At 34.3% G+C, this 60,948-nt stretch overlaps 2 protein-coding genes, 1 long non-coding RNA gene and 1 pseudogene across 5 annotated transcripts; 2 read left to right on the forward strand and 2 right to left on the reverse strand.

Annotated features, from left to right (window-relative positions):
• The first annotated feature begins 19,575 nt into the window (after positions 1-19,575).
• On the forward strand, positions 19,576-25,571 carry LOC112766929 (uncharacterized). 2 transcript variants are annotated; one of them, XM_025812823.3, is made up of 6 exons: positions 19,576-20,031; positions 20,160-20,953; positions 21,249-21,991; positions 22,104-22,193; positions 23,787-24,554; positions 24,855-25,571. In XM_025812823.3, exons 2-6 carry the CDS (start codon positions 20,854-20,856, stop codon positions 24,978-24,980), a joined length of 1,827 nt encoding a protein of 608 aa, XP_025668608.1. In that variant the 5' UTR covers positions 19,576-20,031; positions 20,160-20,853; the 3' UTR covers positions 24,981-25,571. The 2 variants fall into 2 exon arrangements, with proteins under 2 accessions (XP_025668608.1, XP_025668609.1); XM_025812824.3 differs by having other exon boundaries at positions 19,599-20,031; positions 20,218-20,953.
• A 5,115-nt stretch (positions 25,572-30,686) lies between these two features.
• LOC112765928 (uncharacterized) lies at positions 30,687-33,424 on the reverse strand. 2 transcript variants are annotated; one of them, XM_025811797.3, is made up of 4 exons: positions 33,096-33,424; positions 32,920-33,007; positions 31,368-31,520; positions 30,687-31,006 (listed from the first exon to the last, which is right to left on the reverse strand). In XM_025811797.3, exons 1-4 carry the CDS (start codon positions 33,226-33,228, stop codon positions 30,973-30,975), a joined length of 408 nt encoding a protein of 135 aa, XP_025667582.1. In that variant the 5' UTR covers positions 33,229-33,424; the 3' UTR covers positions 30,687-30,972. The 2 variants fall into 2 exon arrangements, with proteins under 2 accessions (XP_025667582.1, XP_072079681.1); XM_072223580.1 differs by having other exon boundaries at positions 31,368-31,470; positions 33,096-33,381.
• A 14,557-nt stretch (positions 33,425-47,981) lies between these two features.
• On the forward strand, positions 47,982-57,426 carry LOC112764538 (uncharacterized; annotated as a pseudogene).
• A 1,820-nt stretch (positions 57,427-59,246) lies between these two features.
• On the reverse strand, positions 59,247-60,432 carry LOC112767000 (uncharacterized). Its single transcript, XR_011875680.1, has 2 exons — positions 59,554-60,432; positions 59,247-59,404 (listed from the first exon to the last, which is right to left on the reverse strand). It is a non-coding gene; the product is annotated as an uncharacterized lncRNA (long non-coding RNA).
• Positions 60,433-60,948: the final 516 nt, after the last annotated feature.

Genomic DNA, 60,948 nt, shown 5'->3' on the forward strand with positions numbered 1-60,948 from the left:
CCATTTTCATCTGGGATTCATGTAGTCTTTTGAAATATGAACAACCTTTGCAAACAATAAGCTTTATGCAGGTATGACCGAGTGCAATACCTTGTTAAAATACCTATTTATTATTTCTCCTGACTTATAAAATTTAACTTGAAGTGTGCGATTCTTTTTATGATGAGTTAGTAGCTCGGATATACTTACACGACATTCATCGCTTAATCAACTCTGAACTTTAAGTAACTCACATAATCTTCCTAATACATCTACACCGATCCTTAATTCTCAAATACAATTTCTGTCGCCCCTCCTATTATGCGGTTTAACACATTTTGTGTTAAAGAATTAGTATTAATTTCTCTATTTCTAATCAACAAACATGCTCCTCTCCTATTTCTCAAATAGAAAAATGCAAACATCAAAACTAATATCTTAACTGTCTCAAGCTCAATTTGAATCATAAAATAAAAAAATATCTAAATTGCTCAGAGTGGTTTAATGGTTCTATTCTTTCCTAATCAACAAATAAAAATACAAATAATAAATTATTATAAATTAACACAAATAGTAAAAATAATCAATCATTAATAACAACTGTAACATAATCCACTAATTATTTTATTTTTGAGTTCAAACAAATAACAAGAGAAAAATTCAATATAATTTTTTTCATTCATTCTTCCATTATAAACAAAATACATCAACATATTAAAATTTAATACAATTTTTCTATTCATTCATTCACGGCATCATTGTAAAAATTTAAGATTTTATCATGAAAAAGAATATTCCTCTTGTTCATATATAATTTTTAAATTTTTAAATTATATAAAAATAAAAACAAAAAAAAAGTAAAAGAAGAAGAAAAAGAGGAACAAAATAGTTTAAAAAAATAAAATAAAAAATAAGAAGCAAAAAGAGGAGAAGCATATTTATACCTGACTGTGTGTCCGAAAAAGAGAAGAACAAGTGGCTTCCAAAAATTGTGACAAGAAGAATCAAGAATGAGTAATTGGTTGCTGAAATATTGTTAGATTAATTGCACAAAAAAAAACAATGAAGAAAAAGAAAAGAGTACTTAGGAAAGAAAAAAAAAAGAAGAAAAAGAAGAGAAAGAAGAAGACGGAGATAGAAAGGAAAGAGAAAAGAGTACCTAGAAAGAAGAATAATGTTGCAGAGAAAAAAAAATTAAATTAGAACTTTTGATATGAGAATAAAAAAGGGTAATAATAGAATAACAAAAAATATTTATGGAAAAAAAATCATTAAAAAATTCGTGTCTATCTTGCCAAATTCTATATTTATCGGTGTTCTTCATAAAAAAGTGGACACAAAAGTTAAAAAAAAAGAAACTATCCTAAAATATTATGTTCAGTGTTCATGTCTCTCTCTCCAAATAATTTTTAGATATTTATTATCCATGTCTCTGTGTCTAGTCTACAAAAACAAACACAGCCTAATAAACATCTATCACCATGATCCAATTAATTCAATTCAAGTACGGAGAATGACTATTTTATTATTTCAACGTAAAATAATGTATTTTTATGGTTGTTGAATCTTCACTATCATATAAACTAAGTGAAAGATTGTATGTCATTTTATTAAAATAAAAATGTGATCGATGTAATTAATAAAATTAATTCTAATTATAGTAAATTAGATATGATGATTATTACTCAATAAAATAAATAGAATATGTGAGATTTTAAATAATAAAATAAAAAGTATCCATCTCTTTTTTTTTTTCTTTGGAACAAAAAAAATAGATGTTACGTTTTTCAAAAAGAAATATGTGACAACAAAAGAAAAATATCTTTGCTCAATAACAATTATTTTTTGATGCCATCAATAAAAAAGTGAAAAGATAGAAGAAAGAGAGGGAAAAATTACACAAAAATAGAATTTTATTAGGATATTGTAAAATAATTTAGTTGATTAAAACATGGGGTGTCCATAACTTTTAAGTCACAAATCTCTCAAAAATTAGGCTTTGACATCAAAACAATCACAAGTCAAGAACAATATTTTAAAATTCACTCACATAGGTCAGGATATGTTTATGAGTTATATTCTTATCATGTGATAATCATAAAATTTAAGATGTTCTCCTTCTGTGGGCTTTCATGCTTATCAAAAATGCAATCATTTTAAGGGTTTGGGATGTATTTTACGTGAAACTTAATCTATTTCCCACATTCTCAAGATCCTGATCCAGACTTCTTCGCTAACGCTCAACCTCGCATCGCATCCTTACCTTAGGCTATCGAGCTTCGAAAGGACTTAATTAATATATAATATTAATAGGTAAGATTGCCTTTAAGGGAATGTGACTCTCTTTCCACGAGCATTTTCTGACTCTTGAAAGAATGTGATTCAAAGACTCCTAGCTTTCAATAACCTTTCCTAGGTAAGGTCGTGTAAAGACTAAGAAAAATGAAAGCATCACGGCTTGTAGAATGACTTAGCTCCTCCTTTCATTATTCTTACTCCTTTGCCTAGCTTAGCAGAAGAAGTAGCGGATTAGACTTCCATTGAATCGACGCCTCTAATATACGCAATTTAGACTTGGAAGAAATCAATACGAGACTCCCATCACCTAGACTCATTCGACGCCTACCAATCTTACCTATTAATATTATATATTAATTAAGTCCTTTCGAAGCTCGATAGCCTAAGGCAAGGATGCGATGCGAGGTTGAGCGTTAGCGAAGAAGGCTGGATCAGGATCTTGAGAATGTGGGAAATAGATTAAGTTTCACGTAAAATACATCCCAAACCCTTAAAATGATTACATTTTTGATAAGCATGAAAGCCCACAGAAGGGCCAAAGCACAAGTCTTTATTTGTAGGACTTTCTTGGATGGTTCTGGTCGAGGTTTCCCTCGGTGCCTCTTCCTGGCTACTCCATTCCAAGCTAAAAGCTAGCCGAATCTTACTTCGTAACCCAATGAAAACGGGGAGAAGAAGGCCAAGCAAGGGTGAGTTTTATTAGTGAGCTTAAGTTCCTTTTTCAGAGGATGAGGAATGGCATGAAAGAAGAAGCCCGGTTCTGACTAATCACTAAGAGCTCATCGCGAGTTCTCTCGGGGCGGGACCTCAGTAAGTAGGGCATTCAGTACGAAGTAAGCCAAGTGAAGTGATCCCTGCGGCCTATACTAGAAGAGAAGGTACTTTATGATATTTATATGCAACCTAAGCAGCCACTTAGGATTCAGGAGCGGCAGCACTTCTCTATGTTACGATCTGATTTCGTCTATTGAAAATCGTCTTAAATCGTAGTTCCCCCTCACAGCTCGAGTATCCGCTAGTGTCCTCGGCACGCACCTTAATAGCTTAAAAAAAAGGAATTGAGAGAAGAAGATGAATGTGCAATGGAATTGTTATTGGATGGTTGTACTTTTACTGCTTCTTTTAGCTGCTCCGATATCGGCATCTGAATTGATTGTAAAAAAAAATCTAACAAATGATAAAAAAAATCTTTAAATAACCACAAGTCCAAAATTTTAGCTCACTCAACTAACAAAATATATTCAAATATGTTTTAAAACGAAAAATATATTAATTTATTGTAAATAATACAAAAATGACTAGACCTCTTAATATATGAATTTAATACTACTTAATTAGTTTAATAATAAAAAATACATTATTTATGAATTTTTAGTGAATGACACAAGAAGTCTTTAAATTTAGCAATAAAGTTAAGAACACAAAAAATAGAAGTTTTTATAGAAATACACTTCACTACTTAAGTGGTTATTACGAATGACTTTCACACACAATACTAAAACCTCACTCCTATTTATATACACGGTTAGGATTTAATCTAATCAACGATTCAGATCGATCATTTAAAAATTTTAAAACAAAAAACTAATCTACCACATTTGTCTAAATTCTTTTAGATTATTTTAAATCTCTTTTCATATTCTTATATATATACACATTTTTTTAAAATATTCTATAATCTTTTAGAGACATCTAAAATTTTATAAGAATTTTTAGGATTTTTCGAAACATTCTAAACCATTTTCAAATATTCTAAATTACTATAAAAATATTATTAAATATAACATTTTAAAATTTACTATGACACATGCCTTCCAATTACAATAAAAAAATAATTCTAACTGCTAACGCCATAAATCAAATTTCAGGGATCGAGCAAGCAATCTTAGAACTCAAATAAATAGTGAATAACATAAACAATAAAAAATTATCAATAAGAATAAAAAGGGAAAAAAAAAAGAAAGAAGAGATTATTTAGTTGGAAGGTGCAGTGAAAAATTGTCATCGAACTATCCAAGTTAAATTCAAAATAAAAATATTCCATTATTTTCTTTTAATCTTCTGTACATTTTTCTTTTTTATTTAGTTGATTTTTTTATCCGTAATTTCATATTGTATCAAATTTAGTTAAATATCCATCCTAGAAAAAAAGCTACACATTTTTGTTTAGAGAAAGTACAAGAAATCAATGTAATTAGTATATAATGGAAGTATTTTTTAAATTAACATTAAATGATAATTAAATTAATTAATTATAAAATTATTTTCAATTTTAAATACAAAGCAAATAAAGATTCTAAATAGTTACGAACATCTCCAACAGGTCTCCCTCTCCCTCTCTCTCTCTCTCCCTCTTCATCCTCTCTCATCGGTGCCGCTGAAACCAACAGAATCGCCGGCGCGAAAAGTAAAAGAGCCTAGCAGCGGAAACGACACAAATGTCCAACACAAGAACAATATAGAAGCACTCACAACACAATATGGCAGCAACTATAACAAGCAAATATAGCAAGTAAAGGAATAACAAGAACACACCGAGATTTTAACGTGGAAAACCCCCTCAATGTGAGAGGTAAAAATCACGGGTCGTCCAGACCAATGAAATAGCTCCACCATAATCAAATGAGGTACAAGAGAGTCTCAAACAAAGCACAAAAACGTGCATATAACCAGCCAAAATATCAAATCACCAAAGCTTACAAATGAGAAGCAAGAAGATGAAATATACCCAAAAATAGAGCTGCTATCGAAGCCAATTTCTCCCTTTACAAACCTCCAATAAAAATCTTCACCGTTCAGAATGAAGAACAAAATGTGAAGAATATACAGTTCAAATTTCACGTCGATCCAATGGTGAAAGAATGAGAAATCACCATTCAAAGATTGATGCTCTGTGTAAAAATTGGAAACCTAATTTCTCTCTTGCGAAGCCAATTTCTTCCACTGAAAACCTCCAATGAACATCTCCACCGACCAGAATGAAGAACAAGATGATAGGAACACTCAGTTAAAATTTCAAGCCGATTCAACGGTGACCAAATGAGAAATTTCCATTTGAAATTTACTGCTTTGCATAAAAATGGAAATTCTCTTTTTTCCTCTTCTCTCTCACTTGGTGGCTATTCTCTCTACCTCACAATGACCCCAAAATCTGATTAGGGTTGTAGCACAATGGTGCAAAGAGATACCCTCAAAATATTGGGCTTGGGTCTCACAAAGGAGAGAAAAAAATCTAACAAATCTCCCCCTTCTCGACTAGGTGGAGGCTCTCGCAATTCCGGCGATCAAACAACAAGTTTCAAACTTTTCTCTTGACAATGCTTTTGTCATCATATCAGCACCATTGTCATCAGTGTGAACTTTCTCAAGTTCCAACAACTTGGAATCTAACATATCCCGTATCCAGTGATACCTAACATCAATATGTTTAGATCTTGCATGAAAAGTAGAATTCTTGGCAAGATAAATAGCACTTTGGCTATCACACAACAACACATAATGGTCTTGCTTGAAACCAAGTACTGCAAGAAACTTCTTTATCCACAACAACTCTTTATATACTTCAGTTGCTTCAATAAACTCTGCCTCTGTGGTAGAAAGTGCAACACACTTTTGTAGCCTTGACTGCCATGAAATAGCTCCTCCTGCAAACTTGACCAAATAACCTGAAGTAGACTTTCGAGAATCAATATCTCCTGCCATGTCTGCATCAGTAAAGCCAACTAGTAAAGGTTTATCACCACCAAAACTCAAACTCAAGTTAGTTGTACCTTTGAGATATCTCATAATCCATTAACAGCATTCCAATGTTCTTTACCTGGATTAGAGAGAAAACGACTCACAGTACCAACCGCATGAGCAATGTCTGGTCTAGTACACACCATAGCATACATCAAGCTTCCAACAGCTGAGGCATAAGGAATTTCATCCATTGCTTGTTTCTCCTCATCAGTAGTTGGACACTGCTTGGTGCTCAACTTAAAATGAGGAGCAAAGGAACTAGTAACACATTTGGCATCATTCATACCAAACCTTTGAAGCACCTTCTTTATGTACTTCTCCTGTGACAAATAAAGCTTCTTGGAATCTCTATAACGAGTAATAGTCATGCCCAAAATCTGTTTGGCAGGACCCAAGTCCTTCATAGCAAATAACTTGTTCAACTATTTCTTCAACTCATTAATCCTCAAAGCATTCTTGCCCACAATCAAAATATCATCCACATAAAGCAAAAGAATGATAAAATCATCATCAGAAAATTTTTGCACAAATACACAATGATCTGAAATTGTCTTATGGTAACCATGCTCCCCCATAATAGATTCAAACTTCTTGTACCACTGTCTTGGAGCTTGCTTCAACCCATAAAGACTCTTCTTAAACTTGCACACAAAATCTTCCTTTCCTTTAACAACAAAGCCCTCCGGTTGCTCCATGTAGATCTCCTTATCTAAATCACCATGAAAAAAAGTTATCTTCACATCCATTTGCTCAATCTCCATATCAAGAGACGCTACTAATCCAAGCACAGCACGAATGGATGACATCCTCACAACAGGAGAAAAGATCTCTTCATAATTAACATCTTTTCTCTAGCTAAAACCTCTAACAACCAATCTAGCCTTATACCGAGGTTTAGAATTATGTTCTTCATTCTTGATTCTGAATACCCATTTGTTCTTCAAAACTCGCATACCCTTCGGTAGCTTCACCAACTCATAGGTATCATTCTCAAGCAAGAACTTCATTTCTTCTTGCATAGCTTCAAGCCATTGAGCTTTGCTTTCATCTTCAATAGCCTCTCCAAAGCATTCAAGTTCTCCCCATCAGTCAACAAAATAAACTCATGTGGAGAATACCTTGACGAAGGCTTTCTCTCTCTTGTAGACCTTCTAAGTGCATTTGCAGAAATTTCTAAAGCTGGTTCTTCATCTTGATCATCATCACCAACTTCATCAAGTATCGGATCAACTGTTCTATCTTCACCTGCACTTGTATCATGCTCATTATTTTGAGCTTCAACTCTACCATCTTCCACCATAGGTATAGAGGGAGTAATATCCAAGTCAGAAAAATTATCACTAGGCTGAACCATTGGCTTTTCCGCATTATCAACATCCTTCAATGTTTGGTCTTCAACAAAGACAACATCTCTACTCTGAATCACCTTCTTGCTAACAGGATCATAAAACCTGTAACCAAACTCATCTATGCCATAGCCAATAAAAATACAATGTCTAGTCTTTACATCAAGCTTAGATCTCTCATCTTTGGGAATATGAACAAAAGTTTTACATCCAAAGACTCTTAAATGATCATAAGAAACATCTTTACCTGACCATACCATCTCTAGCACTTCAAATTGCAAGGGAACACATGGTGTCCGGTTCAAGACATGAACAACATTGCTCAAAGCTTCACCCCAAAAGGATTTTGCCAATCTAGATTGTGACAATAAGCACCTAACTCTTTCAACCAATGTTCTATTTATCCTTTCAGCCAAGCCATTCAACTGAGGAGTCTTCGGAGGAGTCTTCTGATGTCTTATACCATGCTCTTTACAATAAGCATCAAATGGACATGAGTACTCACCACCATTGTCAGTACGAATGCATTTCAACTTCTTCCCAGTTTCTCTTTCAACAGAAGCTTGAAATTTCTTGAACACATTCAAAACTTGATCTTTGGTCTTCAAAGTATAAACCCATAATTTTCTAGAATGATCATCAATAAGGGTTACAAAATAGATAGACCCTCCAAGTGTTCTTGTCTTCATCGGCCCACATACATCAGAATGCACCAAGTCAAGTATCTCCAGCTTTCTTGAAGGTGGATGATTCTTAAAAGAAATCATGTTTTGTTTTCCAGCAAAACAATGGTTGCACTTTTGCAAAGCAACCTTACAACTGGATAAAAGATTCCTCTTGGATAACATATTCATACCCTTCTCACTCACATAACATAATCTCTTATGCCATAAATCAGTTTCATCAACAAACTCAGCAACATTAATAACATCTTTCACAATCTTTGCTTGAGTTAAATAAAGAGTAGAGTGTCGTGTACCTCTAGCAACAACCATGGAACCCTTGGTGAGCTTCCAGCTATCACGAGAAAATGAGCTATCCAAGTCTTCATCACACAACTTACCAACAAAAAGTAAGTTCAACCGAATATCTGGAACATGCTTCACACGCTTCAAAGTCAACTTGGTACCGTTGGAGGTTTCTAAGCAAACCTGTCTAACACCAGCACATTTTGCAACACCTTGATGAGTCATTTTCACATAACCAAAATCACCAGGAGTATAAGATGTAAACAAATCCCTCCTAGATGTAACATGAATAGAAGTACCACTATCAATCACTCAACTAGTGCTATTATCAACAAGGTTAACAGATTTAAACTCCTCAACAACAAAAAAATCATCATGAGTTACATTAACCTTGTCTTCCTTGTTACCATCATCTTTATTTGTACTCTTTTCTTTACTTGCCTTGGCTTTCTCCTTCTTTAGCTGCCAACAGAATTTCTTCACATGTCCCTTTTGACCATAATGATGACACTCAATATTCTTATACTTTCCTTGAGACTTGCTTCTACTTTGATCTCTACCTTTAGGACCTCGACTTTTATTTCTCCCCCTAGACTCAGAATCAAGAACATTTGAATGTGTAGTCAATGTACCTTGTGACTTTCTTCTCATCTCTTCATTCAAAACACTGCTATTGGCAAGATCCATAGAGATTACACCATCAGGAGCAGAATTAGACAATGACATTTTGAGAATTTTCCACGAGTCTGGTAAGGAGCCAAGAAGTAACAATCCTTGAACCTTTTCATCAAACTTGATACCCATGGAAGATAACTGATTCATAATTCCTTGGAAATTATTCAAGTGATCTGTCATTGATGTCCCATCTGTATACTTCAAAGCCAACAACTGCTTGATCAAAAACATCTTGTTATTCCCAGTTTTTCGAGCATACAACTGTTCAAGCTTAATCCAAAGGGTCCGAGCATGTGTCTCTCCAATAATATGGTTCAACACATTATCGTCAACCCACTGCCTAATATATCCACAAACTTGTCTATGCAACAAAGTCCAATCATCATCAGATTTATCATTAGACTTCTCTGTACCAAAAACTGGTTGATGAAAATTTTTTACATAAAGCAAATCTTCCATTTTTGACTTCCACAAATCATAATTAGGACCATTAAGAGTGATCATCCTACTAGTATTAGTATTAGCTTCTATTGTTCACAGATTCACAAGCCCAGAAAAATACCAACAAGCTCTGATGCCAATATGAAAGAGCCTAGCAGCGGAAACAACACAAATGTCCAACACAAGAACAATATGGAAGCACTCAACACAATATGGCACCAACTATAACAAGCAAATATAGCAAGTAAAGGAATAACAAGAATACACCGAGATTTTAACGTGGAAAACCCCCTCAATGTGAGAGGTAAAAACCACGGGTCGTCTAGACCAATGAAATAGCTCCACTATAATCAAATGAGGTTCAAGAGAGTCTCAAACAAAGCACAAAAACGTACATATAACCAGCCAAAATATCAAATCACCAAAGCTTACAAATGAGAAGCAAGAAGATGAAATATACCCAAAAAATAGAGCTGCTGTCGAAGCCAATTTCTTCCTCTGAAAACCTCCAATTAAAATCTCTACCATTCCGAATGAAGAACAAGATGTGAAGAATCTACAATCCAAATTTTAGGTCGATCCAATGGTGAAAGAATGAGAAATTGTCATTCAAAGATTGCTGCTCTGTGTAAAAATGGGAAACCTAATTTCTCTCTTGAGAAGCTAATTTCTTTCACTTCAAACCTCCAATGAACATCTCCACCGACCAAAATTAAGAACAATATGATAAAAACACGCAGTTAAAATTTCAAGTCGATCCAACGGTGAACAAATAAGAAACTTCCATTTGAAATTTACTGTTTTCCATAAAAACGGAAATTCTGATTTTTCTTCTTCTCTCTCACTTGGTGGCTATTCTCTCTACCTCACAATGACCCTAAAATCTGATTAGGGTTGTGGCACAATGGGTGCAAAGAGACACCCTCAAAATGTTGGGCTTAGGCCTTACAAAGGAGAGAAAAAACCCCAACAAGAAGCGCTTCGCTGAAGACCAAGCTATACCCTAACCCCAATGAGGAGCTTCTGAAGAGTGAGACGAACTGGTACACGACGTGTTTCCCGAGGCCGGACTTGATGAATCCTGATGCGTGAGCATCTTTCCTATCTTTTCCTAGTGAATTTGCATCTAATTTGTTGAGTTTAATTAATAATTAATTATATTTTAGCCACTATGGATGCTATTTTGAGTTTTGTGCAATTTTATTTAAGTTAGGTAGCATTCGGATGGATTTGATGAAGTTTATGCAGAGAAAGAGAAGGAGCCAAGGAGATGACCAGCGAATACCGACGCGGACGCATGGCTCACGCGACCGCGCGGAATGGAGGAAATCGCAATGACGCGATCGCGTGCCTGACGCGAACGCGTGGACTAGAATCTGCACAATTGACGCGAACGCGTGGACGACGCAGACGCGTCACATGCGCCACATGCAGAAAATGCAGAAAAACGTTGGGGGCGATTTCTAGGCTGTTTTAACTCAATTTTCAGCCCAAAAAACACAGATTAGAAGATGCAGAATGGACAGAACAAGTGGTCTCCACCCATCAACTGAAGATCTGTTAATTAATTCAAATTTAAATTCAAATCTTAAATTAGAAAAAGATATTATTTTAATTTTTAGTTTTAGATATTAGATTTTTAAATTTATTAGGATTAGTTATAAAAGGAGGAAGCTTTCCTTCCTTTGCAAAAGAGGTCCTGGGGAGATTCCACCTCATCCCATCAGGGGAACATAATTGACAATCCTAATTTTCTATCTTTTCTATGAGCAACTAAACCTTCACTGTTAAGGTTAGGAGCTCTGTCTATTTCTATGGATTAATTTTATTGCTTTTTCTATTTTAATTCATGTATGGATTTATAATTTAAGAATTATTTTCGCTCTTTATCTTATGAATTTGGATAGAACAGAAGTATGACCCTCTTTCTATTTGAGTTCTTGTAAAACTTGGAAAAGCTCTTTACTTGAACAACAGCTTGAAAACAATTTCTCCTAAATTTTAATTATCTGGATTTAACAGGATACGTGATATATAATCCTTTCATTTTTGAGTAATTAGAGTTTTTGTGGCATATAAACTAGAAATTGATTATCACCCTCTAATTGGAATTAATTAACCAAAGAATTGGCAGTTAATAAATTTTAGAGGAGACTAGGAAGGTCTAAGGAATTAGGGTCTAGTCACATACAGTTTGCCATAAATTAAATCCTGCATAATTAAATTATTTAGTAAGAAAAGTTAATCCGGAAAAATAGATAACTCTGAAACCTTAACTATCTTTTTCATATTTTATTCCTCACCTATTCACCTGTCTGTCTTCAAACTCTTTTTTATTTTTTTAAATGCTTTTGAACTTCCAAATACTATTTTCTGTTTGTCTAACTAATCCTATCAAACACTATTGTTGCTTAATCCATCAATCCTCGTGAGATCGACCCTTACTCACGTAAGGTATTACTTGGAACGACCCGGTGCACTTGCCGGTAAGTTTGTGGGTTGTAAAATACCGCACTAAGTTTTTGGCGCCGTTGTCGAGGATTGACTGTGATTAACAACTATTAGTTGTTTGATTGTTTAGATTAGACGTTTTTAATTTTAATTTTATTTAAATATTATTTTATTAATTTTCAAAAAAAAAAACCCTGGTCGATTTTTTTTATCTTATTCCTCTTTTTATTTTCATTTTTTTCCTTCGTTTTACTCTGTTCGTTTTCTTTCATTTTTTTATTATTTAATAAATATAAAAAAATAAAAATAAAAATAAAAATAAAAATAAAAAAATATTTTTAAATAAATAAAATAATATTAATATTTTTTTTAATTTCTGAAATTAAGTTTGGTGTTTTCTAGTTAGTTTTATTTTAATTTTTTTTAATTTTTAGAATTTTGTTCTTTTTTCTTTGTTTTCCTGTTTACCACATGGTGCGTTTAATTCTTTTTGGTATGTTGTGCTAAGGAAAAATAATGGAGAGAGATCATATGAGTTACTACTCACACCGGAGTAGTGATTCATATCCTTATGAATGGGAAAACTACCCAAATTTTAGTTGGCAAAGTCAAAACCAAAGAAACTTCAGTGCTCCATGTTCCAACTACCAAGAACCACCATCTCCATATACATACCAAGAACCATCATTTTTCTACCCATATCAAGAACCACCATCTACCTATTCTTACTAAGAACCATCCTCTTTTTACTCTTATCAAGAATCATCACCTCCTTCTTATTCTTATCAAGAACCATCACCTCCTCCTTATTCATCTCAAATACCATCAGATCTTGAGCTTTTCATGAAAGAATGCTTACATGATATAAAGACAAGTGTCAAAAATATAGAGAAGCATATGCAGTCGATTATCAAGTACCAGGAAGAGGAACAAGTAAATTCCTTCCCAAAAGATACAATGCAAGATCCTATGGAAGAAAGTGAGGAAATCAATCAAAGGAGTTTATACTCCAGTGCATTAGAGAACTTTCCATCCTTACACATGGAAGAAGAGGAAGATGCAAAAATAAAGGAGGAAGATGCACCCACAAAGGAGGAAGATACACAACCTCCCATGCCCTTGGTAAGAAATGAAGAAGAGATTGAATTAAAAGAAAGCTACCAAGAAGAAGATGTTGAAATTGAGGAAGCTTGCAAGGAGGTGGTAGAATTCAAAGTAAAACACAAGGGAGTAGAGCTTGCAAGACCTCTTCCAAAGCCATCACCATCCAATACAACATTCAAGTGGGTAAAATTCCTATCCTTAATCCTTACTTTCCCACTTGAATATGGGCTACTGGAGACAGATGGTCAACTTAGAGCTCTCTGTGGTATTAAGAGTAAGAGGAAGATGGTTAATGGTAAGAGTTGTCAAGCAAGGTTCAATATGGTTGCATGCTCCGGATTGAAGTGCAAGAATTGGTGTAGAGCTAATTTGAATGGGTCTAGAAGGTTGTTTGGATGTCTCTGTGAGAATTCAGATTGCTTGCCACCCGTTGGGAACAATGGTGATACACAAGAAGACGGGTGTAAAAACAAAGTTTGGGACCCTGGAATTCATTCCCACAATCAACACTCTTGGGGCTTTGTCACTTGCTTCAACTTGCTCAAAGGCGTTGTGCGCCTAGTTTGGGATCCCGGTAGCCATTGGAATTACAAATATTGGTGGAGATTCCTGGATCAGTACAAGCACAAGCCACCATGACAAGAAGCTCACAACATGTCCAACTTAAGGACTTTAACTAAAAGTGCTTGGTGGGAGACAACCCACCATGGTATGATCGTTCTTTTTCATTCTTAGTTATTTTTCGTAGTAGTAGTTTTCTTACTTAGTTGATTTTTATTAAGTTCTTACTAATTTTCTGATCATGCAGCTATTTTATCACAGGAACCGAACACCTTTTTCTATATAAAAAAAAAATTTGCACACGACGCGCAAGCGTCATTGACGCGAACGCGTCAATCATGTGTGCATGAAAATTAAAAATTGACAGAGAGTTGCGCGGGAGTGGCGCTGGACTGATGCCTATCGCACAAACGATCCCACGCGAACGCGTGCCCCACGCGTTCGCGTCGTTTGTGATTTTCACCATTCACGCGGACGCGTCACCGACGCGAACGCGTGACCTGCAAATTCGACGTAAAAGAGCGTTTGGGCAGAGAGTTGTGCTGACTTGGGGCAAGAAGTGTGCTAAAAGCAAAAATTTGGTCACGCGGACGCGTGACTGACGCGTTCTCGTCAGTTGCACATATGGCATTTCACGCGAGCGCGTGCATGACGCGAACGCGTCGCTTGCGCCGCCCAGTTTTCTTTCTCTTTCTCTTCCAATCCTAATTCTCTCTTATTCTCTTATCCTTTTATTTTTCTTTCATATTAATAATTGTCTCTTCTATTTTCAGTTCTTATTTGCTTGAGGACAAGCAAACTTTTAAGTTTGGTGTTGACGCTTCGCTTAAGGATTTTCTGTTTATTCCTATGGCGCCAAAAGGGAGGCGAATCATCTTCACAGAGGAGCACAATCAGAAGAATAAAACGACTGCTAGGATAACTAAGGTGGTTGAGTTCCTTTCATTCTATATTCCTTCCCACTTTTACTATGTTATGTTCCGGTTTTCTGCTATTTTGCTTTGTCTGCTGCATGATCCTTTATTAGTTAGAATCCTAGGACTAGCTTAGTTTTCTTTTAATTACTTTAATACTGAAAAGATGTTTCATATACCACTCACTGAACTTGAATCTAAAAAGAAAAGAAAAAGAAGTGATGTATTGCATGAGAAATTGAGTTAATTTTAAGAATAATCTGATTTACTTAAATGTGGTGGTATTTTCTGTGATTCTGAATGCATGCTTGAACAGTGCATAATTTTGATAGTGAAGCTTATGAATGTTAAAATTGTTGGCTCTTGAAAGAATGATGAAAAAGAGAAATGTTATTGATAATCTGAAAAATCATAAAATTGATTCTTGAAGCAAGAAAAAGCAGTGAAAAACACAAAGCTTGCGAAAAAAAAAATACAAAGAGAGAAAAAGAAAAAGCAAGCAGAAAAAGCCAATAACCCTTTAAACTAAAAGGCAAAGGATAAAAAGGATCCAAGACTTTGAGCATTAATGGATAGGAGGGCCCAAAGGAATAAAATCCTGGCCTAAGCGGCTAAATCAAGCTGTCCCTAACCATGTGCTTGTGGCGTGAAGGTGTCAAGTGAAAAGCTTGAGACTGAGCGGTTAAAGTCATGATCCAAAGCAAAAAGAGTGTGCTTAAGAACTCTGGGCACCTCTAACTGGGGACTCTAGCAAAGCTGAGTCACAATCTGAAAAGGTTCACCCAGTTATGTGTCTGTGGCATTTATATATCCGGTGGTAATACTGGAAAATAAAATGCTTAGGGTCATGGCCAAGACTCATAAAGTAGTTGTGTTTAAGAATCAACATACTGAACTAGGAGAATCAACAACACTATCTGAATTCTGAGTTCCTATGGATGCCAATCATTCTGAACTTCAAAGGATAAAGTGAGATGCCAAAACTGTTCAGTATTGCAGTTGTAAACTCCACTATAAGAAGAGACATGGGCTTAATCGAACTCTCATTCTCATGCAAATTCACATCCTAAGCTTATATTAGTTTTGGTTGCTTGAGGACAAGCAACAGTTTAAGTTTGGTGTTGTGATGTGTAAGCATTTTTCCTATCTTTTCCTAGTGAATTTGCATCTAATTTGTTGAGTTTAATTAAGAATTAATTATATTTTAGCCACTATGGATGCTATTTTGAGTTTTGTGCAATTTTATTTAATTTAGGTAGCATTCGGATGGATTTGATGAAGTTTCTGCAGAGAAAGAGAAGGAGCCAAGGAGATGACCAGCGAATACCGACGCGGACGCATGGCTCACGCGACCGCGCGGAATGGAGGAAATCGCAATAACGCGATCGCGTGCCTGACGCGAATGCGTGGACTGGAATCTGCACAAATGACGCGAACGCATGGACGACGCGGACGCGTCACATGTGCCACATGCAGAAAATGCAGAAAAACGTTGGGGGCGATTTCTGGGCTATTTTAACTCAATTTTCAGCCCAGAAAACACAGATTAGAAGCTGCAGAATGGACAGAACAAGTGGTCCCCACCCATCAACTGAAGATCTGTTAATTAATTCAAATTTAAATTCAAATCTTAAATTAGGAAAAGATATTATTTTAATTTTTAGTTTTAGATATTAGATTTTTAAATTTATTAGGATTAGTTATAAAAGGAGGAAGCTTTCCTTCCTTTGCAGAAGAGGTCCTGGGGAGATTTCACCTCATCCCACCAGGGAAACATAATTGACAATCCTAATTTTCTATCTTTTCTATGAGCAACTAAACCTCCACTGTTAAGGTTAGGGGTGCACATGGGGCTAGGTGAAGCCGGGTTCGCAGTGACCCGAACCCGACCCTAAATAATGGCCGGGTCTATTTATGAGGCCCTTACCCGACCCTAGACCCGATAAAATCGTGTTACTTTCGGGCCACACTTAAGCCGGGTCTAGACCGGGTGAAGCCCGGGTCTTGATCAACTTTATCACGACATCACCAAAAATTATATTCTACATCTTTTGAACCTCTAAATTTTGAAAAATAATTATTCCATAACAATGCAACATTCGCATAATAATAATTTAGAATCTAATAATAATAATTTAAAGTTTCATAACAATAATTATATCAATTACACATTAAACATTCAAAGTTCAAAAGACAATTAAAACAAAGTTAACAACCAACACAAGATTAACATAATAATAATAATTTATAGTGTCATACCAACCAATAACAACAAAATATTAAGTAGCAAATAACTACACGGGTCCAACGGGCCGGGGCCGGGTGACCCGAGGCTTGGCCCGAACCCGATTTAATAAATAACCGGGGCCATCTATTGAAACTTCGGGTCTGACCGGGCCATAACGAAGCCAGGCCAAATTAGTCCCGAAGTCATCGGGTCCGGTCCGGCCAAGGTTAGGAGCTCTGTCTATTTCTATGGATTAATTTTATTGCTTTTTCTATTTTAATTCATGTATGGATTTATAATTTAAGAATTATTTTCGCTCTTTATCTTATGAATTTGGGTGGAACGGAAGTATGACCTTCTTTCTATTTGAGTTCTTGTAAAACTTGGAAAAGCTCTTTACTTAAACAACAGCTTGAAAGCAATTTTTTCTAAATTTTAATTATCTGGATTTAACGGGATACGTGACATATAATCCTTTCATTTTTGGGTAATTAGAGTTTTTGTGGCATATAAACTAGAAATTGATTATCACCCTCTAATTGGAATTAATTGACCAAGGAATTGGCAGTTAATGAATTTTAGAGGAGATTAGGAAGGTCTAAGGAATTAGGGTCTAGTCACATATAGTTTGCCATAAATTAAATCCTGCATAATTAAATTAGTTAGTAAGAAAAGTTAATCCGAAAAAATAGATTTGAAACCTTAACTATCTTCTTCATATTTTATTCCTCACCTATTCACCTGCCTGTCTTCAAACTCTTTTTTTATTTTTTTTAAATGCTTTTGAACTTCCAAATACTATTTTCTGTTTGTCTAACTAATCCTATCAAACACTATTGTTGCTTAATCCATCAATCCTCGTGGGATCGACCCTTACTCACGTAAGGTATTACTTGGAACGACCCGGTGCACTTGCCGGTAAGTTTGTGGGTTGTAAAATACCACACCAAATCCCTTGGCGAAGAAGAAGGCGAGGCAGACGAGCTACGGAATCGGGTCGCCAAAGCCTAAAAATGCCGCAGCGAATGGAAGGATTTTAGTGAGAATGAAGACGCCGAGTCCGAGGATGGCAACGACACCGAGATGCTAACTCTCTCTAGCGCCGGCGATGGAAGACCAGTTTCGACGTGGTTGAACAACGTCCAATAGCAAAATTTTCTACACCTTCAGTCGGACGCATCTTTGGCACGAAACGACGACAGGCATGATGGCGGCAATGAGATACATGTGGTAATGTTGCTGCTGCACCTTCCGCCATTATCATTGGCCTGCTGCTGCTGGTAAAAGCTAAATGCAAAAGGCCAGAAGGAGAAAGCCATGCGGTGGGCTGAGTAGTTGGGTAAAGAGCTGAGCCAAGTGGCATCTGATTATGATGTGAGTTTTGTGATGATGAGGAAATGGTGGTGATGAGAAGAAGGAGCGCCATTGTTGCCGCTGCAACATTGTTGGTGACGAGATGCATGTAGATGTTTATTTTCATGTAAATGAGATGTTTATTCTTAATGTAAATGGAATATTTTAATGTATTTAATGGTCAATTTAAAATGGTCATTTTAGTAGGTATACGGATGATTATTTTAATTTTTATGTAGATGATTATTTTGACTGGATTGGATTTAATTATATACAATTAAAATATGTTGGATGTTCAATTTATTAGGTATGTGAATGATTATTTTTATTCTTAAGTAGATGGTTATTTTTACTAAGGGTGAGTGGCGTGTGGCAAGCCAAGCAGCGAAGGTGAAGTGAGATGATTGTTGATGAAGGTGGGGTGATCACCGGTTGAAAAAGAAGATGGTATTGGAGTGAAATATTTTAGTAAATTAGGATTTTTTATGGTTATTTTTTTGAAAAAATTAATTGAATTTTTTAAAAATTTAAAATTTAAAATTTAAAATTGAAGAATTTAAAATTTGAAATTTAAAATTTGATGTAAAATAACTGAATGAAAATTTTTGAATTTAGAGTAATTTATGAAAGAATTTTTATTATTTATCTCTATTAAGCTAAATAACTAATCTTTTGTCAAAAATTTTCATTGTCTCTCTAGCAAATTTTTTTTGTTTATTATCAGTAAGACACATCTTTGGATAAAAAAATATACACTCCTCATGTTAGAGCAAATATGACAACCAAAAAATAAATAATAACCAAATATAACTAAACTACTAGCACATATATTTATATTTTTCAAAAAAATTAAATCATCAAAATAAAAATATAATATCCACTCCCTTTTACTTATTATCTTATATCTTATAAAATAATAATATTTAAAAAATAATAAATATATTTTTCATACTATATCTATTATATATTTTATATACAATAGAAATAAGAGAATGGTTGGTACACAACTTTTTTTTTTAAATTATATATTTTATTATATATAATTCATGAAATAAATATTTATTTTGACTATTTTTAAGATTTGAACGAATATCTTTTAATTAAGATATAAGATAAAATATCTTAATTAATTTCATTTTTATCACTTGTTTATTTATAAACTTTTGTGCTCTATTTTTTATTGGATGATATCAAAATTTTACTCATTTTTTCAACATATTATACATATATAAAAGTTAATTACTAACTAATTACACATATAAAATATAAATTAACATTATATATAAATATGAATTAAATTTGAATGTATTATTAATATAAAGTAGTTTTATATGTGCATCTAAAAATAACTACTTTTTATATTAACCATGTGAATATCTTAAAAAACAGATATAATTGTATGACTGTATATACCGTCATAACATCAAAATTAAACTCTATAAATATATAATTAATTAATAATTAATTTTACTATGCAGATAATATATTTATTTTTGTATGGTTACTCAAAAAGAAGAGAAGAAAAAGGAATTTAGGATTTGTCATAGGGTAGGAGTATAGCACATTGAGGCGAAGGAAGAGTCTGTTGTTCATACGTTTCATCCCCCAAAGTAACAGAAAATTATACCCTCTCTCTCTCTCACACACACACACACACCCACACACCGCACTCCTCTCTCCCACAAAAACAAAACCCTATTTTCTGTCAATTCCGTTCCCAAAACACACACACTCACACACACAGCAACAACACTCCCTCTGTTCGTTTCATCTTATTCGTCTTCATTCTGCTTCCTTCCATTCTCATTCGCACTATCTCCCACGCAAAAAAATCTCTTGTTCTTTTTTTCTTTGTTCACTCCGAAACGCATTCTCCTAATCGGCGACACCGCTTTGGCTAGGTTGGGCGGTTACCGAAACGGTTGCGTTTCGTATCCTCACCAATCACTGCCTCCACCTCCTTCAACTCTAGGGTTAGTTTCTCTTTCTGCCTCTCTCTTATTATTTTTTCCCTCTTTCTCCTCACACGCCTCTTCGGTTTCTAATTTTCACCCTAATTTTCACGACTCTATCTAACCCTAGGTTCTTTCGTATCTGTTAGGGTTTCTGTATTTCCTAACGGTTTTTTTAATCTCTACGTTCTGCGCTCAACACAATAGGGATATTGCGTTCTCTTCAATTGCTGATTTCTGGAGTTCCATTGTTGCTATAACCGTGCCTGTTCTGGTGCGGGGATCGGTTTCTGCCATTTGGAGGTGAGGGCCTCTATTAGAGTTTCGTACTGAATGCGAATCCATCTTTTTTGGATGAAGATGGAGGCATAGAGAACCCTTATTTCCCATTCACGGCATTGTCTTGGTTTTTTAACAAGTCATTGGGGGAATTGCTTCTACCCCCTCTGTTTTGACGCCTTGTTTGATTGCGGAATATATGAGATAGTTTAAGCATTGGATTGTAGTTTCTATATAGTGATAGAAGACCATTAGATTTGTGGGGTTGTTGCTACTGTGAGGATAAGCTTTCGGTTTATTGTCAGCTGGATGGTACTTCTGATTTGTGGATTAATCTAATTTCATGGTGGTATTGTTGCCATTGGCGTTTGGAATTGTGTCTTTTCGATACTGAAGAAGGTTATTTCTTAATTAGTCTTGGCATTTAGAGGAAAGAAAGATGAGTTGCTAGAGTTAGATTCGGAAGTTTCATAGTCAAGTATAAGTCTTTTTGTTTAAGGGGTAGGGGTGGTGAAGAAGGTGCTCGCGCAATTGAGTTAGTTCTGATCATGTTCAGTGTTCGTTATGGAAAAAAGTGAACCTGCGTTAGTTCCAGAATGGTTGAGAAGTGCTGGAAGTGTTGCCGGGGCTGGCAGTTCAGCCCACCATCCATCTACTCATACAGGTATATTCTTTGCTCTAATTTTTCTTGTATATTTTTCATGTTCTACATCTTTTACTAAAATTAAGGCTTCAGATAATTAGCTAATTATATTATTTTATATATTTTCTCATATAATACAAATGTTATTCCTTTTATTAAGTAGTTAATTATAATTATCAATTATCTAATATATAGCAGCTAATAAACACTTGTTCAGAAAATAACTGTAATCTCCATAAAGTTTTTTATTTATTAATCCTTTTTTTTTGGGGGGTGGGGTAATAATAAGTTACTAACTCTTAGCATTGTTGTCTAGATGCTAACAATCACACAAGGAATAGATCTATTAAGGCCACAAATGATTTTGATGGTCCTCGCTCTGGGTATCTTGAACGGACATCATCATCTAATTCTCGGAGGAATTCTATTAATGGTTCTGCCAAGCATGCCTACAGTAGTTTCAACAGAGGTCATCGGGATAAGGATCGTGACAGAGACAAAGATAGATCCAGTTATGGAGACCACTGGGATCGTGACTGTTCTGATCCATTGGCCAACCTCTTTCCTGGAAGGACGGAGAGGGATGCTTTGCGGCGTTCCCATTCGATGGTTTCCAAGAAACATAGTGACCTTTTGCCCCACAGACTTGCAGTAGATACAAAATCTGGTGGCAATAGCAACCCTAACAATAGCAATGGTATACTTTCTGGGAGTAGTATTCAGAAAGCTGTGTTTGATAAGGATTTTCCGTCACTTGGAGCTGAAGAGAAGCAGGGAATAACTGAAATTGCAAGAGTATCATCTCCTGGTTTGGGTGCCACTGCTAGTCAGAGTCTACCTGTTGGCAGCTCAGCTTTGATTGGTGGTGAAGGATGGACATCTGCACTCGCAGAGGTACCTGCTATAATTGGAAGCACAGCTGCTGGGTCTCTATCAGTGCAACAAACAGTTACTCCAACTTCTGGATCTATAACTTCAACGGCAAATACGTCAGCTGTTGGTCTTAACATGGCCGAAGCTTTGGCACAGACACCCTCCCGAGCTCGTTCTACTCCCCAGGTAGTTGAGATAGTTGTTTTGTCCCTATCCTCATTTGTGTTCTTATATATAGTTATCATAAAATGAATTTATTTATGTTCATTATCAGTAATTATGCTGTAACTAATTTTAGGTGTCAGTCAAAACCCAGAGACTTGAAGAGCTGGCTATCAAGCAGTCTAGGCAATTGATTCCAGTGACACCATCAATGCCTAAGGCTTTGGTGAGAAAACTGCCATTGAACTATTGTTTTATTCTTATGTCTGCTTTTAATAGTCATTTATTAGCAAGCTTGCTTTTTCCACTCACTTATTCTTGGCCAATTTAGTTTTTCTAATGAGAGGTATAATATTTGCAAACTTCTGATTTGAGGTTGAGAATTTGGGATAATGGGGGGAAGTATTAGAAGTTCACAGTTGTGAACAACCTGGAATGCATTACAGATGATTTGGGGGGGGGGGGGGTTCTTGGGAGGGCATTAGACATGCAAAAACGGCCAAACAAATTATTCAATATAAAAATCCCCTAGTCCTGTTTGGTATTGATTTTTTTTATCATTTATATGATTGGGATGACTTGGCATCGAATTGGTGCAGCATTAACAAACTAGAGATCTTGTAACCTTGTGTTGCTCCATTGGTTTTATTTTGTGCTATTGCAAGCAGATTTTAAACAGCGCTTTCTGAAGCCTCTTCCCCCCAATTAAAATTTGACATTACTTTTAGTCATTTAGGTCAAGTGTTATTTGTGTGAATCAAACGTGGGAAACGTGTATAAGGTGCTGCTTGGTTTAGGGCATCTACAGAAATTTGTGAATACAAAGTGGTATTAATGGAAACTACCAAGCTGTATGTAACTTTGTTAGTCCTCTCTTTCACCATTCTCCCTCTATAAATGGCCAAAGTGTTATCCATTATTTATATGGAATGGTATTTTTGGCAATGTCCAGTGGCATTCTTGGCAGGTATAACAATTATAGGAAGCATATACAATGTTTCTAGTTTGCTCTAAAGTTTATCTTTATACTTGATTGCTATTTCTGACTCAATACACAACTTTTATGACTAGAGTGGTATTTATGGCAACCACTATCTGTTCCTCACTTTATTAGTCCTTTCCTCTTTCTTCTGTCTTTCCTCTATAAGCAACCCAAATATTTTCTATCATATGTACATATATGCTATATGGTTTTTCTCTCCCTTGCTTGAAAACCTTGCATTATGTCATGACAAATACTCTGGTGTAATAGGGTGCATTGAATTAATGAATATAATGTTTCTAGTAATATCTATCCTGACCATAAGTTTTTGCATTCTGGTACCTTAAGCATGATCTAAGATTGTAACATAGAGTAGCATTAGAAGAAGTACTTCATTATTCAGCTAGATGATATTTTTTGGCCTTTTAGGATTTGATTATGTGGTCTGAATTCAAAGGCTAAAGTAGATCGCAAGTATCACTGGTTAATTTATTTTTATTTCTTTTTTGCTTCAACATTGTGCACCGGGCAGTTTATGAATGTGTGTTAGTTTTACAATTATTGGTTTATAAAATAGTTTTACTACTTTCATATTAAGTGACAACTTGCCATCTCTTGACATTTCTCTTGGCATATTCTGGTTCCAGCACAACTTCTGGGAATGATAATGATATATGGATGTAAATGATGTCAAATTGAGTTATAATGATAATGATATATGGATGTAAATGATATCAATTGAGTTATAGATATGTTGCAACACTATAAGTTTCTGCGACAAAGGTTGTGATTTCTTTTATATTACACTGGTGAGTTGCTGATGGTGTTCTTTTTCAGGTTAACAATTCTTCTGACAAGTCAAAGCCCAAAGCAACAGTAAGAAATGCTGATATGAGTATTGCTGCCAAAAGTGTGCCACAGCAACCCTCTGTGTTGCACATTGCTAATCAATCTGTTCGCAATGTAAATGCCAAGGGTGATGCTCCAAAGACATCTGGAAAGTTTACTGATCTGAAATCAGTGGTTAAGCCAGTTGTCTATGAAAATGGTATTTCCCCTCATCTCAAGGATCCACCAACTCCAACAAATTATTCTAACAGCAGACCTGGAAATCAACTTGCTGTTGCTTCAGCAGGTGCCTCAACACCTTTGAAGAATCCCAATAATGTTAAATCCCCGACCGAGCGGAGGGCACCTTCTTTGGATGTTAAATTAGGTTCCACTATGGATAAGAAACACTTGATGTCTCAACTCCAGAGCCGAAATGATTTCTTCAATAACATCAAGAAGAAGACAATGATGAACACCTCCACAGCTCTTCCAGATTCAAGCAGAGTGATTTCACCACCCACGGTGGAAAAATCTGATGATATAGATGGGGGAGCTGGTGGCCTTCAAGCAAGTACTCAAGATCTTGAGAACAATGCTGAAATTACCAGCAATGGTAATGCTCATGGAGATGTTCACAGACTTGCTGATAATGAAGAAAAAGATGCAATTCCTGATGAGGAAGAGGCAGCATTCCTTCGTTCTCTTGGCTGGGAGGAGAATTCTGGTGAGGATGAGGGACTCACAGAAGAGGAGATCAATGCCTTCTATCAGGAAGTGAGCACTCTTAATCTGATTTTGTTTTCTATTGAAGATCTTTTGAATTGGGATTTTTCTTGGCTTTTATTCGATAATTAAATTTATAATGTGAGCTCCATCTTTGTGAAAATGAGTTCAAAACTTGCTTGTCTGTTTACTCAAGCAAGACTTGAGTGATTTGGTATCACATTACATCTATAATTTAGTGAGGGGATTTTTAAGAACTTAATGTGAAAAAAACTTGGCTGGGCAAATTTTATTGTTATATCAAATTCATTTTGGCCCAAAGGCTTACTTATGTTTACTCTGTGGTTGTAGTGCATGAAGTTGGGCACCACTACATTAAAGCTATGCCAGGGAATGCAGCCAAAGTTGTCCAAGTTGCTTGAATCATATGCTACTAACATGAATGGTGCTTCTGCTGACTCCGGATCTGAAGCTTGATATTGTTTTATCCTGGACAGATCAAAGTTTCAATTTTTGATGGCAGATGGCTAGTAACATTCTTCCCTTTTGATTTTAAAGGCAGAAAATTTGAGAGTGAAAGGTGGGTTTTGATTGGAGACCCTGCATTTTGCAAATATTGCAATAAGTCACAGGTGCCTCAATCCTGCCTGCTTAACAGGGTTTTTCCTTTTTTGGGTTAAAAGTTATAGGTTGGTTGGGTAGGATAGGGTAGGGGCCATTTTGTCTGCAGTGGAAGGTGCTAGGCAATTGCATCTTTTGGGGTATTTTGATCCGTTTTTCTTTCAAGAGGGTTTGATTCTACATGATAAAAAGTTTATGATGTTTTTGGTCAATTTTACGGAAAAAAAGGAAAAAATCAAAAGTTTACTTTAAATTTTAGAGTATGTTGATATGATTATATTCTTGGGAAGTCTGGCTTTTCATCAGGGGAAGTAACCGGTTGTTTTCCACTGTCAAAGATCACGTCAATACAGGAATTCGCTTTGTAAATCCGTTCTCAATTGAATACTATTTTCTAATATTTCAATTCACAAGTGTTAATCTCTTGATTCGTTGGGAAGAGATAAATACAGCGTGGCACTGCCAATCCCGTTTTACCATGTGTTTTAGGATAGGTACCTAGAATACCCATAAAAGAACAGAACATGTGATATCCTGTCCATTTTTCTGTCACACAACTGTAATCATAAAGGGAGTTTATCTTTGTTCTTTTCTTGAGAGAAAAGGATACATCACAATCAAGTTTTTACCACTTTGGGATTTCCATGTTCTCAATAATTTATTAGATTATACTAAAAGTAAAATGGCTATAATTTTGTCCTCAAATTTTTAATATAAATTGTGGATATTTTAAAAATTTACAAATAAATATAAGGGTTATACTATACATCCAAGTTTTATTTAAGTAGGTCTAATACCAACAAAAATCACTCTCATTAAAAGAGCGCGCTTTATCTTTTTTTCTTCTCCTGCTTCTTTCAAATACACGCATACGTCATCTTCTTCTTCTTCTTTTAAATTCACGTATACCTTCTTCTCCTTTTCCTTCTCCTTTGTGCACGCAGATTCTTCTGCTTCTCCTCCTCCTCCTCCTCCTCTTTCTCTTCTTCTTCTTCTCCTTTTTCGTTATCGTCATCACCAACAACACCAACATTTTGCTAAATTGAATTGAATTGACGCAGGTGTTTTGAATTTGAATTGAATTGATAATCTCTAAATTGTAGACAGAGGTGTTTCGAAGATTTTATATAATGGATTATGTTTTGTTCATTCAGTACTATACAATTGTTTCACCATAATAACATGTTTGGTTCATTTCTGTTTTACACAATTCAAAACTCTTCCTCTTTACTTTCTACTACTTCTTCACTAAGGAGAGAAGGAGGAAAGAAAAAAAAAATACAGCAGCAACAACAACAAAAGAATGACGATAAGGAGAAAACACGTAAAGAATAAGGAACGTGAAAAATAAGGAGAATGAGGAGGAGGAAGAAGAAGTGCGGGAGCGGGAGAAGAGAAGAAGAAGAAGAAGAGAAGAAGCGTGAGGAGAGAAGAAAGTGGAAAAAGCGTGTGATCTAAAATTACTTAGATTAACTTGGATATCAAAATTACTTGAATGTGGAGAATATCTCTAAATGAAAAATCATAAGAGAACTTACTATTTATGACATAAATAGCATGGACTTTGCCTTAGTAAATCATGGAATTTGGGTAGGTTTTGAGTGATGTACGTAATCCACAAAAAATTCTCACTATTTACCATAGCCTTTCATGAAACTCAAAAAAGACCCACGATTTATGCAAGGTTGCATAAAATTCTATAAAAGCCCATAATTTACTATTGAGAGAGGAGTGTGTATAAATTTAGTGTGAAGTGATCAAAAACAGAATTGTATATTAATATCAACTTTTTTGTTTCTATTATATAAATTTTTCATGTTGACAATGGATATTTTTTAAGTTTTAAAATTATTATTTATAGAGATTTTATTTAATTTAAGTTTTATTATTTAAATTATTTACTACTTTTTAATTTCATATACTATTCATAAAATATTTAAAAAATACTGTTGAACTTAAAAAAAATGTGTGGGTATAAAATCCTAAATCTATATATAATTAAAAAAATTATATTAATCTGTTGTTAAGTGTTTTTTATTATTTGAGAAATATAAATTTAATATATCTTATGTAAAATATAGATAAAATGTCATAAAAATATTTTAAAATAAAATATTTCAGAATTGAACAAAGATACTGATATTAAGTATAAATATTAAGCGTGTTTTTTATACTTAATATTAGGATAATTTATATGAATAAATAGTTTAAAATTAAAAGTTACTCAAATATCCTAAACCAATTTAAAATAGGAAGTGTAACGAAAATTAGTTTAGAATATTTACGTAATTTTTAATCTTAAACTATTTATTCATGTAAATTAGCTTTAATATTATTAGAATGGTTCAATACGTGCCATTTTCCAGTTTAAATTTTGATCCAATGCAATTTCTGACTCGGGTTCGGGTTGTATATTTAGTCCAATCCGGTTTTAAGTTTAAAAAATTGATGAATTTTTCCTAACAAAAATTATTGCTTTTATAATTCAAATAATAATCATTACCGAAAAAGAAATAATTTTCATACTACATTGGCACACTGCAAACTAATCTGCTCGAACAACATAATATATTTTTTCATTGGTGCTACACCTACCAACGCTTTTAATAACCAAGTCCAATTAAATTAACTCAATCCTAGTCAAAATGACTCATACAACTAGGGGTGCACATGATTCGGTCCGATCCAAAGGTCCGGTTCAGTTCCGAATACTTTAGGGACTAATTTGGTGTGATTTCATCGGGTTTAGGGTCGGGTAAGGGTCTCAAAAAATAGACTCGGTCATTATTTCGGGTCGGGTCCGTGCCATAGCTCGGTCCACCCGAAGTCGGCCCGGTGGCCCGGTCATCATACACAATTAATATTTATGTTATTAGTGATGGATCATGACTATTCTTATGTGGAATTTAAGTATTGTAAATCATAATATTTTGTGTTATTAGTCATTATAAGACTATAAGTTAATGTTTTATGTTTAGAATGCATAAGACTTTAGACTAATGCATAATATTGTGTTATTTGTATTTATTTAAATATTTGGAATTATTAGACAATATTAGTATTGATTGTGGTTATGCTTTAATTTTGAAGAATGATTGGTTCTTGTTATATTTTTCTAAGTGAATTTTACCATGTTAAATAATGGTTGGAGTCTTGAAAATTTGGATATTTTTACATGCTAGCTTACAAGAAGGTATCAACGTAATGTAATGTTAACAGCCCGATTTTCACCTGATATAATTGTGGCCCGAAAGTGTATTGGTTTCATCGAATCTAATAAATAGACCCGGTGTATATTTCGGGTCGGTCTGGGTCACATCAAACCCGAATTCACCCGACCCATGTGCACCCCTACATACAACATACATACATCTTTTTTTTCTTTTTTCTTTTTGCGTTTTTTCTTATTGACAAAACACTGCTATTTTTGTTAAAAACTACGGATTTTTATCCTCATAGTACAAATATTTGCTATGAATATATTTTATTAATTCAATGAGTCAATCTCAATAATTTTGTTAAATATATATAAGAGAAGAAATAGATGAGCCAATATTCTGAACATATAATTCTTTAACAATTTTTGTATTGTATATTGAAATTTTGGGTTATAAAAAAATATAAAGTACCAATATATTATTTGTCAATTTATTGTCAACAATAATTAATTATTATATTTTAATTACAATTAGCATTAAATTGACCTAAATTAATTAAAATTTTGAATTATAAGAATTTGTAACTGTCTAAAGGAGAGCTGCAACGTGAATGTTCGAACGAGTCACGCAGCCCTTCATCCCACCCATCTCCGGTAGCGATGTGAATGTACGAACGAGTCACTCGCCTCTGCGTCCTGCCTCACCCCGGCATCAGTCGACGTTGCATCCTCTGCCTCCACCATTGCTTCCCCTGCATGACGTTCCGAACATGCTATCCACGAAGCCATTGTCTGCATTACGCCTCCGCCATTGTCGTCTTCGTCATCACGCCGTTCCTCCTTCACCACCGTCGTTTTCGTCGCCACGCGAAACCCCCTCCCCGTGGGGCTGCCTTGCGTCGCGCCGTTAGTTGCGATGCTCGGAATGCGTGCGGTGGTTCGCGTCTGCGCCGCCGCCGCGGCCTCCACCCCGACGATCCTCTAGGCAGTGCCGGTGCCCTCTGCAACCAATCTCCGTTGCCGCAACGCGTGCTTTGCATGCGCAATTTTCTCCTCCGCAAGACCACCGCGACACTTTTCCCCTGCAATCTTCCTCTATCGATTTCCACCTTCTCAATCCTCCACTAAAAGACACATTTATAAGGAGACACATTCACAAAGACACTTCTATTAGACACAGTTATAAAAAAGACATCACCATAAAAAAGACACGGCCCAGTAAAAAAAACGTTTCCATTAGAAGTCCGGTGTAGCGGTGACGGTGACTTTCGTGTGGAACTACAATGGTAGCACTGAGGACAATGGTAGTAAAAAAAAATAGGAAAAAATGGTAAAATATATTTTTGAATTATGATAAATTTGAGTAGTGAGGTGTGTTTTTTTGTTTAATGAACTTTGAAATCCAACCCAATAAAAATTGGTAAAAATTTGTAAAATTCTTCTTAGTTACGTAGTGGAATTGTTGTGTTATACACTAAAATTTCTGCGTTGTATACTAAAATTTATATACTCGGTAATTTTGCTAAATATAAATCAAACAAAAAGAAAAAGACAACAACGACCACGTTGAAAAAAAAGACGCACTTATGATAAAAGTAACTTGGTTGAACTTGGTTTTAACCTTGGGAGGCTAGTATTTTGTATATTTTAAATGAGTTTTTATCAGTTGCGGCATCAAGCAATAAGCATATTGTCGCACGTGTAGGGTCCATCAAATATCAGTATATCACGGCAGATTATGACTTGAAGTGTGTATAGAATATGCATAGCAAGGTTACACATGGATCAACATGGTTGAATCATATTACACCAAATAGATGCAATCTCTAATTCTCTATTAACATTATTAAAGGCACTGATAAGTAAAAAGGATTTATTGGAAAAAGTTCAACGAAGTAAACAAAATTAGTAAAATAATCAAATAAAAAATGAATCACTACTAAATTTATAACTTCTATCGTATATGACTTTAAATTCTATTATCTTAATTCAAGAATAATTAGACACTTATTTTCTCACTTTTCCAACCTCCTCACTTTTAAAAAAATTGATCAAGCCTGATTAAGGAGTAATTCAGACCAGAGGAGAGATTTTTTTTTTTTTTTTTTTTTTTAATGGTGGAAAACTGGAAATGAATCAAATTTGTGTTTAAAGGACTGGAAATCAATATTCTGATTTGCAAGCTTACCAAAACCTTCAAGATCATCCAAGGCTAATGATTAAAGCAGATTATGGCGAGAACGAACATTTAGTTTCTCTTTACCTTGGGATTTGTTGTTTTAACCTGTTCTTTATCAGATTAAAGAGGATGGGAGAACTAGATGGCTAACACGTTGTACAGATATTCCACAAACAAAATTTTTGAGAATACTGCATTTTTTCTATGAAAACTTGGACCAAGAGAGTTTCTATTCTAGGATGCTCTGAGTTCCAAATTTTTATTAAAAAGATAAAATAATATTTTAAAGATTCCAACACCAAGCAACTGGAATTACATTGGGCAACAGATCTTTGATCAACCATATGTAGCAAGCAATATATGCATATACTCAGGCTCAAGCTTGTTAGCACAATTTACATACACTGATTTACAAGTGGTCAACTACTTCCCGTCACATTAAATTGCCAAGAAGGTACATGGGTGGACATAACCTGGTATAATTTGAAGTTGCAAGCCATACCTTGGTTTTCTTATTCAGGATGAGAAGTCCAATAAACCAGTCCACTGTAGGCAATGAAATTTGGATTAAAAGAGCAAGCAGTAAAGAAGGCGTACAATCTCAAACACATTCAAGATTGACACATGTGAGAATATTAATCCTTTTAAAATTAATAGAATCATGGAAGACATAATAGTAAGTTTTCAAAGTTCAATTTAAGGACTTCCAGAAAATTTTATTTAAATCAATAAGCTTCGCGTTATCCTAGTACAGGGAGTCACCTAGGTTATCCTAACTACACAATGAGTCAAAGAAACTCTTGGACAATGATATACTTATGCAAAAAATGCAGCAACTCTTGGACAGAAGAAATAGATATGAAATTAAGTAGAAAAAACATCATTTTTCAAAGAATAGAGAACTAACCTGATCAAGACAAAAACACACTGCAAAACACCAGCAACTCCTGTCCAAACTGAAGGGGAAGATTGATCTATTGAATCTTGGATTAGTAGACCGGCTGCTCCAGCTAAAGAAACAAAGGAGACAACATATGCGACGAAGAGCCATAGCTTTAGTCTGTTTGGAAGAGAAATGAATTAAAACAAGCTCTAAAAAGTAAAATCAAATATTAGAGCGCCATGTGATTCCTATTTTGTCATTTTTTGACTAGACAATCAAGACTGTAATATTAAACCCGAACTGGTGATCAACTCAGCCAAGACATTAGGTCACTAATTAAACTGCATGAAATTAAATAAATATATAAACAACAATGTAAATCAATTTAATATTTTATATAGATTATTATTGGCAAGTTATAGAACAACATGAATGCTGAGTGTGGTAATGGAGCCTGCCTTGTGTTTCTCCAATTCATACTCGTTTGACCATCTCAAAGGCATAATCGATCCATCAGGACAAACAATCAGTTTATGTACACCCCTCCCTCCCCCTTATTTTTCCTATCTCGACCAAAAAAAGAAAAAAGGTTCACCAGTTTCTCCTGGTACAAACTGTCCAGTCAGATCTGATTCAGATAACCATAAATCATGACAAATACTTAAATGTAGCCATGTAGGACTATCAAAGTTATTTTGTGTAGTTACTTGATGCAAGAGGCAACAAGCAGCAATATTCACTCTTTCATGTGAATCTTATATTTATATTGGTCGCACAAGCTAATCAAGTAATGTGGTCACCACATAGTTCCTTACAATGCAACACTAGTCCACTAGGACTTCAATTTGTGTATTCATTAGGTTACACAGTGTTACATTGTTTTACTATCCTCGCCTAACACAGTTTCCATTACCACTTAATGTTCGATTAGTCATCAGTATTTTTAGGGGAGAGGAGAAAAGGGGTAAACAAAAATACAAAAGGGTAAACACCATTCAAGTTACAAACAGCGGAAACAAAAATACAAAAGGGCCTGATCAATAATTCACTAATGTATCAAGATTCAAGACCAAGGGTATAAGGACTCACATGCTCTTAATTCTTTAAGAGCTGATATATTCACACACACACTCTCCCTATCATACAAGGACGTCAACATTCCTTAAAATGTCTCCAATTCTACTTGAACTGATACCTAAGCCTGCATGCTGCGAAAGCTTAAACTCACTACAATGGCCATTCTGTTTTTTTCAACATAGATAGATGGATAAACAATCCGTCCCACGACCGAAGACCTCATTCCCTTGCATAATCCTAATTCATGTACGAAGTGAGCTGATTTAAAATACTAACACTCACTGGTCACACTCTAACCCAAAGGATACTTAACCGTGTGGTCAATCAAGAGCTCCTTCACACTCAGAAATTCAATCAAAATCACCAAGTAATAAAGCCCAATACTTATAGTTATACTTAAAAGTTACCTAAAATTCAGCATGCAATGGTTTGATTGAATTGTGTTGAGTTGAATTTACAAGAGAACGAATTAGGAATGGTAAAAATAAAGTAATCGCACCTCCACTCGCCCTCATCGTAGGGAGAATAATCAATGTCTTCTTTTCTAACGCAATTGAACATCAGAGCCGCAAGAGATGCAAAAATTCCTGTAAGAGAATGAACATCAAAACAACAATTGGAACCCTAAGAGAGAGAAAGAGAGAGAAGGGTGAGATTGCGGGACAAAGAAGCAACCAGGAAGGTAGTGAAGGAAGGGGACGGTGGTGGAGCTGCAGACGACGGCGTCGAGCCAGATCCACCAGCCGGCGCCGAAGACAGCGCCGGCGACGCCGGGGCCAAAGATTGCCCATAACTCCATTAAGTCCATTGTCGCCGGTTACTGTTTCGATTTCGCAGCCGAAAACACCACTGCCAGATCACAAGGCTTCTGTGTACTCGTGGAAATTTCTCAAGCCTACTGCCTACTACTTTATCTTTTTTCTTCTTTTTTTTTTGATGTTTTTATCTCAATCAAATTTAAGTGTGAAAAGTCCCGTCAAAAAAAAAATATAAGTGTGAAAAGTCGGGCCTAGTTAATTTTAGGTAAAATTAATAATTAAAATAAAATAATTTAATTAATTTAATTAAATTTTTATTTAATTATTTTTAATTTTAATTTTACGTAAAATTGAGTGAACTTAAATTTTTTTATCTTAAATTTAAAATAATTTTTTGTTTAAAAATTTTTTTATTTTCTGTTAAAATTTAATTTGAATTTACTTTTAAAAATATATATTTATTTATTTATTATTTTTTCAAAAATATTTTTAAAAAATCATTTTATTCTTAGATAGAAAATATATATTATAATATATATTATAATATATAATTCGTTAAATTTTTTTTAAAATCTTATGTTCTTAAAGAGTAACATATTATTTACTTAAAATAAAAGAAGTTTTTGTTTTTCTAATAAAAATACAATTTTAACAAAAAAAATATTCAAATATATATATAAGTACTTTGTTTAATTAAAAAAATATTTTAAAAAAATCTAAACAAATGTTACGTTTTTTATTTTTTATTTTTTTATATTTTTTACTTTTAATCTTTTATAAAAAAATGTATACAAATATTTATATAATTATATAAAAATATTTTTTTAATTAGAAACATATTTTTCTTAAAAAAAAGAATCCAAACAAATGTTGTATTTGAATTGTATTTTTGTTTTTATTTTTATATTTTTTATTTTTATTTTTATTTTTATTATATTCCTCTTATTTTTTGTGTGTGTTGTTAAGGTTGACTTACTGTTATTTTCTATTTTATTTTCTTATGTATATTTTTCCTGCTTCTTCATTCTCTTCATCTTTTGTCTTTTTTTTTTTAACTTTTTTCTTTTTTTCTTTTTTTTTCTCCTTTCTTTTCTGTTTTTCCCACTTAACATGTTTTTATATTTTTTTCTTTCTTATCTTCTATTACTTATACCAAAGTTTTTTATCTTTATTAAAAAAATTATGTTTCTAAAAATAATAATAATTATTCTTTTTTATATTTTGTTAGTTAAATATAATTTTTCAAAATTTATAAAAAATATTATAAATCTTTTTGTTAACTTCTTCAAAAAAAATTGTTCTAAATATGAGAAATTTATGTATTGATTCAGATTTTTTTACTATTTAAAAACAAAATTGTAATCTTACAAAATCTTATATAAAACTTAATTACAAAAATATTTGTATGCGAAGTAATTTTTATATAGGTGTATATATGGTGAATTGTTCACATATTATACAAGATAGTGTATTATAGTAATGTGAAAAGAGAGAAAAATAGTCCTATTTGATTTTTGAAAAGAGAGAGACAAAATGGGTTTAAGATAGTAATGTATAAATTGTATTTTTGGATTTCTTTTTTAAAAATTTTTAAAAAGTTAAAGATAATAAAATCTCATATTCCGATGTAATTTTTCACAAATTAAAAATTATAATATTTTAAAATTGCACATTTTTATTTTTTATTTTTTTGTTTAAAATAAAATCGAAGCCTTTAGGAGAGCAAAAAACACCTAGCTAATTACAGCAGAATCACAAAGTAAAACTCTATTCAACTCATTTTCAGGTTGGAGCTAAAAGGAATAGTTTTTCATACTCTTCAGTCTTCGCTCTTTGTTTGGCCAACCAATTAGTAACGCAATTTGCTTCTCTACGCATTTAGGCAAAGTAAATTTTTTAATTTCGACTTAGTGAATTCTTAATCTTGGACAGTACATCTTGGTCACCCAATATGTGAGAGCCAAAAATATTTGATAGAACAATAAAAACATCAAAACAATCTGTCTCACAAATAACTTTTTTACAAACACCTTCCCAAGCTAATATTTTACCATCGCAAACCATATAGAGCTCGTAATAATATATAGAGTTATAGACCATGAAGGTAAGGAACCAGAACAACAAAGCACCCATTACTTGAGACGGTTGTATGTGAATGGACATGGTAAAAAAAGTCGAAAATGGTAGTGAATTCACATAAAGTACCTTCTATCAGCTTTGAGACAATAGTTGGAGGTACTTGCAAGAAAAGCATAGACCCAAATCACTAAGAATTTGAGTAGATTTAAGTGAGAATTAGATTGATTATTTACCTGACTAATCTGGACATTTATATAGTATATTCATTTACTAAGTCGTTAACTATGTGACCTTCTTTTGATTTAAATAGGGAATTATTTTTTATTATGTGAAAAATTACCACTAAATAGACACTTATACCACATTAGTCCAAGTAACTGAAGTAGTGAGAAGGAAGCTTTTGCTTGCTCCCCAAGTCTAGTTGCACTCAGGACATAAAGCCTGAATCTTAGATTGGTTAGATATAATGACATGTCTGTTGACCTTGGCTTTGGTACTTGAACCAGATTGAATTAGCGCTTTATGACTCAAAGAAGACATTTTTGTTAGGGTATTGTTAGTAAAATACCCACATTTAATTTGGCCCTAGCATCACTCACTCATATAAATGACGCTATCATATTTTTCATCTCTCAAACTCACTAACACTCATATTAACAAGGAGAGAATTTTATAAAAACAAATACTAAACATTCTTTTTTTATATATATGGAAAGATTAAAATATAAGAGATGCACCACCTATTTATAGTTATATTTGGTGGTTTAAACAAAACAACTTGTCACAAGTGTTACATGTTGATGTCATAAAGTTATCCGGCTGTAAAACTTTGAACATTTGACCATGATCCTTTGTAACTTTTCTAGTTGCTTTCCATAGTCATTGCAAATTTTACTTCCTTCAATTTTTGACCAAGTTTTGACTGAGCTTTTGTATATAATGGCGGTGAATGATTTTGCAAGTTGATTTAATTATCAACATTGCCTCCGTTAAATCAAACTTGTAGAATTAATTATTCCAAACATCTTCTTCAACTTGTAAAATAACTCGATCTTCAATGGCTTTGTAAATATATCAGCAACTTGTTCTTCAGTTGGATAATACTCAATCACAACTTCTTTCTCATTCACCAACTCTCTGATTTTGTGAAATCGAATATCAATATGCTTCGATCTTCCATGGAATACTGGATTTTTGCAAAGTGCAATAGCTGACTTGTTATCGCAAAATATTGTTGTTGGAGTACTTTGTTTTTCGTTCAATTCCTCAAGAATTCTTCTTAGCCAAACTGCTTGTGTTGCACAACTTTCTGCTGCTATATATTCTGCTTCTGCTGTAGAGAGTGCTACTACTGGTTGTTTCTTTGACGACCATGAAATTGCACCAGAAACCAAGATGAAATACAAATCCTGAAGTACTTTTTCTTGTTTCTATATCTCCAGCCCAATCACTATCAGTGTAATCGACAAGATTCACTTCAGTAGTATTTTCATAATAAATACCATCATTTAAAGTACCTTTGATATATCAAGAATTCTTTTTGCCGCTTGCAAATGGTTGGTACAAGGTTCCTCCATGAATCTGCTAAGCAAACCAACTCCAAACACAATATCTGGTCTAGTCGCAGTCAAGTACCTTAGACTTCCAATCAAGCTTTTGTAATATGTAGGATTCACTGTTCTTCCTTTATCTTCTCTCAGTAACTTGAACTTCTCTTCAACTGGAGTAGGAACTGGTTTTGAATGTTCTATTTGAAATTTCTTCAAAATATCATTTGCATATTTCTTCTAAGAAATAAAAATACCATCATCTCTTTAAACCACTTCAATACCAAGAAAGTAAGACATCAAGTCCATATCTATCATTTCAAAGTGCTTTATCATAGCCTTCCTGAATTCTGTAATTCTCTTCAAATTGTTGCTAGTAAAGATTAAATCATCAACATAAAGATACACGATCAAGATGTCTCCAGGTTCAACGAACTTGATATACAGCGTATGCTCAAACGGACATCTTCTGAAACCATTCTCAATAAAATAAGAATCAATCTTCTTGTACCACGCTCTTGGTGCTTGCTTTAACCCGTACAAGGCTTTTTTCAACTTGTAAACTTTATCTTCTTCTCCAAGAACTTCATATCCTGCAGGTTGCTCGGCATACACTTCTTCTTCTAAAGTGCCATTTAGAAATGCAGACTTAACATCCATTTGATGTATCTTCCACTTATTTTGAGCAGAGAGTGAAATAATCATACAAATAGTGTCTAATCTTGCAACAGGAGCAAATACTTCAAAATAATCGATACCTGGCTTTTGTTTGTATCCCTTTGCAACTAATCTTGCTTTGAAACGATCAACTTCACCACTGGGTTTGTACTTAGTCTTGTAAACCCACTTTACTCCAATTGGCTTCTTATCTGCTGGTAAATCTATCAGCTCCCATGTGTCATTCTTCTCAATGGCATGAATCTCCTCATCCATTGCTTTCTTCCAATTGTTGTCTTTAGAGGCTTCTTAAAAGTTCAACGGCTCACAGTCTGAAAATAGAGCAAAATTTATTATTTCTTCATCGGACGGATCGTTGTCATTGCCAACTTCATAATCTGCTAATCTAGCAGGTAGTCTCTGCTCTCTTTGAGGTCTTCTAGATGATTCTGATTGTTCGGTTGTGTCAGGTTACCTTTCTTCTACTTCATCACATGTATTTGGAATTATAGTCAGCTGCTTTTTTGTCTTTGTGTTCCAATCCCACATGTCTTTCTCGTCGAACGTCACGTCTCTACTGATGATTACTTTTTTTGTTTCTGGATTGTACAACTTGTATGCTTTTGAGTCTGTGCTATAGCCAATAAAGATACACTTCTCGCCTTTGTCATCTAATTTCTTCCTTAATTGATCTGGTACGTGGGCATAAGCAATATACTCAAAGACTCTGAAATGATGAATGGAAGGCCGCTTTCCACTCTAAGCTTCCTCTGGAGTTTTATCACGAACACTTTTTGTTGGACACCTGTTTAAAATATGAATTATTGTTGCGACTGCTTCTGCCCAAAACTCTTTAGGCATTTGTTTTGACTTGAGCATGCATCTGACCATATCCATGATGGTTCTATTCTTTCTTTCAGCAACTCCATTTTGTTGAGGAGTATATCTAATTGTTAGTTGGTGTTGAATTTCATGTTGCTTAAAGTATGCTGAACACGCAAGGTATTCTGTTCCTCTGTCTGTTCTGAGGATTTTGATTTTACAGCCACTTTGTTTTTCAACAAACGCTTTGAATGTCTTAAAGACATCACATGCTTCTGATTTTCGCTTCAGAAAGTATACCCATGTATATCTACTAAAGTCGTCAATAAAAGTGATGAAATACCTGCTACCACCATTACTTGGAACTTCAATAGAACAGAGATCTGAATGCACAATTTCAAGTAATCTTCTGGCTCTCCATGACTTTCCTATAGGGAATGGATCTCTGTGCTTCTTTTTCAGTTGACAAATCTCACAAACATAATTGAAAATATGAATCCGCGGTAGACCAGAAACAAGTCCTTTTCTTGACAGGTAGTTTAGGCCAGAAAAATGAAAATGCCCAAACCGCATATGCCACAACCAATTATCATCAAGTATCACAGAACTCATGCAAGAGGGATTAACATGTTGAATTTTTAATGAAAATATTCTGTTTGAAGTCATCTTTGCTTTATCTATGAACATTTCGTTGTTGTCAAACACAGTGCAATATCCATGATAAGTTATCATCTTATATCCCTTCTCAGATAATTGCCCCATACTCAGTAAATTTTAATCAAGTTTAGGAGCATAGAAAACATCAGAAATATAACTCAGAGAACCATCCTTCAATCTAATTGGTATGTGCCCTTTTCCTTCAATAGGGATCTTTGTACTATTACCAAACTTTAATAATAGTTTAACCGAATCATCTAGAGAAGAAAATAACTCCTTTCTACTAGACATATGATTACTGCAAGCATTATCCAAGTACCATACATTTTCATCTTCAGCACATGAATTACTTGTAAAAAATAAAGTTTGAGTACCCGGATTATCATCAATATTTTAATGCTGATTTTCTGCAACATGTGCTTGATTGTTATTCACCATTTTAAAACTGCAATCTGCTACTTTATGTCCATACTTTCCACAATAAAAGCAGTTGAAATTGGTTCTTTCTTGATAAAAATTGCCTCGACCTCTTCCTCGGTTGACAGGTCTGAAGTTCATTCCACCTCTTCCTTGATTAGGTGGTGTAAAATTATTATAACTTCCTTGGTTGTAATTGCCACGACCTCTACCTCTACTTTGAAAATTAAAACCACGACCTCGTCCTTCTTGTGTACGGCTTGATTCTGCAACATTGTTTAAATTCACTCGACTTTTCAGGGCTTCCTCGATTGATTTTTCTGACTTCTCCAGTATTCTACTGATGTAGTTTTCCATAGTTCCTTGCAACTCTGCAATCGTCATGGTATCCATATCGTGGGACTCTAATATCGTAGTCACCACATGGTCATACTTCATCGGCATGGTGCGAAGAATTTCTCCACCAGTTTGCTATCGGGTATATCTTCTCCATAGACTCTCATCTTATTGACAAGATCTGTAACACGAGTAAAATATTGCTCAACAGTTTCTGAGCTAGATATCTCGTACCTTTCATATTCTCTTCTCAAAGACTGTAGCTTTGCTTTTTGAGCTTTATCTACGCCTTTGTATGATAGTTTCAACGTGTTCCATGCTTCTTTTGCACTTTTGGCATTTGCTATTTTGCCAAACACAGTATAATCTATACCTTGATGAATTTGAGATAGCGCCAATTGATCTCTCCTCTGTGGGGCAGCATCTACTCCTTCTTGTAAATCTGGTTCAATAAAATTCCACAGGTTCTGGGCCTTCAAATGGGTAGACATCAAAGTCTCCAATAACTATAATCAAGTTTTCTATCTAACTTGGGACCGGACCACACAATATTGAAAGTGTTTGCCATACTGACTCTATGAATCAACAACTATGTGAGAACTCTCCCACACCTCACAAACTCTCAAACACCAGGCGCTGGATTAACCAGCTCTGATACCAAATGTTAATAAAATACCCACACTTAATTTGGCCCTCGGATCACTCACTCATATAAATGACGCTATCATATTTTTCATCTCTCAAACTCACTAACACTCATATTAACAAGGAGAGAATTTTACAAAAACAAATACTAAACATTCTTTTTTCATATATATGGAGAGATTAAAATACAAGAGATGCACCACCTATTTATAGTTATATTTGGCGGTTTAAACAAAACAACTCGTAACTAATCTTAATGGTTAATCTTGGATATAAGGCGGTAACTTATTGAAAGTTGTAGAAGAAACTCAACTTATCACAAGTGTTACATATTGATGTCATAAAGTTATCCGGCTGTAAATCTTTGAACATTTGACCATGATCCTTTGTAACTTTTCTAGTTGCTTTCCATAGTTATTGCAAATTTTACTTCCTTCAATTTTTGACCAAGTTTTGACAGAGCTTTTGTATATAATGGCGGTGAATGATTTTGCAAGTTGATTTAATTATCAACAGGTATTAGTAATTAGGATCACCATTATAGATTATGGTATGCATAAATTTCATTCTTCAAAAAAAAAATTAACAGAAATTGAAGTCGCTTTGTCTAATTTTTTTTAATTTAAAAAATTAAAAAAAATGAAGTTGAACCTTCTAATTTTTAAATTTTGAATTAAAAAATGTAAAATATTCTAATTTTTTTTTATTTTGTAAAATATCTTTATAGCTGAGTAAAACCAAAAACACTAATTATTATGTAATTCAGGTCTCTAATATAAAAAATTGAACTATATTTGTATTTATTTTTCATCATCAAATGCTCAAATGTTTAATTTCATACTTTTCAACAACCTTTTTGTAGACAAAAATTCTCTCACTCTCTCACTAGTTGTTTAACCAACGCAAACTACGTAAACGTGGCTTAGCTTATCTGTTGGTTCTTAATCTAAAGAGAGATACACTTTTAAAAGATAAAGAAAAATTTAGCTAACATATATTTATTTATTTTAAAAATACTATATGTATAAAAAAATAATCACAAAATTAACTTTTATATATTTATGTATAAATATATATGTTATTTTATTTAATAATTAAATTTTAATATACATGTAATATAATTGTTATAAATTTATATATTTTTAAGTGAAATTATTTTTTTATAATTGAAAAAACAAATTTTTATATTGATATGAATAATCAAAGTTATCCATATACAACAATGAAAAAAAATTAAGGTTATAATAAACAAATCTTAGCTTCCTCTTCATTTAGATTAGTATATAATTATAATTTCATGTAAAAAAAAGTAGAGAAAAGGACAAATAGGGTATGTTTGGTAAATATGTTAGAAGCACAAGAAATACGATTAATCTTCTTGAATGTTGTAATTTTTGTTTGACTAACATTTTTTCTCTAAACGCTAACATGATTTTGGGTTTGAACTCCCGTTTATTAGAAGCGATAAATTGTAACTTTTGCATTTAGTTTTTGCGTTCACTTGATAAATTAAAAAATTAATTGACATTCTACTAATTTTGTCATTCAATCTCATTTACAACAAAAAAGATACCAAAAATAATCTCATTTACAATAAAAGGTACTAAAAACAATAATTAGAGTTTTTTAATTTTTTTTTCATGGCTATTGTCACAGTAAATTTTAGAATGTTAGATTTAACAGTGTTTGTATAATTTTCTGGAGTATTTGAGAATGCTCTAGATGGTTCCAGAATGTTCTAGAATGTGCTAGAAGGTCCCGGAATACCCTAGAAGGTTCTAGAAGACTCTGGAAGGTCATAGAGTATTCTAGAAGAGTGTGGATGTATATAGGAGTATGAAGAGTACGTAGTATGGAAGAATCTATAAGTATTTAGAGAAATATGGAAGGATAGATATTTGTAATGAAGGTTCTAGATGATTAATTTAGACCGTTGATTAGATTTAATCCTAACCATCAATTGAGGAGATGGATGGCTATAAATAGGGAGTGGGAGTTAATGTGAGTTATGTGTGAGTCATTTGTAACAAACACTTGAGCAATAAAGTGTTCTTCCACCAAAACTTCATTTCTCTTGAACAATAATTTTGACAAATCTAGTTTGATTTCAATTAACTGTGGACACAAAAGATGTATAATTTACTCGAGTGTAAGGAGGCATCGTTACTAGTCAGGTACCTTAAGATCCTTTTAGAAGCGAATCTGAGGCTTCTCAAGATATGGAAACTGTAACATATAAGGTAGAAGAGAAGCTCAGATTATAAAAAACGAAAACACTTAATAAAGTTGGTAAATTTGTCCTTATAAAATATGTTCTTAGGAGCAAGCATATTTAATTATTTACTACCTCAGCCTGTACAAAATGTCAAAAATAATGGTGGAGAAGTTGATATTCCTGCAAAGGAAATTTTTGTGGAGTAAAGAGGATGAGAATAATGGAATACCTTTTGTTAAGTGAAAAGTAGTTCAAACTTCAAAAAAACTAGGAGGATTAAGAGTAGAAGATGCAGTGATTCGAAGTACAACTCTATTGTTCGAATGGTTGTGGCGGTTTTCAAAAGAGAAATGCCCTTTATGAAAGAATACTGTGTGTTCGTGCAATAATTTCAATCCTAATGTCATGCTGGTCAACCTTTGCCTACAAAAAGGGATCTATGAAATATTATCTATCCATTACAGATCAAGGAGCAGTAGATGAGAGATAAGCTACTTCATCAAAAAAGGAATTGAGTTATTCTGAAGCCGTGGATGAGCCGATCGAAAAAGCGATTGTCAGCCCATAATTCATAGCTCGCACTTGACCTTGAAGCCGAATTCCGTCTTTCTTTGTTTATCGGCTGATATAGAGAAGAAGCGAAAGAACCTTTACTTCCGAGTAGCTGACTTGACTGGACTAACCTTGAAGGCATGTGAACTTGTTTAGGAAGTAAAATCATCTTAAGATGACTAGAAGTTTATCTATGGAAGTAGGAGATGGAAGAAGAGTTCGGTTCTTAGAGAACATTTGGCTATCATATGGTGCTTTGAGGGATATTTTTTCAAGGCTTTTTTTAGTCTCAATCCAAAGCAGATCTGTAATAGGAGATTGTAGATTTTTTGATGGGTTAAAGTTGATATGAAATTTTTTTAATGGAAGAGAAAACTATTCTATTGGAAATTGGAACTAGTTATTAACCAACTTCTTCGAATTTTATATTCAGTCAAATTAACACATGAGAGGAGAGAGGATCGAGTTGTGTGAAAATTTGATAAAACAAACATTTATTTTACTAACTATTTTGTACAGGTTTTACAAACAGAAACTCTTTTGAAGAATATCACAAACTATAATTGTACCAGTGTTAGCACTAATGCTTAGTTTTCATCAAAAGTTAAATTCTTCACTTAATTTATTTTGACAGGTAGAGTTAGCACTAAGAAGATTGAATAGACTAGTGTTATTGATTAAAAAGATTTGTATTTTATGTAAAAAAGATATTGAGACTATTCATTACTTATTTTTTGTTATGAATTTACTTGGTAGAATGGTAGGCATGATATGCTTGATTGATGGTCTATGACAGACCATAGGCTATTCCAAAGACTCGAGCAACACATTGAAAGTTAGATAGAAAAGATAGAGAAAAACGAGTAGTTAATTGGATCTTTTACAGTCATCTGAAATACTTGGTGAGCAAGAAATGAAAGAGATATTTCAAAAAAAGAACAAAGTGTAACGGAAATAATTAACAGGTCAATCAAGAATGTCCAAGAATGAAATAGTATTTTCCTCTATAGTTGTTGATGACAATATCGGAAATGACTATAAACTGAGCATATATGTTTGTTGTCTGTTTTCTTTTACTTTATTTTGCTCTACTAAGATGTGTTAAGCTCTATTGTTCAGAGAAAAAAAAGTACTAATTTGAATTAAATTTTATTCTATTTTTGTCAAATTATATGGATTAGATCAAATTTCGAATATTCTTTTCAAAACTGATTTAATACAATCCAAACGGCATAATATAATATAATAGTATTATATTTACAATTTTACTTATAATATCTCCTATTTGTTATATATTTTTATCTTATTTATATATTATTATTATTATTTAACTAATCTATATTTTTTATTATTATGTTATTTTTTATTTTTAAAGATACTATTGAGATTTGTTATACTATTGTTGGTTATCTAAAATTTGATGTTGAGACTTATTTTATATATTTAATTTTTTATTTATTTATAAAATTACAAATCTAATTCATATGGACGCTTGAAATTGGATTAGATTATGTAAAAAAATCATCCAATTCAAACTACAACACAAATAAAATTAATGTGCAGATCGAATAATTTTTTTACTCAAAACGTCCAAATTACATCGCAAACACCCCTATTATCTCATGTATATCATAACATGATTATGATGAGTAAATGTATACATTACCTAAAATTGTTTAAGCAGATAAATATTAAAACTACAATTTCAACAACATAATTTTTTGTTTTCTATAGTATTTTAAGAACTAATCCGTCATGAATCGGAGCTTCATTTAAAAATTTATTACTGGTAAATGAATTGCTGTTTGTACAAAGTAGAATTCAAACTTCCAACACTTTTATCTAAACGGACTAATAAGTTAACCATTAAATCAACCCAACTTAATTCTTTTAACGAAATATCTAATTTAATAGAAAATACCTCCATCATCATCATAATCATAAAAGACTTAAAAATAAACGCGTTTATTAAGCCATTATATGTGAGTAATTTTATTAATTTCTGAAATCATTATATAGAGTAAATAGTCATTTCTAACTATGAAAGATTCAAATACTAACAAACTGACAATAAAATAACAAAATTAAAGTTGTACCTATAAAAGATCAGTTTTCTACGACAAAATTATTCAAACTAAAAAAAACAACCCAAAAACTCTAAATTACCCTTCCCTCACCCATCATCATCATTACATTACTCTTTCTCTCCCTCCTTTCTTAGCACAGGCTTGCCACTCCAATCCCCTTCATCCCCTTTCGTTCACCACCGTTATCTTCGAGTCCCTCTTTGCATGTGCCCACCTTCACCATCGCTATCTTTGGAATTGATAAGCAATGGATTGTATTTTTCTCGATTCGAGCTCTTCTCACAACTTCCAGCGGCGACTCAGGCTTGCTTTGCGACCTTGTGAAACTCGAAGAACTCGCTGTTGAAGTTCAATGTGAAAACTTTGATGGAAGAGAAGAAAGTTATGTTTTTCAGTTGGAATTCGGGTCAAGTCGGTTGGTATTCGGATTTCGCAAGTGGGACTGAGAATGCGTCTCTAATGAATGCGAAGGTGGTGGCTTTTTCGTGCTGGAGACGGTGGCGGCTCTGAATGTGAGTGGAATTTCGAAATGCGCTGCCGCAATCTTCTGCTCCAACGGTTGAGTGACCAAAATCACCGACTTAAGAAACGAAATAGTCGTATCTATTCGAACGACTTTTTGATTCTTGCAGAAGAAGGAAGGTGATTCAATTGGGAATAATAATGTTGGAGGAGGGAGTAAAGATAAGAACCGTTGATTGGGGTTAAATTTTTATTTTTCATCTTTTTTTGTGATTTTTTTATTATTTCTACTAACTAATCTGAGCTATATCTTGTTCAATTTTAGATGGGGTTGATAATTTTAATGATGTTCTTGTTTATATTTCTAATTTTTGTAGTAAATTTTCTAATATAATTCTATGATTGTTGCTAGTAATTTTTTTGATAATTTTTTTATAATTAACTGCATTAGCAGCACCCTTCAACATGAAAAAAAAAATGTTATAATCAGTGTTGTTGAAAAAAGAAAAAGCAAAAAGAAGTCAAAAGAATAGAGTTATAAATATTGATAAAATTGTGAAAGAATAGGAAAAGAATAAATGAAGAAATTTTATTAATTGTTGATTGATCGAATTGAATTATAAACTATGAAGGTAAAATTAAATATGTATAGAGCATTGTCCTATGAAAGATAAAAGCAAATAAAGATAAGATAAGAACAACTAAAGATAAGATAAAGAAAAGATTAGATAAGATAATAAAGATTAAAATTGTAATTGAATTTATGTATTCTGTTGGGCTGAATTTGTGGGCCATGAGACTTCTTTATTGTTGTCATGAGCTAAGGTAGAAGAGTAGTTTAATAAATATGCTACCATGTTTTTCTTCTACTTGATGGCAGTTTCAGTAATCTTTGTTTGTTTGTTTTTTTTTTAATCAAAGATAGGAAAACTTGAACCCGCGACCTCTTAAGTAAGTATGAGGAGATTATGTCATTTGAGCTATAACTCATTGCGAGTAATCTTTGTTTGTTGAGAAAAGTTATTTACTCAATCAATGTAATTCAATTACATCTCAACATGGGCCCGCTTGAGAAGTTTCAAAAGTAACTTTTTTGAACTTATAACTTATGAAAAATAATAGTATTAATAGGGCTGCACATGGATCGGATAATATTCGCATATCCGCGGTAATTATCCGCATCCGATCCGAATTTTGCGGATATTATCCGATCTGCAGAGCCATCGGATCGGATCAGATCCGATCCGCACTATGGTAGGATCGGATTGCGGATTTAGCAGCGATATCCGCGGATCCGATCCGCAAATCTGCATGTCTCATATAAATAGCATAGTTTAAAAAAGTAAACCCTCATGTGATATGAATTTTAGTGTGTTGTTTTATGAATTTTATGATATCTTGTTTTAATTTTTTATGTTGTACTTCAACTTAGAATAATTAAACTTAAATATTGTGTTATTATTTTTTTTGTTATTCAATAGAACTTTTATTGATAATATTTTAGGAGTAAATAGGCTCAATCAGGTGAAAAATGAATTTTATGGATATTTTTTGTAAAAATAGCCGAATAGAATCTTAAAATAGTTTTTTTTTTTAATTATGCGGATATACCCGATATCCAATCCGATCCGATTGGATCGGATCTGGCCTGAAAAAATGCGGATATCGTATCCGATCCGATCCGATGAGTACAATGCGGATCGAATAGAATTTTAGGCTATATCCGATCCGATCCGATCTGTGTGCAGCCCTAAGTATTAATGTCTGGTGCAATTTTTAAAACAAAATTATAGCTTTCTAAGAAGTTATTCAAGAGTTTATAGAAAAGTTAAAAAAATAACTTCTCTTATAATACTATTACTTTTTAACATATTTTTATAAAAAATACTTTTAGAGTTAAAAACCTAAAAACAAAATAATTTATTTATAAATTATCTTTAATATAATCATTTATTATTTAAACTATTTTATAAAAAAAAATTAATAAAATTATTTATCCAAACTGAACTATAGTCTTTGTTAAATCTTTTCCGAATTTACCCCTGTGTGTAATCTTTAGTGAACCGTTATTTTCATTTCATTACATTAATGAAATACTTTCTTCGATAAACAAAAAAAAACGCGTTATTTTTTCTTTTCATTTTCACTCCTTCAATGCTCCTATCTCTATCCAACTGATAACAGTAGGTAGCGGGTGAGATGCACGTTTGCTCTCTTTCAACGTCACAGTGCCACGTGTACCTTGCTCTCTGGCACGCTCAATCGTATCGTATAGCGTCACAACACCGTATAGATACTCCTCTTGTTTCCGTATAAAAAATAAAATATCTTCAAAAAGAAGGAACCTCTCTCTCTCTCTCTCGGCAAATGCAAAACAGTGCCTAAGAAAAAACGCGAATCTTTCTCTCTCTTCTACAACCTTTTTAATATTCTCTCTCCTCCTTCTCTCTCTCTAGCCCCACGCCCCCACGAAAACGAAATCGAACTGCACAGAAAAAAATACTAAAAATTACAAACTCTTAAAAAACGGATCCGAACAAAAAATTGAACCCTAACCCTAGAAAACGGCCCTTATCCTCTTGGTCTTCAATCTCCGTTCGTTCGTCCGTCTTTCCCTCTTGAGTCACCGAACGAATCTCGATTGGTTCTTCTGCAACGCTGCGCGGTAGGTTCCGCACTGAACCCTAACTTAATTTCTTACGATAGGGTTTCAATTTCTATGATGGAATGTTCTGGCTATTGTGCACGTTGTTGTTGCCGGCGATGACCAGTTCTGGCCGATGTCAACGGAGGAAGGACATGGCGGCTTCTGGGGCTCAACAACGGGGAGATTCCGCCGAGGCGAGGCCGTCACCGGTGGATTCTCCGGCGGAATTGCCGGGAACCTCTGAGGATTCTGCCGTGTACGAAATTGACTACTTTTCTCAGGCAAGGAAGGCGCTGAGCGAACGTTCCCCTTATGAAGAAGAAGCGTCCACTTCTGGGGTGGTTACTCTGCCAAGTGGGTTATCTAGTTTGTTGAACCGCCATGGGGATAACCGTCGGCGGCACAAGAAGGTTCGGTCCGGGGGCGAGAAGAAGAAGAAGAAATCATCTAGGGCGAGCGAGAAGGCACGTGCTTTCAACATTTGGGACGAGACTGAGGAGTATTTTAGGGACTTATCATTGAGTGATATCGATACCTTAGTGGAGCTTTCTTCGCTGTCTAGGTTATGTTCTCGTCAGTGTTTCTCGATTCCGGTTTTGGGGAATTCTCCGAGACTCGATATAGTAGTTAATAGTAGTGAGGATGACAAGAAAGATGCAATAAAACTGGACTTAGATAGTGGCGAGGATGATAAAAAGGTTGAGGAAGACTTGGGAAGTGAGGAATGTACATTGGGAGTGGAGTCAATTGACAATGCCGCTGCCGAAAACGATTTGCCTCAGGATGATGGAAAAAATGTCTCGTGTGTTAGTTTAGAGTGGCTATTAGGTTGTAGGAGTAAGGTTTCTTTGACTTCTGAGCGCCCTACAAAGAAAAGGAAGCTTTTGAGTGGGGATGCTGATTTGCAGAAAGTTCAAATGACCATTCCTCGTGATGGGATGAACCCTTTTGTCATTATTGTGGCATGGGGGAGACAGGCAGAGATTTGAACCGTTTGGTTGTTTGTGCCTCTTGTAAAATGGCAGTTCATCAGAAGTGCTATGGTGTGCAAGATGGCGTGGATGAGTCTTGGTTGTGCTCGTGGTGTAAGCTAAAGCGAGGTGTCGAGGGGTCGGTGAATCCTTGTGTGCTTTGCCCGAATAAAGGTGGTGCTTTGAAACCAGTTGATAGCACTGTGGAAGACGTTGAGTCTGTGCAGTTTGTGCACTTGTTTTGTTGTCTGTGGATGCCCGAGGTTTATGTAGATGATTTGAAGAAGATGGAGCCTGTTATGAACGTCGGGTCAATAAAGGAAACCCGGAGAAAATTAGTGTGTAATATTTGCAAACTGAAGTGGGGTGCATGTGTTCGTTGTAGCCATGGTATGCTTTTTCCTTTTTATCATTTTCTGTTATATTTTATTTATTTTTACCATTTTGTAGTGTACAACTTATGTTTCTTAGGCCAGTTACAGTATGATCAATAATAATAATTGTATATAATCATTTATTATTTATGTCTATATGTATCCGTAATTACGTATAATGTTAATGTCAATGCGAGTAGTTGTATATTTGGCACTTTTCGGTTCAAATATCCTTTGCAACATAAATTAAGGAGAATCTGACCACATTGATGTTAATTTGATGTTTTCTTGTTGATGGTTGGTGGCCGAGCACTGATGAACTTAATATTATTGCGAATGATATTTGTTTCTCTTTTCAATTACCCAGCAATTTTAGTTAGAGTAGAGCTTTAAGAGGCTGGGGATTTTAACACTGCTTCTGGGTATTTAAATTGCCAGGTTTTGCTTCTCTTGCTGAGGTGTCCTTTTGTTACACTATAGTTCGCATTATAATAATGTTTTGCCTATTTGGGCAGAAAATAACTTTTACGTTTTAAGTATATGTTTGTGTTGCAATGTGATCTGTTGAACCTTGGTCTTAAACATTTCTTTCCGCTTCTTGAGGAAAGTCAAAGGTTGTCTTTGCAGAATTTCCACTGCATCTACTCTCAAAAGATTAAAATATTGAATGTAGCCAATTTACGTTTATTTTATAATTGTTTAGAGGACTCAGATTTTTCCTACCTTGTTTGTATTTACCTTTGACATAGCAGGATAGCATGGTTGCCATTTTGATTTTTCAGACGAAGAGTGTATGTAATGATTGTTCTGTTTTGATTCTATTGAATGAGTGACAAGTATCAATGAGTGAATCACTGCATTTGTGACATCATTCCTCCACAGAAAGCAACAAGGTGATATTATGTAAGCTCTAGGAGCCAACTAATGGTGCTGTTGTTAACGTCTGAGTGTTAGCCTTTTTAAAATATATTTTAACAATCAAATATAGGTGCTTCTTATGTTTTAATAATATAGGATTTCGTATTGGAATTAAGTACTGTCAACGTCATCATAGCATTTCTGAGCCATGATACCATATGCTGCAGCATTCCTCTTTAATTAGTTGTTTATTTTTAAAGTTGAATATGTTTATTTCCAACTGTTATGTTTGGTTATGATTTTGTGGTACTATCGATAATTTGATTCGCTGCTGCTACCGATACCATGTTTCTAAGTAGAATTCTTTTGATTGTGGCCTGTGGGGCTCATTGTGATTGATATATTACTTTTTCTGGGTGCTGGTATTAACAACTAGCTTGTTCTCTGTAAGTTCTTGCCAAATTCTTTTAGGTTCTGACTATTTCCTTCTGGATGGTGTCTCAGGAACCTGCAAGACTTCTTTCCATCCGTTATGTGCAAGGGAAGCTCGACATAGGATGGAGGTGTGCGCAAAGTATGGAGATGATAATGTGAGTAATATCTATCTTTTCTGGACACTGAATCCCCTTTCCCTAATGGAAAAAGATGGCTAGAGACCTTTCCTTAATCATAAATGTTTCAACTTTAGTGTTTTGGATATTGATCATCAATTGTCGTTTTATGTTGTTCATTGCAGGTTGAGTTGCGGGCTTTTTGCTTGAAACACTCAGATTTACAAGATAATAGGGGCATCTTGCCATTAGGAGACTCCCTTTCTATTGGCAATACTTTTTTTGAAGCTAATGGCCTTCCAGTAAATAGCGAACACAAGTTGAAAATTGGATGTGGTAGTCCCAATAAGTTGAACCACAATGGACTGCAAGATGTAGGACTGTCTGATTGTAGGTTAATTGCCCGTGACCTGTCTGGATGTGGTGCTGTGCAGCAACATAATGTTGGAATGGTAGGGAGGACGATTGAGAATGGTGTTGCATCTGACTCCACCAGTTTTGCACTTATTTTAAAGAAGGTATATCTATTATATTTTGGTTGTATCCGTTTGAAACAGATGAACCTATCATTTTCTTAAAATTCTGTTATATGTTGATTGTATCTGTTATGAACCTGATAATTTGTTAATTTGTTTCAGATTTTAATCTTATTTTTATTCTTGTTGAAAGTCTAAATTCACTCCTTGCAGTTGATAGACCGGGGAAAAGTTGATGCAAAGGATGTAGCAATGGAGATTGGCATTTCACCAGATTCATTAATTGCAAATATTAATGTATTACTCTGATTTAATACTGGCCATTTTGTTGAAATGATTAGTTCTTTATATTTATTATTCTTATCTTTTTGTGCTAAACCTTCTTGCAGGAAGCTTATATGGACCCTGATGTGGTTGACAAAATCGTCAATTGGCTGAAAGCTCATGTATACACTACTGCATTTCACAAAGGTTTAAAAGTCAAATTCAAACCACCGATTCCTTCCAAGGATGAAAGTGGAGCTGCAGAAGGTTCTGTTGCTCTTCCAACATCTGATTCAGGTTCGTTGGATCCTGTTGCTGTTAAGTCAGTACCTCCAAGGAGGAGAACTGTCAGCAACATTAGGATTTTGAAGGATAATAAAGTGATATGTTCATCCGAGGGGGTTACTAGTGAGAATGGGATGTCAAAAGACAAGTTCAGAGCTGATCAGTTAGACCATGAAAATCCAGGAAGTTCTAATGGAGGGTCTCCAGATGCTACTGTGGTGGTAATTTTATCTTCTAGATGTTCCAAATTGTCTTCTTTAATAATTAATTTTACAGTGAAGCACAATTCTGGATCATTTAGAGGTCTTTTATTGTTGTTTGTAAAATTTACTGACTAGAGTTGTTTTGAAATGTTGTATGAGATAGACTGCCGTAAAAATGTTCAAGTACATCTCACATCTCTGCATTATATCTGAGGACCTCGCATAGCCATGTTTTTTTTTTTGTCACAATCCAAAGTTGAAAAACAGCATAACTTATGTTTATGTTTCTGTTTACAATATCTGCAGGACTTAACCAAGCCTGAGGATATGTTATCGAAAGTTCAAGGTCTGGCTTCATCTTTAACCTGCCATTTTAAGAATTTAAGAGTTAATTGCTTGTAATTTCTACCCAGAAATGCTTGTATTATGGCTGTATATTCAATGATAGACATACTTTGAAGGATCTTGATTTGATTTTAGCTGCAATAGTGTTACTTGCCAAGTTATTTCATTCCTATAATAGCTAGTCTTAATGTATGGTTATGATATGCAGGGAATGAAGATAAACCACACAAAACCAACTTATCTGAATGTGTTTCAGAAGAAATGTCCAAGCTTTATTCGCAGAATGCTTCTATGTTTTCTGATCGCTACTGTCCTCTCTATTCTGCTGTGAAACTTCTTGATTGTGGTTCCATGTGAGCTTTTCGAAGTGGCTATTTTTGTTATTTTCTGCATGTACTTTTTTCTGTCTAATTGTGTGTTAGTAGGCAATCTTTTATCTTCTATTTGATTCTAGTAAGTTGGGTTTCTTGTTTAAAAAGTGTGGCTCATGATTTCAATGCAGAAAGGTGGAAGCCAGCTCTAGCTACATTCACCCATCCATTGAGAAGTTGCTACAGATTCATAATGGGGAATTAATGTGCACTGGTATTTCCAAGCCTGATGAAGGAAATATGGAGCAGTTGCATAGCTCTGGAAAAATGGAACTTTTGGAATCTTCTCCAGAAGATGAAGTGGAGGGGGAACTTCTATTTTTACAGCATAGATTATTGCGGAATGCAGTTGCAAGAAAGAAGTTTACTGGTCTGCCTCAGTTTTTGCCTATTCTTTTTTTTTTCTTTTCCCTTTAAATTGTCAAATATCATTTGTTTGGGTACCCTTCCTCCTTCTGGGCTTGGCAACATTTTTTTTATTTAAATTTTAAGTAAACTCATGATATGTTTAATTTGCTTGGTTTTGCATATGCAGATAACTTAATCTCCAATGTGGCAAAGAGGTTGCCGCAGGAGATTGATGCAGCGCATCAGCGAAGGTGGGACTCTGTGATTGTTAATCGATATCTGCGTGATCTTAGGGAGGCAAAAAAGCTAGGTAGGAAAGAAAGAAAGCACAAGGAAGCCCAAGCTGTTCTGGCTGCTGCAACTGCTGCTGCTGCGGCATCTTCTCGGGTTTCTTCCTTCCGAAAAGACTCTCTAGATGAATCTATGCAACAAGAGGTCATATATACTTGTGCCTTTCTCAACTTCCATATCAAGCAAGCAGTACTTGTGCTTGTTCTTATTGACAGCAGGAGGTCATATATACTAGTTCTTATTTACAGAATTTGTTGAAGTTGGATGCTTTAAGTGGGAGGAATGGTGCTGGTTCTCAGCCAATGCCAAGAGCTAAAGAGACACTTTCAACAGTAGCTGTGACAAGAACGTCATCAGAGAAATATTCTGATTTCAGCTTGCCAACCTCAGAATATTCTAAGGAGCAATCTAAATCATGTGATATCTGCAGACGATCTGAGACTTTGTTTAATCCCATCCTTGTCTGCTCTGGTTGCAAGGTTTTCATTCTTCTGCATTGATCCCTTTTCTGGTACTTAATTGTTTGTATCCATGTCCCTTAGTTGTTTTTCCCTGTTGCAGGTTGCAGTGCATTTGGACTGTTATCGTAGTGTGAAAGAAACTACTGGCCCATGGTACTGTGAATTATGTGAAGATGTAACATCTAAAAGCTGTGCAACATCTGCTATCAATTTCTGGGAGAAGCCTTATTTTGTTGCAGAATGTGCCCTTTGCGGTGGTACTACTGGAGCTTTTAGGAAATCTTCTGATGGTCAATGGATTCATGCCTTCTGTGCTGAGGTTTATTTTCTTTTTTCTTTGGGAATGTTGTCGTCCTTCTACTGCCTTTTTGCTTAAATGTTGACTGCTTCATATTTTCTACCTATACCAGTGGGTTTTCGAGTCAACATTCAGAAGAGGCCAAATAAATCCAGTTGAAGGAATGGTATATTCTTTGATTGAACCATCAGTTAACTTTTTTTTTTTTTTTTTCCATTTTATATTTTAACTATTAGAAGAAACAGCTTCAGGAGTATTCAATATCTCTCTTAGTCACTTAACTCTTATGCCGTCAAATTTCAGCAGTCTGCGCTGAAGGGAGTTGACAAATGTTGCATTTGCCACCGCAAGCATGGTGTTTGTATGAAGGTAATGATAATAAAGGGGGTTATTTTCCTCTCCCATTTGTTCCATGAATTTGCTGTCTTCTGGAATTAGTGTTTATCAGTCTTTTTTATTTCCTTTTCAAATGTTAATGCAGTGTTGCTATGGCCATTGTCAAACCTCATTCCATCCATCATGTGCTAGAAGTGCTGGTTATTACATGATTGTGAGGACTACTAGTGGCAAACCACAACACAAGGCTTACTGTGAAAAGCACAGTTTGGAGCAAAAGGCAAAGGTTTGGTTTTGTATTTACTATTTAGTTGTACAATGTCCTTTTTCTTGGTCTGGCATAAAATATCCTATATTCTTATGTCTCCTTCATTTGTTCAGTCTGAAAAACATGGAATCGAAGAGCTTAAAAGTATGAAGCAAATCCGGGTGAGGCTTCTCTCTTCACTTTCTTTTACTCGTGTCCTTTTTAGTTGTTGGGCCTAATAATAAAATATGCCAACACCATTAAAAATATGAAGTTGTGTTAATGTCCCTTGGATAAAGGAAGTCTTTATTCATATTTAATCCACATATAGTCTTACAATTTGTGAAAATTATCAATCACTCTGTACAGGATTAGTGTAACCAAGATGACATAGGTGTCCTGTGTAACAATTTATTGTTGGAAATATCATGCTATTTTTTCCTGATCAAAAATGCCATGTTTATGAATAATGATGTTTACATAGTTTAAAATATTTTATCCGTTCATTCCCTGAGCTTTAAACTTCTCTAGCGTTGTAATATTATAATGGGATAAACTATGTCTTAAGACTTCGAACGATGTATACCTACATTGACTTTATATTATAGATGAAGTGCATGTAAAGGGATATCTATGATGGTTACACGATCAAGTGTTCTCATGTATATTACTAATTGTAGCGGATGTGGCTTCCTTTTAATGTTATCATATAACTGTATTCTTTCTGAATGTTTCATACAGGTTGAACTGGAGAGATTACGTCTCCTCTGTGAGAGGATTGTCAAACGTGAAAAATTAAAGGTATCTTATTACTGAGTCTGGCCCTAGTGGTTTTCCACTATTGGCTACTGCATTATTGACATTGTTTCTTTTTGTTGCATTTCCATGGCAGCATGGCATTTTTATGGTATATATTTGTATGGTGGGGTTTTGTTGTATAGTCATTTTGATGGTTGACTTCTGGTCTTGTGAACTACAGCGTGAATTGGTTCTTTGCTCGCATGACATACTTGCCTTCAAAAGAGATCATGTTGCTAGGTCTGTGCTTGTTCATAGCCCTTTCATCCTTCCGGATGGTAGTTCAGAATCAGCTACAACATCCCTTAGAGGAAACACAGAGGGATACAGATCATGCAGTGAAGCAATCCAAAGATCTGATGACATAACTGTGGACAGTTCAGTTTCAGATAAGCACCGTCTGAGAGCTGCTGTATCCATGGACACTGATCCCAAATTGGATGATGACTGCTCAACCTCACAAAGCCGCTATAATCACAAGATCCCAGATAGGGTTCAATTTTCTGGCAAGCAGATTCCTCGAAGAGCTTATGCCGTGGCACGCAATGTTTCAGATGAGAGTGGCGGATTGAGATCCAAATCTAGAAAGGTGTGCAATGTCCTGTTTCACTGTCTTGCTTATTTTTCTCCTTGGATTATTTAGTTTTTCCGCAGGATTTAGCCGCGGGGGGGGGGGGGATGGAAATTCAGGTGCAGTTGATTTTACGTGAAGTTGATAACCGAGAGCCGTTAGATGATTTGACTGATTTGACTAAATTTTCATCTAATGGCTCTCAGCTATCAACTTCACGTAAAGTCGACTGTACCTGAGTTTTCACCTTTAACGGGACAACTCTTAATGTTCATTTGGAATTTTACAGCATGCCGACACATTTGGAAAAGAGCTCGTTATGACGTCTGACGAAGCGTCTATGAAGAATTTAAGGTTACCGAAAGGATATGCATATGTTCCTGCTGATTGTCTGTCAAATGATAAGCAGTGTAAGGAGAATGTTTAAGCTAGTCAACCAGTGGAAAATTACCGGTGAAAGTATTGCTTCACAGCCTGGTTGGGCATTTGCCCTTGTGGCTGACATCCACCGTATTTGGTGCCAAAGCCATTTGCATCTGGATATATGAGTGTGGCAAAATTGTGGGGTCAGCCCTGGACACTGCATTGTTGCAGAACGTAGCATTCTGCTCTGGTAGGATGGAAGTTTTGCTTGCATTGTTGTACATTCATTATGAGAGTAAAACTGTACAGTGGGGTGAGCCATGTCTTGCATTTACTACATGTTTTAGATTAGGGCATGTATTCTCATTTGGTTTTTATTGAAAATTGAGGGAGGACAGAACAGAAGCATGCCGCCTTGTAGCGATCCAGGAGCATCACCTGTTTTTTCTGTAAAGTTTGGTGTACATATTGTGACAGTCGAATTAATTCTGACAGGGATTGTGCTTAGCAATCAGATATACCAGGCGTATAAATTATGTAACATTCCATCTGATTATTTTTTTCTTCCTTCTTTAGTAGTCTGTCTTATACTGTATTTCTATTGTTAGTAGTTTAGTATTAATGCCTGATTGTCAGCTGTAATATTCTAACTGAATTTCCTGTTATTTTGATGTAGTTTATAATTGATCCAGTTTCATTTTTTGCTGTTGATAATCCTTGTTTTTCTCCGCCTTTTTTGCTACCTGTTTTCTTATTTCTTTTGGTCAGTGTATGCATCCACTAAATGTTTGTAGGCTAGTAGTCGATTTTGCACGGAAAATACGAGACATCGAGCTTGTGATTTTAAGCAATGTTAGTAGAAATAAGTGCTTCAAAGTTTGGAAGAGTAATATGTCAAGGTACACGGCATGCAAACCCTGTTACACTTACAATTAATTATCTGCAATTTATATGTTAATAGAATTAAAGGCCTAGCATTCATCTGCACCTAGTAGTAGTAGCAGTAATAGTCTCACCTAAAGTTCTAATTTTACGGCTAAAATCCCACGCATTCTCATAATCTTAAATCAAGGTAGCCTCACCTAACATGTTAATGCCTTGTCGGCTGGTATACTGAAATTTCTTGTTAACTTGGCTGCACTTTTCAGTGGACCACATCTTCTCCCCACAATTATTTGACAGTCAGTTCCAAATTGTTCACTTGAAAGTGTTGTACGGTTGGTTGAAATTAATTGCTTACATTAAGAAATAATAATAATAATATTAGTATCTAATATTGGGAAGATTGTGGTGTCAACCAAACTTTCCCCTTCAACATTTAGTTATCTAATTTAATTTGAATGGTATTATTGTAATGAGTTTTATAATGTAGCCATATGTATTATTGTAATAAGTTATCCTCTTTCTGTTCTCTAATGTGAATGTTATGACTTTATGAAGAGGCCACATGGGTTGCTTTCGTTTGCTCTGAGATGCTTCCAATTCTTGTATCATTTATGAATTTAGAAGGACTAATTTAATACTACAGTAAAGATGGTGAATTCCTTCCTTCTTGTAACATGTCTGTTGCTGCTGTGATGTAAGTAAAACAAATTGGAACAAATTATTCTAAAAGTAGTTAGTTTGATCCTATATTTTCAACTTGAGCCAACAGTTTCTTTCACAATAATCCCTAATATTTCTTATGGTTGTTTTCTTGTTTTTGGCTATGTCAACTGAATGATTATTTAATCATTAAATTAATGCATCTAAACATATTATTCCAATAGTTGATTAGATCTATACTGTTTCTAAACTTTGACATATTTATTTGAAATTTGTTCATATTTTGGTCTACTAAATATTACATGTTGTTCATATTGTTATTTATGGCATGATGTTGTTGACTTGAACACACACAAGACTTTGGTTGAACATGGAACTGTTCTCTGCAGCTTCACAAAATAATTTTAGAATTGGAGCCTTCAACTATTTGCATTAATCCCTTCAATTATGTCATCATCAATTAGTTTGACAAAACACTTGTTTATTAAAACGTCACAATGATAGATAAAGAAAAAAGTTCATCTTTTGGTACAAATAGAAGTAAATAGAGACTAGAGAGAGTATTATATATTATTTACTAACTAATTACTCATTCTAACAAGGTGGAAACTCAGGTGTAGTCGACTTCACGTGAAGTTGATACCTGAGAGCCGTTAGATGAAAATTCAGTCAAATCAGTCAAATCATCTAACGGCTCTCAGTATCAACTTCACGTGAAGTCGACTTCACCTGAGTTTTCACCTTTTAACAATGTACCACCCACAAAAAAAGATAATTCCAAATAAAATGAACGGAGAAAATAGTGCTATTTTCTAACTAATTTCAAACAAAAATGGCCGTCCATTTTTGTAATGTACATAATTGTTTGTTTATATATGGTAACGTTATTTGACCATTTCCTTTGCTAGCTCATTTTGATAAGCACAAAGCCAATATTTTTCCTCCCTAATTTTTCTTAATTACAAAGAAAAAAAAAAACCTTGTAACCCTTACAAATGAAGTCTCAGTTTCTTTTTTTTTTTTTTTTGCTTTCATATTTTTGGTAAATATACAAGCCTAGATCTTTGACACACTAACATGATCCCTCACATATCCCACAAAAATTATGGAACCATTACCATTACCAAGCAACACTTCAAATTGGAAACTGAAAAAAAAAATAAAAAAAGAAAGAAATCAATTTACATCCTATCTGAGGTAAGTAATGATAATTTTAAAAATTAAGAAAAAAATAACAAAGAAATTCAACTCCTCCACCCAAAAAAAAAAAAAAAAAAAACTCTGGATCTGTCTTACATAATCTTTTGACTTTTATGTGAAGATTCCACATAGAAGAAAGAAAAGAAGTAATCCCATGAAAAGAAATCAAATCAAAGAGTTGTAGGGTGAAGAGGAATGATTGGATGGTGTTGTTGAAGCTGCAAGCTTTGGAGTGAACCTGATTTTCTCCTTTTCCAAAGACTATCTTTATCTTCTCCCACCTTCTCCTTCTCCTTCTTTATCTGCACTGGCAATGGAGGATCCATCTCATCAATGCTTACTATAGAATATGAAGATGATGAACAACCAAGATTCTTCTTCTCACTTTCACTATTAACCCCATAGCCACTACTCTTTCCAACTACCCTTTGATGATGCTTAATAACAGTAGGAGTAGGAGTAGTAGTTCTTGTTCTTGTGGGAGTGTTGAGAAAGTGTTTGGGAGTGATGAAGATGCTCTTGAGTTTTGTGTATTTGATGAAAACCGGTGAAGGTGAAGAAGATGAAGTGGTTGTGGTGGTGATGAGTCTGTGTGAGATTGATGAAGAAGTTGGGAAGCCTGCAATCTTGTTGTTTCTCTTCACTTGACCCATGCAACCAATTCTTGGTGACAAAGGCTCGTTTGAAGAAGAAGAAGAAGAAGATGATGATGATGGAGGGTTGTTCTTCCATCTTGGGAGAGACACGTCTTTGATGGAAGGTCTTGAACATAGCATTGGAAGGAATGTGTTCCTTTCTTGATCATGGGGGTTCATGTTCATCTTCTTGTGGTGGTGGTAACGGTGGTTTTCACCACCACCCATGGTGGGTAGAGAAGAAAAGAGAAGAAAGAGTGAAGATATCAAAGTGAGAGAGTAGAGAAGCTTTCTCAAACTTTGTAATCTTCCTTTCTCTTTTTATCAATATTAATACACACAACCTTTGTTCAAATTCCTTTTATATAACGGTTCCGCTACGTTACCAACAACATATCTGCCAACTTCTGCTAACTCTTATTTATAATTGTGTTTTATGGAAGTGTGTTCGTGGATGTGTCTAATAAAAATGTCTTTTTTATAGCTGTGTTTAATAGAAGTGTCTTTATAAATATATTTTCTAGATGTGTCTCTTTATATATGTATTTAAAATATATTAATTATTAGACACATCCACGAATACACTTTCATGAAATACAATTATAAATAAGAGTTGGCAGAAGTTGGCAGATAATATGTTGGTACCCTATACTTTTCCTTTATATAATAGAAAAAAAAATAACGGAAATATTTGGTAACAAAAAAAATTAGCCAAAAACAGTCATAACTTGCCTTATTTATTATTCATTAATTATTATGATAATTAATTAATGCTAAATAAGGCAAGTTCTGACTGTTTTTTTTTTCTACCTAGCATTACCTAGGTGAACAAATTATTTTAATAATTAAATTAATT

This window comes from Arachis hypogaea, chromosome 17, assembly GCF_003086295.3.
Source record: "Arachis hypogaea cultivar Tifrunner chromosome 17, arahy.Tifrunner.gnm2.J5K5, whole genome shotgun sequence".
Lineage (NCBI taxonomy): Eukaryota > Viridiplantae > Streptophyta > Magnoliopsida > Fabales > Fabaceae > Arachis > Arachis hypogaea.

Coding starts and splice junctions, on each gene's coding strand:
- LOC112765928 (XM_025811797.3), bottom strand. CDS start 33,228: ATGGACTTAATGGAGTTATGGGCAATCTTTGGCCCCGGCGTCGCCGGC. Junction 33,008..33,095: donor CTTCCTTCACTACCTTCCTG/GTTGCTTCTTTG, acceptor ATTCTCTTACAG/GAATTTTTGCATCTCTTGCG. Junction 31,007..31,367: donor TGTGTTTTTGTCTTGATCAG/GTTAGTTCTCTA, acceptor CATTGCCTACAG/TGGACTGGTTTATTGGACTT.
- LOC112766929 (XM_025812823.3), top strand. CDS start 20,854: ATGGAAAAAAGTGAACCTGCGTTAGTTCCAGAATGGTTGAGAAGTGCT. Junction 21,992..22,103: donor GAGCTCGTTCTACTCCCCAG/GTAGTTGAGATA, acceptor AACTAATTTTAG/GTGTCAGTCAAAACCCAGAG. Junction 22,194..23,786: donor CATCAATGCCTAAGGCTTTG/GTGAGAAAACTG, acceptor GTTCTTTTTCAG/GTTAACAATTCTTCTGACAA.